This window comes from Triticum aestivum, chromosome 6D (assembly GCF_018294505.1).
Source record: "Triticum aestivum cultivar Chinese Spring chromosome 6D, IWGSC CS RefSeq v2.1, whole genome shotgun sequence".
Lineage (NCBI taxonomy): Eukaryota > Viridiplantae > Streptophyta > Magnoliopsida > Poales > Poaceae > Triticum > Triticum aestivum.
In genome coordinates, this window is record NC_057811.1 from 29785191 (window position 1) to 29857279 (window position 72089).

The following is a 72089-nucleotide window of genomic DNA, read 5'->3' on the forward strand; positions in this document are numbered from 1 at the left end:
TTTTCCTCACAGGAATTGCCGGATCATTGTAAAGCCGTAGGATATACTCATGCCATACAGAAGCCACATGCAGCACGATTCCAATCGACCACCTCTCTCATTAAAAAAAAGCAAAGTTTTAAATCGCAGGCAATTCCATTTCGCGGCAGCTTGTCCGAAACGCTACAAGCCGCTATTGCGGGCAATAGCGGCCGCTAAGCCATTTAGCGGCAGCTAGTACATGGACATTTTCAGCAGGGAAACAGGGCATTTTTAGAAGAAAACAGAGGATTGCAGTGTATATTCAGCAAGAAAACAGAGGATGACAAAGAAGACATGCATGTACATGCCGATGAACTGGGAGTTGGAACCGTTCGAGACGACATCATGGACTCATCGACGTCGTCGTGCAGAGGCGAAGAGGCCCCTCGTCGCCGGTCGCAGGCCTGCCGTACTGGAGGTGGTTGCTGCCTAGATCCCTGGTCGCCGCCTTGCCTCAGTGCCTCCGGCTTGCGGCCAAGCAGCCGCCGGCCCGCCGAGCACGGCTATGATGAACCGCCGAGCCGCCGCAACCTGGGAGGAAGAGAAGGGAGCTGGGACAGAGCGCTAGGTTTTCTGGTTTGGGCCTCTTATTCGGTCCTTGCAGCGATACCAGCGACCGCTAAGGCTTTTAGCGCTGTTTCGCGTCGCGATCGCGGGCCTCGCGGCAGATCGCGCAATATTGGCCATAGCGTCGCGGGAAGCATCCGAGGGAGAGCGATTGCGCCGCGATAGCTGCACTTTCGCGGGCGATCTTAATCTTTGAAAAAAAGGCAGAACATCCTTCTCTGAAAGATAGTTTAATATTTATATAGTAGCCTGTTTTGCCACGAGATAAATGATCGTTCTCCCAAAGAAACAGGAGCATTAGGTCACGATCTGATAGAGAAAAAGGAAGTCACAGTTGGCTTCCTCGGCCTATAGGCCATCGCCGCAGCTATCCCACGCCGCGCCATCGCGGCCACCATCCCATGATGCCGCCGCAATCCCACGCCGCTGCTCGCCGTCAGCCCACGCCGCCGATGTGGTGGACTCCTTCCTGACGCTCAGGATGGTACGGTAGAGCTATGACGAGGAGATGGACTAGCTCGATCGTGGCTACAGACGTGTTCTTCTCTTTCTGAAACCTGCTGGCTCTCCTTTGCGGCATATGTGAACAAAAACATGATGATGTATGGCTGCACGTACATAGTGGGAGAAGTAGTAATCCGTGCAGGCGTCTTTGTTGCCATGGTACCCTGGACAGGAGCAGCAGATGCGAACACAGACAGCATGATGCATGGCTGCACATACATGGTGGGAGACGTAGTACTCTGTGAAGGCGACGTTAGTTGCCATGGTCGCCTGGATAAGTGTGTCAGTGATGTAGTGCATCGCCATCCCTGGCCAGCAGAAGGCAAATAGCATGGTCCATGCCCCATGAGACAACGTCAGGTTGAGGCGTGGAGCTATCAAGCGAAGGTATTCTATGACGCTAAGCAGATTTCCCCATGCATTCCGGGTCAATCATGAATCAGGAAAGGCACGAAATCTACATGAAATCAGGTCAGCACGATGGTACTGTCTACTCAGCCACTAAGTACAAATTACCTTTTTCATTCTCAGTAATTACTTCACAACTATAAATTACCTTGGTTGGCAGGAATCATCAACATCGCACCACAAACCCAGAATAGCGGCAAGTCAACACAAGTTATTGCTCTGACAAGTTTTATCCCCTGAGGAGTTGCTTGGTACGCTTTTATTTTTGTGTATTTATACTGCTATATCTTGAAATTACAAAGGAAGGTCGCATTTATCCTTACTCAGACAAATTTGGTACATTCAAGAATTTTTGTTTCCTCTTCTGAGTAAATGTTACATGCGTCTGAGTGGATGTTGAAACGAAAAAAAAAATTCTCAAATTAATATTACATTTTCAATTCATTATTGATGTTTTCGAAGAAAAACTTTGCAATCCACTTGATCACCGAGTTTATACTAATATTTTAGTTGCCCGGTGGATTGAGAGAATAGGTGATGCATGTGGACAACTGTCTTCAAAGTTTGTGTATATTTTTATTTTGTACTAAATCTTTTGATAAATGAATTCAGTTGCGGAGAATATTGTATCCGTTTTGTGATCCTTATTTTTTTTCATAGTTACAACTTTTGAAGGTGCAATAGTGTACATGAGTAAATTTATTTGGATGAAAACACTGATATGCTATCTTCCAACAATTCCACTTGGTTAATATAGGGTGAGTATGCAGGAAGAAATCATGTGATTTTCAACGTACAATGGGTTCATGTTTTAGTAGTTTGGCATAATGGCATGATTATATAGACCATAATAATCTCTATTACATTCAAATACTTATGCTCAAAATTTAAGAAAGTACAGAGCATTTTTGTTTATTGGTTTGAATTGGAATATTTGGTGTTCCCCCAATTGTATCTATATTTTAAATATATACTTGGGGGGGGGGGGGGTTAAAAATGGAAGAAGTCTTGGATATACATGTATGGTTACCAGAACAAATTGTCATCCTTTAAATATTAAACTTTCAAGAGCTTAACAAAAAGTATCTGGATTTGTAATTAATTCCATTTCTCCACGTATAACCGATGTTTCCACAATTCCCTAATCTATTTCCTAAATAACTAGCCCGTGCAGTTGCACGGGTTGACGACTAGTAGACCTATTGATATACTTATATCTAGTTAGCATGTTTGAAGGGCGGTTTGATGATCCCTTTTAACTTTCAACATGGGAAACAAATTGTGATAATAAAATTAGGTTGTAATAAAAAAATTGATGTATGTGTATGGTAGATGGTCGGTTCAGGGCTATAGAGGATTTGATTTATTATCAACTGTCCATATTCGTGCATATAAGTGGATCTTTTATGGAGCAACTGGTTTGCTAAGATCATATTCTGTCTTGCTCATCAGCAAATCCAAGGTAGTGATGGATTAAGAAATTCATCGACCTACGATTGATTAGTAGAAAGCTCAATTAGCCCGGCCGCTGATCGATTTGCTAGCTATGATCAGATTCTACTTTGTTCATTTTAATTTGCTGGGGATTCGGTTTCGCTCATTAGCAACAAAAGAGAGCAAATTAAGCTAGGTAGTGATAGATTAAGAAACTTGATTTGCTTAATAAAGTGCTGGGTGGCGACATCACCAGTACCGGTCGGGTAGGAGTTTGAATAGATTAGTATGCAGCCATCTGTAAGAGGTAACTACAGTTTAGAATATGTTTGCAAATCTGTTTTTTCTTTTTTTCGAAAAGGGAGATTTCCCCGGCCTCTGCATCAGAGTGATGCATACGGCCATCTTATTAATGAAATAAAAGGTTCCAACAAGGTTCCAAAGTCTCCGACTGAAAAGAAATAAAAAGACAGCTCACACAGAGCTACAGAGGCTGAACACACAGACTAGCCAAGGTAAGACGCCACAACCGGCTGGCTAAAAATAGATAGATAAACTAATTGCCTATCCTATTACATGACCGCCATCCAAACCGGTTGAAGATATCCCGAGCTACCATCTCCCAGCGGATAGATCCAGTAACCAAATGCTCCCTGGCCTCCATCGGAGTGAGTAGCGACCATGAACGGATCACAGCCGTGGCTCGGAAATAACCTGCAAAAAGTGAATACGTGATGTTCTGTTAAAAACCAAATCATTTCTGCAAGTCCAGATAGTCCACAACAAAGCGCAAACTCCAACACGAATATGTCTCACTAATTCAGGCTCAATCCCAGTGAGCCATGTCCCAAATAACGTAGTGACAGAATTCGGTGGAGCAATATTAAAAGCAATGTGAACCGTCCGCCAAAGTACTCGGGCAAACGGGCAATCAAAAAAGAGATGCTTGATCGTCTCGTCCCGATCACAGAAGCTACACCTCGTAGGTCCTGTCCAATTACGCTTAATCAAGTTATCCTTGGTTAAAATAACCTGTTTATGGACAAACCACATAAACACTTTTATCTTCAAGGGAACTTTGACAGCCCAAACATGTTTGGAGGTAGGAATGGAGCTCGAATTTATTACATCAATATACATTGATTTAACCGTGAATACTCCAGACCTAGTCAGTTTCCAGCGTAATTCATCGGGTTGTGGAGAAAGATGGACATCCATTAGTCTCCGAACTAGACGGAGCCAATCTTCCCAACGATTGCCCACTAACGACCGTCTGAACTGAATATTAAGGGGGATGGATTGAAACACCGTAGCAACGAAAACCTCACGTCGTTGAACAATGCGATATAAAGACGGATATTGAATGGCCAAGGGTGTCTCGCCGAGCCAAGTATCCTCCCAGAAGCGTGTACTAGCGCCGTTGCCAATGACAACCTTTGTCCTATTAAACAAAGATTGTTTGACTTTCATCAGGCCTTTCCAGAAAGGCGAGTCAGTTGGCCTGACTGTAACCTGGGAAAAGGACTTTGTCTGTAGGTACTTGCTGCGTAGGATTTGTGCCCACATGGCATCAGTCTCAAAAGAAAGCTTCCACAGCCACTTGCTGAGAAGACATCTGTTCTTAACTTCAAGATTCTCAATACCAAGGCCCCCTTGGTCTTTCAGTCTACAGATGATATCCCATTTTGCAAGTCTGTATTTTCTTTTTAGATCATCACCCTGCCAGAAGAAACGCGATCGATAAAAGTCCAGTCTTTTCCTAACACCTACTGGGACTTGAAAGAACGATAAGAGAAACATAGGCATACTCGTGAGCACCGAATTAATCAGAATTAATCGGCCTCCATATGACATGAGCTTGCCCTTCCAGCAACTCAGTTTCTTCTTAAACCGTTCTTCGATGCACTTCCATTCTCTATTAGTCAGCTTTCTATGGTGGATTGGAATACCTAGGTAAGAGAAAGGTAATTCCCCCAAGTCGCACCCAAACAATTGCCTATAAGCCTCCTGTTTGTCTTTGGCCCTACCAAAGCAGAACAGCTCGCTCTTATGAAAGTTAATTTTTAACCCGGTCAATTGTTCGAAGAGGCATAACACCAGCTTCATATTTCTCACCTTGGCCAGGTCATGCTCCATAAAGATGATTGTATCATCAGCGTACTGAAGGATGGATACACCTCCATCAACCAGATGAGGTACTAATCCGCCCACTTGACCATTCTCCTTAGCCCTTCCTATCAAGATGGCTAACATATCAACCACAATGTTAAACAAGATAGGGGACATCGGATCTCCTTGTCTAAGGCCTTTATGTGTCTGGAAGTAATGACCAATATCGTCATTCACTTTAATTCCCACACTCCCTTTTTGCGTAAATGATTCAACCTGGCGTCGCCAGGCTTCATCAAAACCTTTCATACGCAATGCCTGCTGGAGAAATGGCCATTTAACCTTATCATACGCTTTCTCGAAATCCACCTTAAAAATGACACCATCTAACTTCTTGGAGTGGATTTCATGGAGCGTTTCATGAAGGACAACCACCCCTTCAAGGATGTTCCTGTCCGGCATGAACGCAGTTTGGGAGTGCTGCACCACAGAATGCGCAATCTGTGTGAGCCTATTAGTCCCGACCTTGGTGAATATTTTAAAACTAACATTGAGTAGGCAGATCGGCCTGAACTGCTCAATTCTCACAGCATCCGTCTTCTTAGGAAGCAGTGTGATAGTTCCAAAATTCAAGTGAAATAATTGAAGCTGTCCCGAGAACAGATCCTGAAACATAGGTAGCAAATCCCCCTTAATAATATGCCAGCACTTCTTGTAGAACTCTACCGGAAATCCATCCGGTCCGGGAGCCTTATTATTTATCAACTGTGCTATAGCATCAAACACCTCCTTCTCCGAAAACGGGGCAACCAGAATATCATTTTCAGCAGCCGAAAGTTGAGGCACATCCTCAGTTCTGGACTCATCGAGAGATACACAACTATCCTCCGGAGGTCCAAATAACTGCCTATAATATTCGGTTATATATGTTTTTAGGTTATCCTGTCCTAAAATAGTGCCCTCATCTTGTTCAAGCTGAAATATTCTCTTCTTTCTGTGCTTACCATTAGCAATCAGATGAAAGAATTGAGTATTTGCGTCCCCTTGGACCACTTTGCGAACCTTAGCCTGCAAAGCCCACTTCAATTCTTCTTCACGGAGAAGTTCTTTCAACCTCTTCTCTGCTTCAGTTTTAACCTGGAGCTCAGCAGGCATCAAAATCGTGGATTCGGCCTTAACATCCAGATTCTGTATAAGAGAGAGAAGCCTGTCCTTCTCAATCTTATATACCCCACTAAGGTGCTTAGCCCAACCCCGTAAGAAGCTTCTCAAACTCCTAATCTTATTTTGCCAACGCTCGACCGCGGTCCTACCGCCTACACCCTTCGCCCATTCCCGAGCGATCAGGTCTAGGAACCCTTCGCGTTCGAACCAGGCCATCTCAAAAGAGAAGGTGTTTTTATTTCCCACGTGGTTCGGCTCCCCTGAGTCAACGAACAGAGGTGTGTGATCGGAAAAACCCCGGGAAAGAGCTTGAACCGTCACAAGCGGGAACTTCTGTTCCCACTCCACACTCGCAAGAACACGATCAAGCTTTTCGTACGTCGGGTTGGGCAAAGAGTTAGCCCAGGTGAACTTTCTACCAGAAAGCTATATCTCCCTCAGATCCAGGCTTTCAATAATAGTATTGAACATGAACGACCATCTGCCGTCAAAGTTCTCATTATTCTTCTCCTCTCTCCTCCTAATGATGTTGAAATCTCCCCCAACTAAGATTGGAAGCTGCTCGGACCCACAAATCCGAACAAGATCCGCTAAAAAATCCGGTTTAAGCTCGGGCTGTGCGGCACCATAAACCGCCACCAACGCCCAGTTGAAACCATCAACCTTAGACCTGACTCGAAACTTAACCGCGAAGTCGCCCATGACTACGCTCCGGACTTCAAGCGAATCGCATCTCACACCCAGCAAGATACCACCCGATCTTCCTCGCGGAGGGAGGCAATGCCAATCAAAGTCAACACCATCCGCAAGAGAGGAAAGGAACTAGCGCGCAAAGTTATCTCTACCAGTTTCCGATAGAGCAATAAAATCTAAACGATGCTCCAGAGATGCCTCAGCAAGAAACCTTCTTTTAGCCAAGTCTTTCAGACCTCTGCTATTCCAAAAGATTCCTTTCATCACTCATCATAAAAAAATTTAGTAGTCCGAGTCCTAGCACTCCTACGAACTGTAGAATCGGGGTAAATTTTCCGTTTCCACTTACGCTTGGGTTTGCTAGGTCCTGACTCCCGATCCTCATAACCGGGCTCAGCGGAACAAACAACTGCATTCTCAATGGGCATATCATCGTCCTCTGACTCATGATTGGATGGTGCTAAATGCACACACATATTGTTGAGCACGCTAACCCCTAATGCATCAATTTCATTGTCATTCATGGGTTTAACTGCTGCAAGATTACGAATAGTTTCTAAGGCATGCTCCGCCTCCAAATCTAACAAATCATTCACCGAACTGGAAATCTCACTATCTGTAGGCCCGAGAGAAACTCCCAACTGGTTTGCATTATTTATAATCTCCTCATTAGAAAAATGCAATAAAGAGTTAGATATGTTGACGGACATACCAGTAGAGATTGCAGCATCCTGAAGCTTAGCCACCCTCATGGCACATCGCTTCTGAATGTCGTCCACTGCCGGCTGTGTCTGGAGACGGGCACACACCCGTCGTCCCTCAGACATCGGATCCGGTATCCCACCAAACGCAATCACCTCCTCCCGAGAGATCATGGTCGGAGTAAGGCCTCCTGCCCCACCCCAACCGCCAGGCCGGTCCGTCTGGACGGACTGGCTCTCCCCATGGGACTGCACCGGAGGCGAACAGGGGGACGGGAGTGCCAGGGCCGCCTGCCCTAACCCCCCCCCCCAGGACCGCAGAAGCCACCAGCATGGGCGCCTTAGGAGAAGGAGGCCCCGAGGCCACCTGCCCCGAGCCCCCCCCCCAAAGGCACCGACGCCACCAGCATAGAGGAGCAGGCGACGGGAGAGGAGGCATCCGTGGCCACTTGCCTCAGATCCCCTCCCAACGCAGAGAGGGACACGGGAGCCACCTGTCCCGAGTCCCCTACCTCAGCCGGAGAAGAGCCACCGGAGGCCGCCTGCCCCGGGGTCCCTCCCGACAACCCATCCACGACCACTGGCGTCACGTCCTGAGAATGGACACCGTGCTGAGCAGGAGAGAGAGTGGTCACCTGCCGACTCACCTCTACCCCTCCGCTGCCCGAGGTCGACGACACCTCAGTAACCACAGGCATAGAACAGACAGTATCCTCAAACCCCAAAGCAGGCAACGCAAGCTCAAAAGCCTCGTCGGACTCGACCCGATCACTCCAGAGCCTCGGGGGTGCAGAAGCGGGCTCAAAAGACCCAAATCTCAGTGATGTCACAGGCAGCGAGGAGGGTAGCTCCGCTCCCTTCTCGGTCATCGCAATGTCGGGCCCCGGTCCCTTGGACATCTGTCGTCCAGAATCCTCGACCGGCGGCTCCCTCGCTCCTGCGCTGCCGTCACCCTCGTGCATATCCACATCGGACCCGTGAGGCGCCGCAACCAAAAGGCTCTCATCCTCAAACTCAATAACCAAATCATAGATCCTGCCTTGGTAAGCCCACTTAACCACTTCCGGCACATACTCAACGTTCAGAATACTAACCAAAACCCGAGCAATCCCATGAGCTCTGGTGAACGCCATATGCACACGCTCAGGCTTCCCAATCAAAATACCCAAGCTGGCCACAACGCGAGCATCCTGCAAAGGCTTGGATGGGGCCCCGAAAAAACGCAACCACGCCTGAGTAAGCGGCGCACCCTGAGGCTCCACCAGCTTCCATTCGTGGAACTCAAGGATGCCATCAGTTCCCGGTACATTACACATCCCAAAACTCAGCAACCTCTGCAGGTCCTCAACCGAAGGAAACTCAACTCTGAACATCTTATCATCGAGACTGACGAGGTCCCACTGGAAGTCCCCAGGGACAAGCTCCCGAAGCCTCAGCACGATCTGCGTCTCAGAGACCTCCCCTCTGGCGACCTTAACAATCCCCGTAGTCATGTTCGGGGTCTCATCAGTAACCTCACGCTCAGACGGAGACTCAAAAAACGTGAGCTCAGCACAGTAAACACCATACATCATAAGTGACGGTGCCTGCTCTCGCAGAATCGGGCAGTCCCCAGAATCATGTGCCGGTTTGCCGCAGGTGTCGCATAGCCGAGCCACACACTCCGCAATGAAGTGGCCCGTGTCGCCACAACGATAGCACAGCATCTTTTCCTTCTTACGCGCCCATTTGGACGCCCTATCCACCTCAGCCCTATCCGTCGTTTCCGCAGACACATCAGTCATAACCTCATTCTCAGGGACCTGGACAGTAGCAAGAGCCGTTACCACCTCCATAGCGTGCCCGGTCAGAACTGGTTCCTTGGCAGCCCCCCTAACTGTTTCCTGCTCGACAGCAACAGGAGGGGGTGGTTGACGGGGACGGTACCGGCCCCCTCGGCCACCCCGACCCCCCCGATGGCCACGGTATCCACCACGCTGCCGATTATCCGGACCAGACTGCCCCTCAACAAAGCCACCGGACGGGCCCAAGAACGGCCTCTCAGTTGTACCATCGCTTTGCCAAGCGTAACCTCGACCTCCACCCGTTGACGAAGAACCGCGGTGTTGTCCCGTCCCGTAAACATCGTAGCCGTCATCCCCCCATTGACCCCGGGGCACAGCCACAGACCCACCACCGTTGTGCGGCGGCGGAGATGGGCGAGCAACGACGTGGGGAGGGGGGCCGGTCTGGGCAGCGGACCCGACGACACCGGCGCCTTCGAGGGAGGAGCCCCCCGGCCTGCAGCGGTCAACACAGCCCCGTTGGCGGCCATCGGCCGAGGACCGGTAGCCGGCCCGCCTCGCCCGCCCGCCGATAAGATGGGAACCGGCGGCTTCCCGGTGGGCGCCACACCAAGGCCACCTGCCCCGCGTCCCGCCACAGCCTTGGGGGGGACCACTCCGCCCCGCCCAGCCCCAGGCGCCGGCGCCGGCGACACGCCCCGGCCACTTCCATGGCCCGGCGGCGGCGGCCCAACTGCCCTCGCAGACCCGCTAGGTGTCGGCGCCCGCTTGCCTGGAGGAGGCGCACCGCCAGGAGCAGGCGGCCTCTCGCCCGGAAGAGGCGCACCGCCAGGAGCGGCCATCACGCAGAGAGGAGGGATGCGGCAAGCCCGGCCCGGCCCCGCCAAACGGCGATGCGGCGCCCGACGCAGCGAAACCCTAGCACACGACGTGCGCGGCGAAGGGTTGGGAGACGACGAACGTAACTTGCATGCGCCCCCCTCGATCGTAATAACTGGACTCGACTCTGGCTGGGCCTCATACCCACCAGAACTCGGCCCACTCAAACCACACGGCCCAACAACTTGCGGCTCGCCAAGGCCCAGCAAAAAATTCAAACGCGCCGTTCGAGCGTCTCGGATCAGGAACGCCGTGACCGGCTGCGACGCAGCCGCGGTCACCTCCGGCGCCGATCGAGAGCTCGTCCGGTGAGCAGCCCTCCGACCCAGCTGCTGTTTAGAAGCTACCACACCATGCTTCTTTTTCTTCCGCGTAACTTTCGTCCAACCATCCGAAGAGAAATAATCCGACAAAGTATGAGGCGGCAAAAATACCTTGGGAATTGGTCCTTTCCACGGCTTGATCTTCGTCGACGAGGATTTACCGTGTCCCTCCGTTTTCTGATCGACAACCTTCTTGACCTGTTGACCTTTAGGCAGATCTCGTATCATGCCCGAGTCAAACCGATGCATGATCGCGTTGGGCTCGGTCTCGTCAGACAAGATGCATCCGCCCTCACCTTCTTCGTCTGCATTGGTATCATCCGCAAGCACCCAAAATCGTCCTCCGATACTTGGCTTAGGTGCTTCACTCTCGGAGTCCGACGCGAGATCGACTAATTCAATCGACTCCTCCACCAGCAAACTCTCCTGCACACACTCGAGGACGACAATTTGAAAATCATCAAAAGCAAAACACGCACCCGCTTGGATCTGTTCGTCCACATCCAGATAGCGTCCCGCGAGAATGTCATGATCTCGATCTCGAACTGTCGTCCATCTAGATGCCGCATGATAGTAGAGGAAGCCATCTCTTCCCGATCCAAACTTGTGGTCATCACCATAATGCACTAGTAGAAAAATAGGCTTCCATACGCCCCCATTAGTCCCCAAAATAATCGAACCGCGACAAAAGGGGTCTTTAGTCGCGGTTCGGGAGGAGACCCGCGACCAACTATCTGGGCCCAGCGCGCTCGGTCGACAGCTGGCGGACGGGAGGGGCTTTAGTCCCGGTTGGCCTGGCCAACCGGGACTAAAGGTCCCCGAAGGCCTTTAGTCGCGGTTGGCCAGGCCAACCGGGACTAAAGGCCCATCCCTATATATTGGACTCAGCTCACTTCACTTCACTCAGCTCACTTCACAATTTTCAGAAGGGGGTGGTGGGTTTGCTTTTGGTTCCTCCTATGCACACAAGGTGTTCGATGAAATGCCCGAGAGCCTGAAACAAACATGATATGAAGTGTCCGAGCCACACTTGAGCTTTCTCATTTATTTTTCCTCCGCGATCGCGGTTAGCAACTTGAACCTTTCATGTGTCATTGATAAAATATGCATGTGTGTAGTTCATTGTTTAATTTGTATTATTTCTAGCTAGTTAGTTTAACAAATGCATGATGGTTAATTATATACTTTATATAATAATAATGCAGATGAATCGGCAATGGATGTACGGTCCCCGACTCTCCGGCGAGTTCACTACGGGTTTGAAAGATTTCCTCGTAGTGGCAAATGCGAACAAGCAGCAAGGTTTTATTATCTGTCCATGTGCTGTCTGTAAGAATCAGAAGGGTTACTCCTCCTCAAGAGACGTTCACATGCACCTGCTTCGGCACGGTTTCATGCCAAGCTATAATTGTTGGACCAAGCATGGAGAAAGAGGGGTTAGCATGGAAGAAGATGAAGAAGGGGATGATATCGATGACAACTATCATGATCATTTCGGTGATACTTTCATGGAGGATGATGCTGAAGGTGGGGAAGGGTTAGGTGAAGGTGAAGAAGAGGCACATGATGAGCCCGCTGATGATCTTGGTCGGACCATTGCTGATGCACGGAGACGCTGCGAAACTGACAAGGATAGGGAGAATTTGGATCGCATGTTAGAGGATCACAAAAAGTCGTTGTATCCAGGATGCGATAATAGTCTGAAAAAGCTAGGCTGCACACTGGATTTGCTAAAATGGAAGGCACAGGAAGGTGTAGGTGACTCATCATTTGAAAATTTGCTGAAAATGTTGAAGAATATGTTTCCGAAGAATAACGAGTTGCCCGCCAGTACGTACGAAGCAAAGAAGGTTGTCTGCCCTCTAGGTTTAGAGGTTCTGAAGATACATGCATGCATTAACGACTGCATCCTCTACCGCGGTGAATACGAGAATTTGAATGAATGCCCTGTATGCACTGCATTGCGTTATAAGATCAGAGGCGATGACCCTGGTGACGATGTTGAGGGCGAGAAACCCAGGAAGAGGGTTCCCGCCAAGGTGATGTGGTATGCTCCTATAATACCACGGTTGAAACGTCTATTCATGAACAAAAAGCATGCCAAGTCGTTGCGATGGCACAAAGAGGACCGTAAGTCCGACGGGGAGTTGAGACACCCCGCTGATGGAACGCAATGGAGAAAGATCGACAGAGTGTTCAAAGATTTTGCACCTGACGCAAGGAACATAAGATTTGGTCTAAGTACTGATGGCATGAATCCTTTTGGCGAGCAGAGCTCCAGCCATAGCACCTGGCCCGTGACTCTATGCATCTACAACCTTCCTCCTTGGTTGTGCATGAAGCGGAAGTTCATTATGATGCCAGTGCTCATCCAAGGTCCAAAGCAACCCGGGAACGACATCGATGTGTACCTAAGGCCATTAGTTGATGAACTTTTACAGTTGTGAGCCAGACCTGGTGTACGTGTCTGGGATGAGCACAAAGGAGAGGAATTAGACCTACGAGCATTGCTTTTTGTAACCATCAACGATTGGCCTGCTCTCAGTAACCTTTCGGGACAGACAAATAAGGGATACAATGCATGCACGCACTGCTTACATGAGACTGAAAGTGTACGTTTGGTTAATTGTAAGAAGAACGTGTACCTGGGTCATCGTCGATTTCTTCCCCGAAATCATAACGTAAGAAAGAAGGCAAGCATTTCAACGGCAAGGCAGATCACCGGCCGAAGCCTGCGGAACGTACTGGTGCTGAGATATTTGATATGGTCAAGGATTTGAAAGTCATCTTTGGAAAGGGTCCTGGCGGACAATCAGTTCCGCGGGGAGTTGACGGGCACGCACCCATGTGGAAGAAGAAATCTATATTTTGGGAGCTAAAATATTGGAAAGTCCTAGATGTCCGCTCTGCAATCGACGTGATGCATGTTACGAAGAATATTTGCGTGAACCTGCTAAGCTTCTTGGGCGTGTATGGGAAGACAAATGATACAAAGGAAGCACGGCAGGACCAGCAACTTTTGAAAGACCCAGATGACCGGCATCCGGAATGGTTTCAAGGTCGTGCCAGCTACGCTCTTACCAAAGAAGAGAAGGTCATTTTTTTTGAATGCCTGAGCAGTATGAAGGTCCCGTCTGGCTTCTCGTCGAATATAAAGGGAATAATAAACATGGCGGAGAAAAAGTTCCAAAACCTGAAGTCTCACGACTGCCACGTGATTATGACGCAATTGCTTCCGATTGCTTTGAGGGGGCTCCTACCGGAAAATGTTCGAGTAGCCATTGTGAAGCTATGTGCATTCCTTAATGCAATCTCTCAGAAGGTAATCAATCCAGAAGATCTACCACGGTTACAGAACGATGTGGTCCAATGCCTTGTCAGTTTCGAGTTGGTGTTCCCACCATCCTTCTTCGATATTATGACGCACCTCCTGCTCCACCTAGTCGAAGAGATTTCCATTCTCGGTCCTGTATTTCTACACAATATGTTCCCCTTTGAGAGGTTCATGGGAGTATTAAAGAAATATGTTCGTAACCATGCTAGGCCAGAAGGAAGCATCGTCAAGGGCTATGGAAATGAGGAGGTAATTGAGTTCTGTATTGACTATGTTCCTGACCTTAAGCCGATTGGTATTCCTCAATCGCGGCACGAGGGGAGACTAAGTGGAAAAGGCAAGATCGGAAGGAAATCCACGATATGTATGGACGGTCATTCTATGACTGAAGCACACCACACAGTTCTGCAAAATTCCAGCTTTGTGGCTCCGTACTTCGAGCAACACAAGAATATTTTACGCTCGGACAACCCGGGGAAGCCTGAATCCTGGATTAGAAAGGCACACATGGAGACTTTCGGCAGTTGGTTGCGAAAACATTTAATGAATGACAATGATGTTGGAGATCAGCTGTACATGTTGGCCAAGAAACCATCTTCGACTATAACGATTTTCCAAGGGTACGAGATAAATGGGAATACATTTTACACCATCGCCCAAGATAAAAAGAGCACCAACCAAAACAGTGGTGTCCGCTTTGATGCAGCAACCGAGAATGGGCGAAAGGTCACATATTATGGTTACATAGAGGAGATATGGGAACTTGACTATGGACCCTCCTTTAAGGTCCCTTTGTTCCGGTGCAAATGGTTCAAGCTAACAGGAGGTGGGGTAAAGGTGGACGAGCAATACGGAATGACAATGGTGGATTTCAACAATCTTGGTTACCTTGACGAACCATTCGTCCTTGCCAAAGATGTCGCTCAGGTTTTTTATTTGAAGGACATGAGTAGCAAACCGAGGAAACGGAAAGATAAGAAAACGATCAGTACATCATGCGATGATCCAAAGCGCCACATTGTTCTTTCAGGGAAAAGAAACATCGTGGGAGTGGAGGACAAGACAGACATGTCAGAAGATTATAATATGTTTGGTGAAATTCCGCCCTTCAAAGTGAACACTGACCCAAGCATTAAGTTAAATGATGAGGATGCTCCATGGATACGGCACAATCCTAAGCAACCAGGGACACAAGGGAAGAATTGATGTGTAATAATTTATTGTACCAAACTTTGTATTTGGTCGATGAACTGAATGATGTATCAAACCTTTTGTCAAACCTTCAAGGGATTTTAAAATGAATTAGTTTTATTTTTCTGATTTTTTGATATATAATTGTATTTTTAAGATTTTAAAATGAATTAGTTTTATTTTTCTGATTTTTTTGATATATTATTTGTATTTTTAAGAATTTAAAATGAATTAGTTTTATTTTCTGATTTTTTTGATTTATAATTGTATTTTTAAGATTTTAAAATGAATTAGAAACAAAATAATATAAACTTTAATAAAATATATAAGTACAAACAAAATAAAATAAATTTTAATAACATAAATAAAATTGATTCAACTAAAATTATCGAAGTATTTTCTGTTCAAAATCATTGAAAGCTAAAAGAATTTTCATAAAGAACTTTTTTTGTTAGAAACTTTAATAGCAAAAATAATTATCATAAAGTAAAATAAATAAGTAATTAGAAACAAAATAAAATAAAATAAATAAGTTTTTTGTTGTAAGTAGAAACAAAACAAAATAAATAAAGCAAAAAAGAAAACAAAAAACAGGCAAAAAATAAAAAATATGCCTCCTACTGGGCCACCACGGCCTGAATACGACTAGAAACCCATTAATGGGCCAGGATTCAGGCCCGCAGAAGGCCCAGTAGGCCCACAAGCACATAGTGACAGAATAGGCCCGTAAGCCTGCATTTGAGAGGAGCTCGAAGTGGTGAGCGCAGCCGCGCTTATAAACCACTGTCGAAGCCTCTCGGCTAGCGAGGTGGGACTAAACATCCCACCGCACCGCGCCAGTTCCAGCACAATGCCTTTAGTCCCGGTTGGGGAGGCGGACCGCGACTAAAGGGTACCCTTTAGTCGCGGTTGTTGTCCCCAACCGCGACTAAAGGGTCTTTCTGCGCGGGAACGAAAGCGGCGCCAAAACCCTTTAGTCCCGGTTGGGGAGGCGGACCGCGACTAAAGGGTCCTTAGTCGCGGTTGGTGTGGCCAACCGCGACTAAAGGGTACCTTTAGTCGCGGTCCGCCTCCCCAACCGGGACTAAAGGTGCGTCTACAAAAACTGCACTTAGCAGTTTCCGCCACTTCCCATTCTTCCTCTCTCGACGCCGAAGCCCTAACCCGACGCCGATCGACGCCGAAGCCCTGCCCCGACGCCGACGCCTACGCTGAAGCCCTGCCCCGACGCCGACGCCGACGCCGAAGCCCTGCGCGCCGCCGCCCCCGTCCCCAGTGAGCGCCGCCGCCGCCCGTGCCCTGCCCTTGCCTGCCGCCCGCCGCCGACGCCCTGCCGCCCGCCGCCCGCTGCCCCTGCCTGCCGTCCTCCGCGCGCCGGCAGAAGAAGAAGAAGGAAGAAGAAAAAGGAAGAAGAAGAAGAAAGAAAAAGGAAAAAGGAAGAAGAAGAAAGAAGGAAGAAGGAAGAAGAAAACAAAAGAAAAACAGAAGAAAAACAAGAAAAAGGAAGAAAAAAGAAAACAAAAGAAAAAGGAAGAAGAAAGAAAAAAGAAAACAAAGAAACAAAGAAAAACAAACAGAAGAAAAAACAGAAGAAAAAAGGAAAAAGGAAAAAAGGAAGAAAAAAAAGAAGAAAAACAAAGGAAGAAGAAAAAAAGAAAGAAGAAAAACAAAGGAAGAAGAAAAACAAAGGAAGAAGAAAAACAAAGGAAGAAGAAAAAAAGAAAGAAGAAAAAAAAGGAAGAAGAAAAAAAGAAAGAAGAAAAAAAAAGGAGGAAGAAAAAAAAGGAAGAAGAAAAAAAAGGAAGAAGAAAACAAAGGAAGAAGAAAAAAAGAAAGAAGAAAAACAAAGGAGGAAGAAAAAAAAGGAAGAAGAAAAAAAGAAAGAAGAAAGAAAAAGGAAGAAGAAAAAAAGAAGAAAGAAAAAGGAAGAAGAAAAAAATGAAAACCAAATGAAAACCAAAAGAAAGAAGAAAGAAAAAGGAAGAAGAAAAAAAGAAGAAGAAAGGAAGAAGAAAGGAAGAAGAAGAAAGAAAGAAAAAAGAAAAAGGAAGAAGAAGAAAGAAAGAAGAAAGAGGAAGAAGAAAGGAAGAAGAAAAAAAAAGAATTTTTACTTAAAGAATCTTATTTTTTAATTCCTCCTCCTCTATGTCCCCTTAATCTTATTTTTTAATTCCTTTATACTTAAAGAATTTTTACTACATGCAGGAGTGACATATGGCGGACGATAGAGCCGAGCCGCTTAGGGATCCGGAGGCTGAACATTATTTAATGGGCATCATCAACAACGAGATTCCTTATGTGACGGGCTCAGAATATGAGCAACAAGAGGATGTAGTCTCTTCTTTTCTGAACCTTGACGGTGGAACAGAGATTGTCGATGATCAAGAAGGTGAAGGAACGGACATTGTCGACGGAGGTCAACCGTCAACAACCGACGATCTCGAATTGCAAGTAGCAACCACCTCCGGCGAGGTATATATATACATTGAGCCTCTCGTGATACAAACTTACTGAAATGTGAATACATATGTATTAACGCGCGCGACTCTCTTTCTTTTTTTAGCCCTCCGGATCGAGTACGACAAAGCGTGGCAAATCCAAGGCGATGAAAACAGGAGAAACATATGCCATTGAGTTTGTCAGTGAAACCGGCAAGCCCCTACAGCACACCTCAAAGTTTATCAACCAATGCGGAGTCGTTGTTAGAGACAACGTCCCGATCACCGTCCAGGAATGGAAGGAGCCAAAGAAGGCACGTCTTGGTTTCAGTTTTGTCGACAAGAGAACGAAAAAGGATTGCTGGAGAAAGCTTATGGAACATTTCATTCTACCTCCGGAATACAACAAAGTCGATGAATTCGGTAACGAGGTTCCGGGTGGACGTCAGAGGAGGAGGCTAGTTAAAGAGTTCGCTCTTCAGAAGATGGGCGAAGCATTCCGGAACTTCAAGAAAAATTTAACCCGTGACTATGTCAACAAGGGCAAGACTCCGGATTTCAATGGACAACATGAGAAACTGAAAGATGATTGGCCAGAATTTGTGAGGCAAAAGCAATCGGAGCATTTCAAGGAAATATCGAAAAAAATAAGGATAATGCGAGTAAGAAAAAGTTCCATCATATTATGGGGCCAGGAGGATACCGCCTTTCGGAGCCTAGGTGGCAGAAGATGGAGGAGGACCTGAGGGTGCGAGGAATCCCTCTAGGTACAGAGGGATGGGACCCAAGGGCCAAAAGCTGGTGGTACGGGCATGGGGGATCGCTAGACCCGGAGACAGGGGTGTGTGTTCACCGGCAGAGACAGTTTGCTCCCACCCAAGCCCTTATTGACGCAATGACCCAAGCTCAAGAGGGCTTGATCAAGTTCAACAGAGAGAAAGACGCACTGACAACAGCCCTCGGGAATGATGAACACGGAGGACGTGTACGAGGCAAAGGCAAAGTTCCGTGGAAAGTAGGGTTTTCCCAGGACAATGACCCGTACTGTTACAGAAGCCGTAAGAGAAAGACGGACCGGGATGCAGATCTTATGACGAAGTTTGCATCGGAACTCCATGAGTTGAAGCAGACCGTGCATGAACTAGTGAAAGAAAAATCGGCTGCAGGGCCGCATGAAGATCATGAAGCGGATCGCGGAAGCCAGCAGCGGAGAAGCAGCGTGGCTTCCACGGATGCCCCGCCTGGTGCTAGTGCACCGATGATCGAGATTCGTGCACCGGAGCCTCACTACCCCGTGGATGATGTAAAGGAGATGAAAGAATGTGATCTGCATTATCCCGTGGGGAACGTTTCCACGAAGGTAGCTAGCGGCAGTGCTTTACCCTGTACACCTGGAGCACTCCACCACAACAACCCCATTGCATATGGCTATGCTCGTGTCACGGTGGAAGACATAGTCCAAGGGTTTGAGGACCTGGAGATTGACAAACCTACACCCGAAGGGGAGAGAAGACTTGGAGATGTCAAGCGCCAGTTCATTCTATGGAAAAAGAAGTACATAGTGTTTCCAGGCGAGGCGCCAAGGCTAGCAAGTCCACCCCCCTCCGATGGTGGTGGTGGTGGTGGTGGCGGTGGTGGTGGTCGTGGTGGTTCACCTACACCTCCTTCACGCCATTCGACGCCGTCCCCCGATCCACAACCTCCGGCGGGTACGACGCCCCCCAATCCTCCTCCGGCGGGTACGACGCCCCCCAATCCACCTCCGGCGAAGAAGCAGAAGCAGGCGGACAGCAAGGAAACCCGCTCCTGGACTATTAACCCGGACCCTTATGTACCTAAGACCACAAGGGTACCGGAGCCATCACTGAAGCCTCTCCTCCCAAGGCCTGGGGAACTTAGTGAAGCTGAAACCAAATTGGCCGCGTCTGCTGATTATGAGAAATGGAAGGCGGATATGAAGGCGAAAAAAGAGCCTGAGCCCAAGCAAGTATTCACTGAGAAGCAAAAGAAGTGGGCTAAGGATTTTTTGACGACACCGTCCCAAGCCGAGCTGAATATGCCTGACGACTATGGACATGAACTTCGTAGGCAAGCAAAAATATTGAAGGAGGAGAAAGAAGAAAGTAAAAAAAGCGGGAAACAAGTTGACCAGCTCGGGATGCAGAAGAAACAATCGATCCCCCCGCTCATAGTGAAAGCCGGTCCGGAAGAGGACCCCGAGATCATAGCAGCTGCGGCAGCACTTGGATTGACTGTAGCGAGTGCCATGAAACAAGCGTCCGAGATGGGTTTGACTCTTCGTGCCTTCTTAGGCCTTGAGGATGCGCCAGTATGTGAGATAGCATTACAATATGTGCGGAATGGGCCTCTCGTCGAGCCTGCGCGGGAAAAGAGTCTACCACCACAAATGCGAAATCTGCTACGTTGGTACAAGCAATTCATAACATGGGCCGACAAAGAATATGTTTATGCGGATGTTACAGATGAGCATCACACCAAACGGTACTCTGTAGAAGTTCATATGAGTGAATTGTTCCAGCTGTTCAATCTGCGCGACCTCGACAAATCTATGCTGAGTTGCTACGTTCTGTAAGTGATTTATTTCTACCTCATCTCGTTCTTCATTGCCTGCACTATATATATATTGTCCTAACTATATTGTTGCGTACGCTATTATGCAGATTGAAGATTTGGGAATGCAAAATAAGAAACATCCATGATGTTGGGTTCATTGACCCACATATCGTTAATGGACATGTGTTACAACATCACCCCGAAGACGTGGAGAAAGACTTGTACAAGTTTCTTAGAAAGCATCAACTCAAAAGTCATATTCTATTTCCTTACCATTTTGGGTGAGTGTTTCTCTCTTGTGCCCATTCTCTTTTGTTTACTCCATGCATGGTATGTCTAATCGATGAGTTATGCATGACTGTGCATGTAACGTGTCCGCAGGTTCCACTGGATTCTGCTAAATATTGAACTTCACACCTCCAGAGTTCTAATCATGGACTCTATGGATTCGGATCCAAAGCGTTGGGCCGACATGAGAAAAATGCTGCAAAAGTAATTATTTTCAATCATTTGAGCTCTATATCGATCGGTCTCTTTCGTTCATTTCCTAATATCAAGTAACTAATAACTCCCTTGTTCATTTAATTTTCTTTGCCCTGTAGGGTTTGGAGACGGTTCTCAGAAGAAATTGTCGGTGAATTCAAACATGAGCTAGATTTCAGAAGGTTAGTTAATGTGGATAAGCAGCCACCGGGGACCAATCTATGTGGATACTATGTTTGTGAGAACATCCGGAGACACACCTCTGAGCGGAAGGCATCGGATAGCGTGCGGAACGCGACGGATAACTTGCGGAGGAGGCTTAGTCCAGAAGCTCGCTTCCGACCAATTCAAGAAGAATTAGCAGGATTTTTCATGAGGGAAGTCATCAATCCTAAAGGAGAACACTATACCGAGGACGAAGAAATTTATATGCATACCCGAGATTGAAACTTGTTCGAAGTTGTATATGGTCATCCATCCTAATTGTGTATGGAAACTTGTTCGAAGTTGTATATGGTCACCCGAGATTGAATATATATTATATATTCCTCTTGAATTCTTCTTGTTTGAAATTTCATATGCATGTATATAGTAGCGTAGAATATGTGTACTGAAACTTTATCAAAATTAAAATAAAACACAAAATAAAATATAAAGAAATAAAACACTCCAAACTAAAAAGAAACTAGGTTTAGGGGGGCTAAAACCCTAAACCTGCGGAGGACGCCTTTAGTCCCGGTTGGCCACGAGAACCGGGACTAAAGGTCCTCCGCCCCGACGGACCACCGGCGCCCACGTGGACGGGCCTTTAGTCCCGGTCAGCCACAAGAACCGGGACTAAAGCCTTTAGTCGCGGTCCGTAAGAGGCGCGACTAAAGGGGGGGGGGGTCTTTAGTCGCGCATATTTAGTCCCGGTTGCACAGCCGGGACTAAAGGCTGTTGCGAACCGGGACTAAAGGGCTTTTTTCTACCAGTGATGGATCCTCCATCTGATAGGAACCAAGAGAGGATCAGCCTTAATCAGAGCTGCATCGTCCTCCGATCCGTTCGGCCCCCTCCGAATCGCCAGCGCCGGCGGCGACGGAGCCACGGTCTCCAGCACCGGCGACGATGGAGCCAACCCCTCCTGAAATGCCAGCGCCGGCGGCGGCAGAGCCACGGTCGCCAGCACCGGCGGCGGTGGACCTGGAGGCCGCACCATTTCCGGCGGTGTGTCACAGACCGGCCCCCTCCGAATTGCCAGCGCCGGCGGCGGCGGAGCCACGGTCTCCAGCACCGGCGACGATGGAGCCGGCCCCCCCTGAATTGCCAGCGCCGGCGGCGGCAGGGCCACGGTCGCCAGCACCGGCGGCGGTGGATCTGGAGGCCGCACCATTTCCGCACGACCCCATGTTTGCAAATCTGTTGCTAAAGTTCTAGTTTATACGTTACAGTGGAAGTGGAAATGAGAATGAGATTTCTTGGGTCAAATGTCCCTACAGTCGAAAGTACTAATAAATGTAGAAAACAAGTTGTATGCATTCATGGAAGAATATAATCTCTGTTTGAAGAAGAGGGCAAAACCCCCCGGCCAGAAGCATATAAGTACATATATATCTATGTACATGCAGCATATGAATACATATACACATAGTTAAGCAAGTTGTGCGATCGGGTGAGTGAGTGAGTGGCCACGGCGGAAGGCGGAGAAGGCTCGGGCAGCCAGACCAAGTACCGCGGGGTGCGGCGCCGACCCTGGGGCAAGTTTGCGGCGGAGATCCGCGACTCAAACCAGCACGGCGTCCGTGTGTGGCTGGGCACCTTTGACACCGCCGAGGAGGCGGCGGCGGCATATGACCGCTCCGCCTACTCCATGCGCGGCAGGAACGCCATCCTCAACTTCCCCGACCAGGCGCACGTCTACGAGACCAACGCATCGCGTGATGGTGGCGGTGCTGGTCCTTCTGCGTCGGCGGCCAGGACGAAGGTGATTGAGTTGGAGTGCCTAGAAGACGGTGTGCTGCAGGAGACAAATGTCAGCAGCGCTGCTTTCATGCATAGAGGTAAATTGGCATTGCTCACTCATCTTAATTTCTTTGTTTGCTCTGTTTATTTGATTTATTATCTTTTTTTTAGAAATGGAGGAGGACCCCCGGCCTCTGCATCTGGACGATGCATGCAGCCACTTTATTAATTATTCACACAAGACCTTACAAGTCATACAACAGTAAGACTAAAGCCACTGTCTAGGCAACATCTGTCGCTACTTCTATCCAGTCGATGAAGGGATGCTGATACTCTGGGCCTAATACCAAACAGACCTCGCAGCCAAACCTAAACATCTAAGACCTGAGGTCCCAACCAGGACGCCTGCCGGATATGGGCACCTACCAGTCCTGCGCACTCCTCAACCAGGACGCCTGCCGGGTATGAGGCCGCCGCAGCCACCTGCCACCAATCCATCTTCAGAGTTGTACTGTTGCATCTACCATGCCAGGTCTCTCTGCCATCGATGCCACCACGACGCCAGACAGCGTCCTCCTCCTGCGTGAGTCCATCCTCGCACATCGGACGCCGAATCTGCACTGCACCACGCCGTCGAGATCCGTCGCTATCAATGTGTAGGATGAAGCACCGCTCCACCAAAGATGTCGTCCGCTGGTCCCTCGAGGCCGAGTGCACCTCCAAGAATGCCGCCCCCAAGGGGGTAACGACACATGATTGCCGCCAAGATCAACAGATCCAGGGTTTCCCCCGGAGGTATTGAGTGGAGTTGGGAGCTTCACCTCGATGATGCCTTCATGAAGGAAACGATGATAAGGGCATCGTCATCACCGGCTCCGGCCATCGACCGAAGACCAGGTTTTCACCCGGATCCGTCCCAAGTAATCCACCCGACAACCTGTGCACCGTCTCGGTCGCCTTCAAAGCCCTAGATCTAGCCGCCTAGATCCGGCGACCATCCGCAACAGCAATGTCATCGTAGGAGCCCTAGCGCACCGGCCACTGCCTGAGTGTGCCACCACTGGAGCCTAGGAGGAGGGATCCCACCCCGCCTCGCCAAGCCGCAATAGCCGCCGAGATAGATCCCGCGCGCTCGTCACCGTCTCTGATCCGAATCAATCTGTAGATCGCCGTCACAGATCCGCCTTGGACAAGGACTGCACCATGCCATGCCGCCGCGGGAGGCCCTAGCTTCACGAGCCGCCACCATCCAAGGCTGCCTCCCCGGGATCCAGACAGAACATCGCTGCTGCCACCGGACATGTTTCACCACCACCGACCGGCCAAGCCGCCGGCCACTGCGACCTCCGCCGCCATAGCAGACACCTAGCAATGCCTGCAAATGCAAACGGCCGCCACTTTGCATGGGCCGGCGCTGCTCCAGGATCTGCTGCCCACAGATCGGAGGCGCCACAAGGAAGCGCCCCGCCGCCGTCGTCGGCCGCGCGGGCTTCGCCTGGCGGCTTCCTACAGCAGCGGCACGACAGGGAAAAGGGAAAGGAGCGGCCGGAGGTAGGTATCAGGCGTCGCCCCCGAGCCGCCCGGGCGAGAGCGACACGGGGGTTAGCTGCGGGGAACCAACCAAGTCAAATCATGTTTTTTTCATACTAGCGTATGATACTATCTTCATAGTGCATAGTATTATAATTGGTTTTACTTATTATCATGCATGAAACATAGTAGTATAACATTTATTATAATACGGTATCTACCTATATTACTCTAACTCTCTCTCTCTCTTCTTTAATTGTCCGCCACATCAGCATGTTTGCTACTCTTATCGAGTGCGTGATACCGACTAAGATACCACCACTGTGGCCAGCCTGAGGCAGCCCAATTTTGTTGCCACAGCAGCCCTTTTAGTTAGCGATTCTGTTAGCTTTTCTTTTCACTTGTTTCACTTGTTTTTGCTTTGATCGGGACGATGGACGTGGTCTGTACAATCCTCCGTGAATTAGTAGGAAGGCCTGGTTTACTAGAAAATGTAGGAAGACCTTTTGTAAGCTAAGCTCGGCTCGTGGGATGGCATGATCGGTCGTTGGGCGAGCTCCAAGACATGTTTGATTTCGTTCACTGAATAGAAGGAGCAAGATAGAAAAGCTGTGGATATTTGCAAGCAGCGCAAAATCTCTTGCCTCTCTCACTGTGTTTCCTCTAGCTTGACCAACAGCAATTGGCATCAAAGCCATGTGAGATACATGGTGGCTTCATAGTCCTAGCAGCATGAAGGAGGCGGCGACCCCAGAGCTGGCGGGCACAGGTCAAGGACATCGATGTCGTGCTATAGGACGTCGTTGTCACCCGCCCTGCATCGTGGGCGCAACCAAGGATGGATGCAAGCGAGCGAGATAGTGGCTCGTTAAAAATAAATGTTGGAATTGATCTACGGTTGAAGCAAACGAAGAGAAAAGAAGGAGGTGACTCCCCACATACGTGCCCGGACCGGAGGCACCAAATCAACGACTTAATCTCGGTCCCATCGGTTGGATATAACAATCTCACTGGGTAAGCCACATCCCTCCCTAACTATCGATCCTAAGGAGGTGCTAAGGGGATGCAAGGTCGTCTCTATCACCGGCCACCGCAGGGCTGTGTCGGGGGCTTCCTGTTGTCATCTATTGTGGCCTTACTACAGCACTTCCTCCCTGACGATCTCCTCACAAATGGAGACCTCAAGTGCAGTCATGGAGTACACCTTAACAACGTCTGCTAATTCTAGTTAGTCTCTAATTCTCTCCACTAGAAGTGTTCTAATTTTGAGACCAAGATCCCTTTATGTTAACCCTCAATTATTATGTTTAACAATAAAGTGACATTAGTTTCAATTATAAAGAAAATTCTTGCCAAACTTATTCCGTTATTTTTCTTTCGAAAAAGGTGAAGCATGCTCCACCACTTCAATAAGACTAGCCATAATGGGAGTAACTTTGAGTAGTAACATGCATATGTTACTAGTCTATGTTACTACCTCCACAATGGGGAGTAACATATGTGTAGTGTGTCATGCGACACTTCATTTATTAAGTTGTAAACTCATCTTGTCTTGGTATGTGAGATGTTACTCATACTACTAGTAACTAGCTATGTTACCACATCACTCTCTTTCTTCATTAATTACGTGCCACATCATCTATTTTATTTAAATATGTGCGATGTTACCACCTATGTTACTCTCATTGTGGATAGTCTAACAAATCCACATTAAATGTTGTGGTTCGCCAGCTCTAGCAAGAGCAGCCATATACGTGGCCTCCAACCAAAGCGTGTGTGTTTAATTGAAGTTATTAAGACAAACAAAACTAATGGATTTTATGTGTAATCTAAGTAGGTGGGCTCTTATCCCAGTGGTCAGAGCCGTGGCGGAGCTTCGTGGGGGCCAGCCTGGGCTGCCCCGGCCCCCTCCCCCAGCCCACGAGGAAATAGGTGAGTAGTTCTTAGTTATTTGGCCATGAATCCAAAAAAACTAGCTCAGCCCGCATAATTTTACCCCTTCTTGGCCCATTGCCCCACCAAAGATTAGGCTGAAGCTCCGCCACTCGATCAGAGGTTGCATCCTAGCTGGCGCGGGTTCAAACCTTGGTTCTAACACGGGTCTCACATTTCCTCCTTGATTAAAAAGCCGTAGAGGCCCTCCTCTAGCTTCTTTTATGTATGGCTACATGTGTCGAGTTAACACATACTCCCTCCATTCTTGAAAGAGTGTACTTTCAACTTTGTTGGAAGGTCAAACTATTTCAAAGTTTGACCGTGTTTGTGCAAAAATGTATCAGTTTTTGTGAAACCACATAGGTATATGATGAAAATGTAATCATGAATCTAATGCTACTAATTTGATGGCATAAATATTGATGTATTATTGTATAAATACAGTCAAACATAACAATGTTTGACTTTCCAACAAAATTGCAGGTACACTATTTTAAGGAAGGAGGGAGTATATAGGAGAAATATAAGTCATGGTCTCTGGTTAACACGGCTTTAGATTGGTCTAAACTCTAAACTTGAGTAGGGAGCAAATGAAAGCACATAGCTAAGTTTGGCGCTCGAGAAATACTCCCTCCGTCTCAAAATAAGTGTCTCAACTTTGTACGAACTTTAAATTGGTACAAAGTTGAGACACTTATTTTGGGATGGAGGGAGTATTATTTAGTGCACAGTTGGTTGACACATTCTAGCATCATCAATAACTGCTGTGCACTAACCTCCCAAAAGATTTCACGCATGCCTTCCCTTTCTGCTTTCAGAAAAGGAGAGAAAAGGGCATGCAAGGACAGCAAATTAACCATCCCTCTCTTTGATTGGGAATTCGGGTTTAACCCATGTGGACAGCATACCTTCAGCACGCCATCTGTTTGAGAACAGAGGCAATGCCTATCATTGTTTATTCATCTTTGTTATATGTAGGTGCAACTGGAGGGAAGAAGATGCACTAAATAAATAAGTAATAAATAAGATGGCAAGTTCTCCATTCCAAAAGATGGTATTGTAAAGCGGAAAGTAGGACACGCGGTTTGATTTAAAAGAAAAGCTGAAGTGCGGTGCGGGGCAGGCCCCAGCCCACTCGGTGGAGACTTTCTTCAAAGCGACCGGAGACTTTCTTCAGTTTTTAGCTTGGCTTCTCTGCCCCCAATTGACTCCAGTCTCCCCACTCGTCTTCTTCTTCATCCCCTCCTTTACTTGTTTCTCCTTGACACCAGAGAGAGAGAGGGAGGGAGATGGCGAACATCTGCGGTGGCCGGGAAAGGGCTCGTGTGGCAGCGGATTACCGGCCGTCTAGCCCAGATGAGGAATCTGGTCTCCAAGAACCTAATTCAGGTGAGCTTCAGATTTCCTCTGTTCTTCGTATATAGCAGCAGTCAGTAGAGATCAAGGATGGGAATTAACTGGATTAGTATCATACAACTATAGTTCTCTAAGCTTGATGCCTCATTAATTTTCTTCTCTAGACATCTACAGAAGTTTGGTTACGAACTACTCTGTTCCACTTTATATAAAGAACAAATACTTTCTCCGGAAAACAACGAGTAGTTTTCCCATTTCGCAAACCATATAGGCTGCAGCAACCATATATCACTTTGTGACAAACCGCAACCATATATTGCTCATGCCATCCTAACTGTTTCCTACTAAGGGGGGAAAAGATATGCACCAACTTCAGTTGAACTTATCTTCTGCTATATATGATATTCTTCAAAAAGAAAACTTTTCTATTCTTCAAAAGAAAATGTGGTGATTAAATTTAGCATGTTAATGCATGATTAAATTGAGTATGTTAATGCGTACTAATTGTATAACAGGGACAATGAACTCCAAGGCAAGCAGCAGTGCCACCACCGGCTTCATGGCCTCTGTCGACAGCGACGGTACAAACGGTGCAACCAAACAGGGGTGTTTCCTCGAAGGCCAAATACTGGAGGCACCGAACCTCCGAAAATTCACATTCCTTGAGATCCAGACAGCTACCAAGAACTTCAGGCCAGATCGTCTCATTGGGTTCGGGGGATTTGGGTGGGTGTACAAAGCGTGGGTCGATGAGAAGACGATGAACCCGACAACGAGTGGCCCTCACATGGCTGTTGCTATCATGCATGGAAAGGAGGAATGGCAGGTAAAATCTGGCACTTATACTGATTAAGTAAATCTTGAATTTTGAAATTCCAACAGCGTCATCACCTCCAATGTTGCTGCAACTATGCGTAACAGAAATTTCTGACTGTCAACTTGCGATCGGACATAAACCTTTTGGGAAGGTTCTCTCACCCAAACCTTGTCAAGCTACTGGGCTACTGCTGGGAGGGCAAGGAAGTATTTCTTGTGAATGAGTTCATGGCCCAACGGAGCTTGGAATACCATCTATTCACAGGTGAGTTGTTGCTGATGACCATTTGTTTCATGGCCTTGCTCATGCTGGCTGTGTGTTTTTCTTCGTGTCTGCAATTCTTGAAAGACCAATTGACTGAAAAGTACTGACACTGAAGCCGGAGGCAATTGTAATTAGTTTCAGGAAGATGTCCTCCACTATCATGGGAACAGAGGCTGAAGATCGCCATCGGTGCAGCTCGAGGACTTGCTTTCTTGCATGCATCAGAGAAGAAAGCTATGTACCGTGACTTCAAGGCTTCCAAGATTCTTCTAGATGCAGTAAGCTTTCTACCCTGCAATGTGTCTTCTGTATGTTGTCTATTTATGAAGATCTAATTCTGACCGCGTTTTGCTGGCAGGACTATAACGCGAAGCTATCTGATTTTGGGCTTGCTAAGCTTGGGTCACCTGGCAATTCGCGTATGACTATCATGCCCACGCGCACCCACGGGTATGCAGCTCCGGAATATGTAATAAGTGGTATGTGTCCTCACTCATCATATCTTTCCAGATTTAGAGTTTTGCATCAAATAGGTATGTCGATCATTCATAACAATTGCTTTCTCAAGCGGTTAATTGTCATAGTAAGTTGATCCATGTGCAAACAGATCCTTTGGCATTCCTCTACCATCACCTTCCATAAAAAGAGCAAAGAATAAATGTGCAGTCAATTTCAATTATTTATACCACATAATAGGAGGCACGGCTTGCCGCGCGTTGCCCACCTTCATGTGTGGTGACCCGTTGGGCCGTGCTCATTTTGTTGCTTCGGTGTTAACTTTATCGCCGAACTTAAACCAAGGGAAGAGGTTACAGAATATCAAAGAGGAACATGCATGCACATTTTCACTTAGCCTGTAGAAACCATATTTGGCGATATAAGGGTCCTGATCTGTTTGGGTCGTGCCCTCTTTGGCAATATAAGGGCCATGCCGGCTTCAGCATTGTAGTCTGTTCTTAATGAATGACATGCAACTCTTCCGCATGGTTCGGAAAAAAAAAGAACATATGATTTGGAACACTAAATTCTGACTTTGTAGCTCATCTTTTAAAATTTGGAATCTGCTTCCTATGTAAACTAATACAAGACATTTCAGATCTCTAAAATAGTTTACATAAAAATACATGTTGCTACATATACTAGCTGTTTTTAGCGGTTGGTGGTTATTCTCACTTCATGCTCTGGACCATGTCCAGGTCTTCTGTATGAGCAGAGCGACGTTTACAGTTTCGGGGTTATGATCCTGGAGATGTTGTCCGGTCAGCTTGCGAAGGATCCCAACCGCCCCAAGGAGCAAACGAACATCATCGACTGGGCAAAGTCATTGGCTGACCGGAGGAAACTCTCTCATTTTATGGACCCCCGGCTCAAGGGCCAATACAACTCCAAACAAGCCCTGCAGGTGTTGCATGTGGCGCTGAGCTGCCTTGCTGGGGAGCTTAGGAGCAGGCCCTCGATGAAGGTGGTTCTCAAGGCGCTCGAGCAGATCTAGGCAATGAAGATCTGCGGATATCTAAATCTATGATGTTGCTTTTGTATTATTGTATACACTAGTCATCAACCCGTGCTACCTGCACGGGCTAGCATTTAGAGAACACAGATATTATGCATTACAAAAATTTAAAATCTATTAAATAACTCACAAATGAGCCCAAGATCACCAAAGAATTGCTACCTTGGTGCCTGTATATGCTCCATGTGTCTTGCTATCCATCCATGTAAAAGTATGCCCCCTCTCAATCCCAAAGTTCACTATTTCCTTATGGAATACCTACTTGACATGGATCCGGAAAAAATAGATGAAAAAATAGATGAACACAGATAAAACTACATTGTATGGCAGACTTTTAACAGGAACCTTAAATATCCATGGCATAACCTAAAATTAAATTTGGTCCACAAAGGTGCAAACAACACAAAAAAGCACTAAGCTACATGAGTAAAATTGTTTAGTAGGCACATATGTCACAGAACACTATCTTATTAAGCACAACATGCTAACTTATGAATTCATGGTTAAAAGAAGTTACTCCTGAAAATACAACAGCTAAGCAGTACAGAGCTAGAGAGAGCACTAATTCTGAATATTCTTAGAGCAATTAAACGACTTTCTCATAGTCTCTCTGGACTATGGACTGACCATAGTTAATTAGAAATGACAGACTAAGTATTTGGAGTGTGGAATTTGCATAGGATAGTGCCAATAGAGCATTAAAAAATGAATTTTTGGTACGTGAAAATTTATATATTTTTTACAAATTATGTTAACATTAGATGATTTCACACATTAAGTTAATGAACATGGAAGTGTTAATATTTGGAAGCTATTAGGGGGAGATTTTTGTTTGATCTCTTTTTATTTTTTTAATCTTGTGCACGTATTCTTTTCTAATAGTTGGAAAATTTGTCATTTAGGCAGAGACTCTTTCTTTTTTTATTTTTTTAATCTTGTGCACGTTTCCTCAATAAATTGTACGTGTCCTTTTTTTCAAGGGAACATGCACGTGGCTTTTGTTTTTGTGGGATACCATTCCTAACGTGAGACTTGGGGACTTCTCATTTGTGCATATTATTTATTTATTTATTACGAAGGGATAAGGTAAGTGGATTTTTTTTATTGTTTTCAACTTGAACTTATGCATTGGGGACTCTTGTACGTGCGCTGGTATGGGGGTGTTTCTTTTGTTTTTTCTGGTGGAGGGTAGCGTGTTTATTTAGGAAATTACCTGTGGACAGGTTATAGATCTCTTTTGATCCTAGTCATATATTTCACAATCATACGGTTATTATTGTTATTTCTCTAGAATTAACATGGAGCCTCGTATAGTGTCTCCAATTAATAAATATAAGATTTATAAGCATGTTGAATGAGTTTCTGTTGGGATGATCATGAAAACATGATCGGTTCCTGGCTTGAATTAAGATGATTCTTTGCTTGTCGGTTCCTGCATTTCGGGTTCTGTGCATGTCGCACCTGTATTTTATTTTACTTTTTGTTGGAGATGGAACTAGTTTTCCATGTAATACTAGTACTGGAATGGATGAATTGATCGATGGAAGCTCCAAAAATTTGGGAAATTATTGAGTGACACTACTTGCCGATCGATGGAGGTTGGAGGCGATGCTGAATTTACTTGCTGAAAAGGGATCCAATCTGAAGAGTCAGGTCTACGTACTGAAGGAGTACGCTAGGACAGTGTTTAACTGTTTTAGTAGTAGATTTATTGTTTTCCTTTTCCATGAGTTCAATTGCGGTTATTTTTCACCAGCTGTTAGAAGTGCTGGCGCTCTAATTAAGATCCAAACTACACATACTAGCTTCATTAATTAATTATCATACGGCAAAGGATTCCAAGTGCACGAGTCAGCTGTAAGATACAAGACAACAGCTACAGCTAGAGATGATTACAGTTTGTATAGCACAGACTGAATAAAACATCAACTCAATAATGATGATTGATTAAACATCATTATTAATGTACAGGCTGAATAAAACATCAACTCAATTCAGATTGAATAAACATCTAAATTCAGTTAAAGATGAGATACACATCCAGATCTTTTACACATTACTTGATAATGTATATGCACAGTCATAATTCAGTTGAACATGGAATCATTTAACTTGTGCACTAGTAGTAAATCTTTACCAGAAAGAAGTTTCCAAGGAGTAAGCCAGTAGTACTACCGGCTCCCAGTAAACAGCAGTGTCTCTGATTAGCAATGTAGTTAAATTAATCAGCGCTTGGAAGATAGAGTAATCCACTGTCTGTCTGCAGTCTACACAGATAGGAAATGTAAGATGATACATGTACTTCACCAACTAATCTAATGGGCTAGCATAAAGTAAAAGATAACCATTAGTTAAGCATTATGAACCAGAGGTATACTACCTTCATTAATTATCAGGCGGCAAGGAACTGCAAGAGCATGAGCCAAGCTGTAGGATCATAGACAACAACTAAAGATGATTAATTACAGTTTACAGCACAAGAAATCACAAACAAAGCGCATGCTGAATGATAAAACATCTAAATTCAGATTGAATGAACATCTAAATTCAGTTAAAGATGACATACACATCCTGGCCGTTTAGCCATTTCTACTTAATAATGCATACTGACATACATATCCAGATCATGCTAAGTCAAAACTATATCGATCGTCATCCAACTCATCAAGGTGTTGGACCTTGGTACATGGAACAAAAACATGTATCCTCTCCTTAGCCTAACAGAAAAAGACAGTACAAGCTGGTCAGCTTCAGAACTGATATGTGCTGGCAAATGCTGATTGCATCATCCACTCGGTTAGAGCATCTCCAGCCGCGCCCCCCAACACAGCCTCCCCAGGCGATTTTTTCGCGCCGGCGTCGGAGAAACGGCCCAGTCGCGCCCCCAGGAGCCCGATTTTCGCCGGCTTGGGCCGAAATCAGCGCCGGCGGACCCAGGCCGAACCCGGCGCGCTGGGGGGCGCCCGGGGGCGCCAGGGCGAGTGTTTTGGCACGAAACAGCCGCGAGCCTGCCGAGTCAGCGAGACGGCCGCTTCGTCGCCCTCATCGCCTCGGTTCCCGCAGGAATCAATGCCAAGGTTACCGCCGCCGGTCAGCCTTGTCATTGATTCCTCATCACGGGCGGCGCGTCACGGGGCGGCGCGGCGACGCCTCCCCTCCCGCCACGCGTACACACGGGTGCGGCTATATAAGCCGTCGGCCTCCCTCGCCTCTGGCCACACCAGCCCTAGCCACCGAGCTCTCCCTCTCTCGTGCTCCCTCTCCTATGCGCCGCCGCCGCCGCTCCTTCCCTCCCTCTCCCTCACACCGACACCCCCGATGGCCGCGCGTTTCCCCGGCGACGCGGCGCCGGCCAACGGCTTCAGCCGCCGCTCGCTCCATGACTGGGAGTCGTGGCTCCTGTTCGAGGCCAACATCCCGGCGCCGCCGGACATGCGTGCCGGGCCGACGAGGTGGAGGCTCAGCAACGGGGGAGTGCCCATTCCCCCGTTGCCCGACGTCGAGGCGCGCCCCCCTACTTCGCCCCGAGATCGACCGCGTGCGCGCCTCCCTCACCGACGAGCAGCTCACCCTTCCCCAGTACGCCGCCGCCAACCACGCGGCGTGGGCGGCGTACTTCGAGCGCCGCCAGGAGCAGAGGCTGGCGTCTACCAACGGGGCGCCGGTGGTGGGCGGCGTGAAGAACAGCGAGGGGCGTCGCGTGTGGTGGGGCGCCCCCGACCGCACGCTCGAGGGCGTGCTGGCGTACCTTGAGGGCGGCAACGAACCGTCGCTGGCATACCCTCCCACGACGGCCGCCCCGGCCCACCGCCGACGCGTCGGGCAATGGATGCCCAGGAGGTTCGGTTCCTCCTCGTCTTCCTCCTCGCACTCCTCATCACACTCTTCGTCCCAGTCCTTCGGCTCTCCGGCGTTGCTCGGCGTCAAGGCTGAGCCCGCAGCGGAGACGCCGCTCTGCCGGCGCACTCGCAGCGCCGGCATCGTCATAAACAAGGGCGGCCGGCGCGCCTCCTCGTAGGCTCCTCCGTGCTTCGTCAAGCCAAAGACAGAGCCGGGGCTCGCTACCGTGAAAACGGAGCCGGGGCTTCCCGCCGTGAAGACGGAGCACGTCGACGTGGAGCTCGACGACGAGGCGGCCCTGAAATGGGCGCGCAAGGACTACCTCAAGATGGAGATGGAGCGCCAGTGCGCCGCCCTGCAGCGCTTCAAGCAGCGCCGCCGGGGCCGCGACGAAGGAGGCATCGTCGTCCTCGACGACAGCGACGACGGCGACGCGCCGCCACCGCCACCAGTCCGCCATGGCGACGCTGGGCAGGGGTCCAGCAGGGGCGGCCGCGTCAAGGAGGAGAAGGCCACCGACGACGACGGCGGCGACGACGGCGACTACGCCGCGTTCAGCGACTTCTTCCTCGCCCCTTAGTTGTACTTTAGTCCTTTTTTTAGATAAATTTGCTATGTAAACCGCCAACATGTCTAATATATGCCAAGTTTGCCGAATTTTAGCCGAGTTTAACCGAACTTTCGCCGAATGTTTTTTTTAAAAATAAAATTAGACGGCGTCTGGGGGCGGCGACTGGGAACCAAGTCGCCCCCAGGCCGTTTTTTTCCGTCGGCTCGCCCCCAGGTGGCGATTTTACGCGCCCCCTGGAGGGCCAACGGCTGGAGATGCTCTTAGAGTCACCGGTGTGCTTGGAGCAGAACCATACCAATTGGTCGAGGCCACTTCATCGTCCGTGGTGTCGCCTCCTGTCCAAGAACCAGAAGTGCCAGCATTTGGGGCACACTGCAAGAAGCTGCAATTTAGCATTGTACTCTGGCCCTGTGACTCAACAACAGGTTGTGGTTCAAAGACTGGCCTGAACAAGTTGGCTTGATCAGAAATCTCAGAGAAGGGCGTGACTGAACCACCATGGAGGACCATGTTGTCATAGCGATAGGTGCTCGTCGTGGAACCGGTATGGAGGACCATGTTGATGCCTGTAATTGATCTCTGATTCAGGGACAGGCATCAACAGGTCACCGCGAAGGACTTGATCAGAATTGTCAGGAAAAGGCATGCATGCACCACCTTCGTCCAGGACAGAGTCACAGTAGCTGCTCACTGCATAACCGGCGTGGTCGGCCATGTAGAAGCTGCAATTGGCATTTGATTCAGGGACAGGCGTCAACAAGTCGCCCAGGACTTGGTCGGGTGTGAGGCCGGACATGAGATCTTGAAGAAGCTCGTCCTGCTTGTATCCTCCGATGTTTCGTCCCTGGTCGTCGGAAACAACCTTCTTGCCCTTCTCGGAGTGCCACTGGCCCTTGCCGTCGCCGACCACTCGGGACCTGCGCTTGTCACGCACGGACCTGGCCTTGGTGGAGCCGAAGAAGTACCAGTAGCGCCTCTCCTCGCCGGTCTTGGGCGACACCAGGACCGCCGGCAGGTGTCCGGCGACGAGCGCGGCCGGATCGGCGGCGTAGACGTCGGCGGAGTGCAGGAAGCTGGTGGCTGGTTCAGGGAGGCGCTCGCGCGCGATCATGGGGCGGAGGTAGGCGGAGATGAGGTCGGCATCGTCTGGGTTGAACCTGCAGCCCGGGGGAAGGTCGGAGGAGGGCGCCATGGGACATGGAGGTGACGGCCGGCGGGGAAGGAGCTAGGGTTTGGGGAGGCGCGGGCGTCGGATTTGGGATTTGGGGATCGGAAGGGGAGGGTGGAAGAAGACGCGCGCGCTCTGCCGCCTTTTCTACTTCAAATCTGGCGGGAAGGGGAACGCGGCCTTGGGAGGGTTGAAGAGGCGAGTTTGGGTTTCGGTGGGCCCATCGCAAAGACGTGGGTTTGGGCTCCGGTTGGCTCTTCCCCACAGACGCGGTTTTGGGCTTTTTCCTTTTATTTTTTTCTGTTCGCTCGATCGTACGCCGGTTGGCAATGGTCATACAACTCAACCAAACCTGTTGCTCAAAAAAAAAAAAAAATTCAACCAAACCTAAACCATATAAGTAATCAATGTGGAGTTTGAACCAGAACTAAACCACACCTCTCCAATGGTCGCGCAGAACCAAAACCGAACCAAACCGTACGCTCTGTCCATCTCAACCAAAACCAAACCACTCTTCGACCTAAGGGTTTAACCTAGTTCTTTGTTTTGGGTTGAAACCAAATCAATATGTTGTATGTGTCCAGCCGCTTTGTGTTGTGTACACACGTGTGTCCAACCGCGTCGCGTGAGTACGTCCAGTCCAAAAAACGGTCTGAACCATGATTCGCAACTGTCAGCCACCAAACCATCTAGGCCCGCACCCAGCTATACCTAACTTTTATTTTTCCGCACGCGTTTTCTGTTTTTGCTGGGTTTTTCTGACTTTTTGGTTTTCCACCGGTCTTTCTTAACTTTTGGACAAAAAAAATTAGAAGATTTTGTGTGAAAACACGTGTTTTTTTCGTGAGAGGTATGTTTTTTTTTCACGAGAGGCACGGTTTTGCTTCCGCGAATTTTTTCTTCCGTGACAGGCACGGTTTTGCTTCCGCGTGAGGCTCTTTTTTTGTTCCGCGAGTGGCACGGCCGAGCCTCTCGGAAATGAAAAAATACGTGTTTTTTCCTTCCGTGAGAAGCACGGTTTTATTTCCGCGAGAGGCACGGTTTTGCTTTCGCGAGTCGTGCCTCTGGAAAACGAAAAAAGGTGTTTTTTTTCGTGAGAGGCACGGTTTTGCTTCCGCGAGTCGTGCCTCTAGGAAACGAAAAAAAGTGTTTTTTTTCTTCCGTGAGAGGCACAGTTTTGCTTCCGCGAGAGGCACGGTCGTGCCTTTCGAAAATGAAAAAAAAACGTGTTTCTCTTTTTTTTTCGCGAGAGGCACGGTTTTGCTTCTGCAAGAGGCACAAATTTGCTTTCGTGAGAGGCTTCTGAAAAGCAAAAAAAACGTGCTCCCGGTTTGGTTTTTTCATACGGTGTTTCCTGTGAAAAAATAAATTCGTCAAAACCTATCAACATGGGATCTAGTTTTGAAGATCTCGAAGCGAGGAATCCAATAGTGAAAGACGGTTTGAAATTTGGATGCACGGTTTAAGTAAACATTTTAAATAAACAAATCTACGAAAAAAGAAAAACTCACAACTTGCGACATATGACACACATGCAGCGCGCCACTTATCACCATATGGGGAGGGGAGTGATCTTTGAAAGGAGTACTCCTCAATAAGTGATTTTGACTAAACTGATAACAATCTGGACCAATCACAACCCGAACCAATCAAGCCCAGAGCGAATGTACAGTTACTAAAAAAAGTATCCGCATGTACAGAAGTGAGGTAGACGGTCGTACTTTGTTTTTTTACTGTTATAAAGTTTTTTTTTCCTTGGCTGACCGGAGAAAGCTCGCACATCTTATGGACCCCTGGCTCCGGGACCAATACAACTCCAAACAAGCCCTGCAGGAGGTGCATGTTGCACTGAGCTGCCTGGCCGGCGAGCCAAGGAGCAGGCCCTCGATGAAGGTGGTTCTCGAGGCTCTTGAGCAGATCTACGCAATGAAGGGCCACTAATATCTTCATCGGGGATGTTGCTTTTGTATACATTTGTAAGCATGTTGAATGAGTTTCTGTTGGGATGGCCATGCAAACATGACTGATTCTTGGCTTGAATTAAGATGATTATGTGCTTGTCGGTTCCTGCATTTACGTTTCTGTGCTTGTCACATTTGTATTTTACTTCCTCTGTCCCATAATATAAGAACTTTATTTCAAATAGGAGATTTGAAAGCTCCTGGCCCGGATGGACTTCATGCTATATCTACCATTCTTAAGAAGTTACTTCCCACTACTTCCTATTTTCTCACCATGCATAGTATCGACATCAGCGATGTGCCATGTCATCCTCTATTCTTAAATAGCTACCTCTCACTAAGAATTTTTCATGCAATTTGGTGATGCCACGTCATGGGCAGAGGTCACTTAATTTATTTTTTCTCCTCGCTTCGTGTCCCCGCACTAGCCTGGCCAGACCACTCGCTCGCTTGCCTCCCCTTCTTTTTTCCGCTCAAAACGCTGGCCCATCACACGCCGAAATCTAGCCCATAAGACCGCTCGCTAGCCTCCCTTTTCTCCGCCCAAAAGGCTGGCCCACCACACGCTCGATTTCTTCTCCACACGAGAGTAGGAATCCCGGTCGCGGCAACGCTGCTTCAACCCTTCTCCATGGCGGTCGGCAGCGCCCTTTTGTCGCCCAAAGGATTCCCCATGGTAGGCTCGCTGCCTTCTATCTTCTCCACTGCAGCGCCTCTTCCTCTTCACCTTCTCCAGCCTCAGTTAAGTCCCACTACTTTTCTCCAACAGAAACGGATGGATTTAATTCCCCCTGCCCAGGTAACCGATGCAATTCCTCTCCCCATTAATCAGTGGAGCTGCTCGAGAGTCCCCGGGTTCTCCCCTTATATAAATCAGCCACACCCATCGCCTGCTGGTGCTCTGCACGTTGGCTGGACACATCTGCTCCCTCGACGCCGCGTCCCCTGTCTGTACCTTCTTCTTCGCAGCCCCTGTTCGTACCTGCTTCCCCGCAACCTCCTCATACAATAAGTTAGTATTACTCGCTGTTCTTTTTTTTTTTTGCAAAACTATGCTGAATTGGAACTATATGCATGCCCTCTTTTTTGCAGTTTGCTCTCGCAATCGTTAGCGAAAGGTTGGAAACATCCTAGGCCGGGTCGCCTCTGCGGCCTCAATGCCACCTGCAATCTATTTCAATCCCATATTTGTACGAGGTTCTCCCTCATTCATCCACTCCCAGTCCCCTGTACCATGTTGTTTCTTTGTTGTTAGATCACTACCATGCGCTTGGCCTGTTGATCCTTTTCGCCCTGCTTTCGTTTAGTATATTTTCACAGAGAGACAATGTTTGTATCATAAATTCTAACACATAGCTGCAGGCCAATTCATTTTTTGGTTGCTGACCGGACAATCTGAACTTTTTGTATCTGAAAATATATTATACTCTTGCTTTGGGAGTCTCTTTGGAGTTTAGAGCTACTATATAAATAGATGTTCTACTCACTTGATTGTGTAATATAGATGTGTAGGTGAGAGTTCAAACTGAACAATAATATGAGGTTTAGAGATGCAGATGCAGATGGCCAATGGTCTCAAACGTGTTTGTGCTGTACCAGCATATATGCAGTTCTGGTGATTGACTCACAAATTGGTCGAAATACAAAATCAGTACGATCATTGAGAAAAGCCGTGTTGCTAGCTAGATCACTGTATAGGCCACTTTGTTATAACATTTTGAAGGTTGATTAGTATGCAGAACTCAAAGGGTTCCATTATCCCATTAGTTGATCACATGTTTCTAATAAATCTTTTCATTGAAGACTATATGCGTGATTTTTGAAATGAACCTTTTTTGTGATGATAGTCATGTGGCTTGCTTCTTATTCTCATACATGGGGGCTAAGGAAACATTTTTTTTTCATCTTCTATAAAATCATTAAATTTATCTAATTTTCTGAGTGTTTTCTTATACATATTTAATCAGTATAGTTCCATGGGAAGGCTACTATTAGCTATTACCATCAGCAATATATCACAATTTTCCATGACGCTCTCATTTTACGTCTTCATGCAGCACTACAAACAACAAGAACGCAGGAAACATTTTAGGGCAGGTAGAGTAATGCTGCTACAAAAACAAAATCAGAGGTTTAATGCACCACATCACAGATTAAACCAGTTTTTCGGGATGAAATAATGCACCATTCTATCCACTTAATACCTTCCTAACAATGCTACAAATTTGTACACTATGCAGGGCAACGTCAAGCTATGCTACAATGAAGATACATGCTTCAGTGCCATCCATGCCAGTTACTTATAGTATAGTATTGTCAATAATCGTTACCTTGATCGCTACCTATTGTAACTAAGAAACATTCTCATACTAAAAGATGATTTTCAGCGGTACAAAACTACAAATATATTATGATGTGGGACTACATGTATCTGCGGCAACTGTTGACATCATGTGCACCTTTTTTTGCAAAGTTCCACTTATATTCATGTGTTTCCTATTGACCCAACCTTAATGTGGATTGCCAGTTCTACAGAATGCGAAGTTAGATGTGCAGTTTTGTCACTTCAGTTTGGATCCTCACCTTTCTTAGAAAATTCATGACAAAAAATCCCGCAGCAACGCGCGGGGCATCATCTAGTTTTTAAAAAGATTTTGGCAAATTGTGGGCGACGAGTTGACTGATGAAGTGCTCAATGCTACAAATTAAAGGAAGATCCCTTCGGGATGGAATTCAACAAATGTAGTGCTAATTCCCAAGGTCAATAGTCCAGAGGTAATTATGCAATACAAGCCAATCAGTCTTTGCAACGTGATTTATAAAATAACTTCAAAAATGTTTGCAAACAGACTAAAACGAATCCTTCCTGAAATTATATCTCCGACACAAAGTGCTTTCGTCCCGGGCAGACTTATTACTGATAATGTGTTGGTAGCTTATGAGTCTTTCATGCAATCAAGACAAAAACACATGGATCAAATGGATATTGTGTCATGAAGCAGGACATGAACAAAGCCTACGACCGTGTTGAATGGGGCTTCTTGGAAAAATAATGTTGCGAATGGGATTTCATGCACATTGGGTTGTGATGCCCGGATAATTACCTACAGTAATCCTGCGTTAATGATGCCACATCACCATGGTTACTGTTGTTAATCTCGTGTTAGTTCAAAACTGATTCAAATTCAAATTTGAAATTAAGGTAAACAACAAAAGTTTTCCAAAAATAAAACTAAAATGTTCTAAATGTGTCGGATAAATCATAGGTAATTGTGGTGAAGAAACCAAACTGTGATAAAGAGTATAAAGGCTCTAAAGTAATTAAATAGTAGTTAAAACAATTAAATAAAGGGAAATAAATGCCTATTGAATTTTATAAAATATTAAATTATTTTGGGTTAAGGATTAATGTGGCAGTAGTATATTTACAAATACTAAGTTAGGTGCTAGTGATAAATTTTACAAAACTAAAATTAAGGAAACTAGAAATGAAACACAAAAGAATAACTAAAAAGAAAAAAAAGACAGAGACAGGAAGCCTCCCTTCCCCCACTGGGCTTCGGCCTAACTAGCCTCTGGGCCACCAGGCCGGCCCACCCCACTCCCCATATCCTCCCCTGTCGGCCGAAACCCTAGGGCAACCACTCCCACTTCCCCCCCACGACGCCGCTCCCTCCCCCCCCCTGATCACCAGATATAGCCTATTCCTTCTCTTTACTGCTTGCATTAGAGTAGTGTAGCATGTTACTGCTTTCGGTTAATCCTATTCTGCTGCATAGCCTGTCATTGTTACTACAGTTGTTACCCTTACATGCAATTCTAAATGCTTAGTATAGGATGCTAGTATTCCATCAGTGGCCCTACACTCTTGTCCGTCTGCCATGCCATACTACTGGGCCGTGATCACTTCGGGAGGTGATCACGGGCATATGCTATATACTTTATACTGTTACATTACTTATGATACTGTTCGGAGATGGGGGCTGAAGGGGCAGGTGGCTCCATCCCGGTAGAGGTGGGCCTGGGTTCCCGACGGCCCCCAACTGTTACTTTGTGGCGGAGCGACAGGGCAAGTTGAGACCACCTGAGAGAGGTGGGCCTGGCCCTGGTCGGCGTTCGCGGTTACTTTAAAATAACACGCTTAACGAGATCTTGGTATTTGATCTGAGTCTGGCCACTAGCCTATACGCACTAACCAACTACGCGGGAACAGTTATGGGCACTCGGCGTCATGGTATCAGCCGAAGCCTACTTGACGTCAGCGACTTAGCGGCGCGCGCCGGATTGGACTGGAACGCCTGCTCTTGTATTAGGGAGGCTAGGTCTGCTTCCGGCCTTCCTCGCAACGTGCAGGTGTGCAATGGGCGATGGGCCCAGACCCCTGCGCCATAGGATTTAGACCTGCGTGCTGACCTCTCTGTTGTGCCTAGGTAGGGCTGCGACGTGTTGATCTTCCGAGGCCGGGCATGACCCAGGAAAGTGTGTCCGGCCAAATGGGATCGAGTGTGTTGGGTAATGTGGTGCACCCCTGCAGGGAAGTTTATCTATTCGAATAGCCGTGATCTTCGGTAACAGGACGACTTGGAGTTGTACCTTGACCTTATGACAACTAGAACCGAATACTTAATAAAACACACCCTTCCAAGTGCCAGATATAACCCGGTGATCGCTCTCACATAGGGCGATGAGGGGAGGATCGCCGGGTAGGATTATGCGATGCGATGATACTTGGTGAACTTACCGTCTACTCTCTTCTACATGCTACAAGATGGAGACTGCCAGAAGCGTAGTCTTCGACAGGACTAGCTATCCCCCTTTTATTTTGGCATTCTGCAGTTCAGTCCACCGATATTGCCCCTTTACACATATACCCATGCATATGTAGTGTAGATCCTTGCTTGCGAGTACTTTGGATGAGTACTCACGGTTGCTTTTCTCCCTCTTTCCCCCCTTTCCTTTTTACCTGGTTGTCGCAACCAGCGGTTGGAGCCCCGGAGCTAGACGCCACCGTCGACGACGACTCCTACTACACCGGAGGTGCCTACTACTACGTGCAGGCCGCTGACAACGACCAGGAGTAGTTTAGGAGGATCCCAGGCAGGAGGCCTGCGCCTCTTTCAATCTGAATCCCAGTTTGTGCTAGCCTTCTTAAGGCAAACTTGTTTAACTTATGTCTGTACTCAGATATTGTTGCTTCTGCTGACTCGTCTATGATCGAGCACTTGTATTCGAGCCCTCAAGGCCTCTGGCTTGTATTATGATGCTTGTATGACTTATTTATGTTTTTAGAGTTGTGTTGTGATATCTTCCTGTGAGTCCCTGATCTTGATCGTACACGTTTGCCTGCATGATTAGTGTACGATTGAATCGGGGGCGTCACAAGTTGGTATCAGAGCCGACTGCCTGTAGGAATCCCCCTTCCAAACTCCTTGGCCGAAGTTGAGTCTAGTCACTACAAAACTTTTACTAACATGGATGTGTGGCTTACGGGCCCACGTCGCCATTGGGTGGTATTAGGTTCTTTTATTCCTCATCTTTACTCTAGGACTCTGATCTCCCTTCTATTCGGGTTAAATGATTTTACTAACTCTGACTCTAGGTTCTCGCAACTACTTCCTCCCGGAGAGCTCCTTTTTACAGATGATCGCCTGCTGCACCAGAAGATTTCGAAGATACTCTCCGATATTCTCTCGAGACTTCGTGCCCGTTGCTTTTGCAATTCCCTATCACCGATAAATCCTCATCGATAAGTACCTACATTTGTCATTCTTACATTCATCCGGGTCGCTCTTGTTATTACAAGTTGCCCTGAATTACTCTTCGTTGTTCCGAGAATACTTCTGCCTGCTGCCTTACAGTTTCTTGTCGCCTGATTACACTTATGAATATCCTATGGATATTCCTCACACTTACCAAGTATCTGTTCATCCCCAGTTGTTCATGTGTTTCACAAATGTCTTCAAAATGCTATTCGATCTTCCAAAAATCCTCAACAGCTTATTGCTCTTGAAATTCTTGCTTGATTGCATTTTGGTTAATCCCATAAGTATTGTAATCTTATTGGCATCCTTTGCCACTATCATTTTGAGCCCATTGATTCAATAAGTTACGAATGCTCGCATTCCTCAGTCGAATCCTAGAATTCATCCTTCCGACTCAGTGTCAGTTTGAACATGAGCTGGTCCTCGATCATTCAAGTTGTCGCCGAATATACCCCTAAGTCTATTCAACTTGTCCATTCTTAATCAGAGCGTTTTCTTCTGATCCCTTGATTTGGAAATCATAATCATTTGCGTTTGAGCTTTGAATTAGTCAGTGGTTTCTATAATCTGATACCTTGCATTCTTTTCCCTTCTGATTGAGTACCGATACTCACATCAGGTTCCTTGTGGTCCGCGAGACCAATTGCTTGGTTATTATCCGACCGTGTCCTTCATTTCCAATAACCTTGAGAGTTTCTCCCCTGATACATAATGCCTTTGGTAAATTGTGTCTTCTGCCTTTGGCAAGTTATATCCTATGCCTTTGTTAACCATGCTCTGCTTCGAGCACGTGTTAATTGATCCTACAGTTCATGGTATATGTTCTAAGATGCCCCGATGGGTTGAACCTATGCCTTCCTTAATCTGTGTGAACCCGAAAGTTTTCGTGGGTCACACTCCTCTGGTAATTCACCAGGTAGGTTTTGACACTGAAATCATTTTTATTTTGAGGAGTGAATGAAAGGTTATGCATTGGAGAAGTGGGAGTCGACCTTGAACTTTGTGTTCATGCCCATGGATACGATGTAGAACTTATCATGGAAGCTGCTCGTGAAAATAATTACCCCCTTGTTGTGAGTTCATCTTGTATCCGTGGTTTGATCATTTATGATTGTGGTTCCGACCATAATTTCTTCCTTTGATTCCATTTCTCAGACAAGTTAAAGCGCTTGTCTTCTATAGATCAATACACCCCACTTCAACCTTCAATTTGATATGCCTTCAAGTATTATCTCCCGGGTATCTCAAGGATACCATGGCATTTGCACTACATCTATAGATCAATACACCCCACTTCAACCTTTAATTTGATATGCCTTCGAGTATTATCCCCCTGGTATCTTGAGGATATCATGCCATTGCACTACATCTTATGAATTTGTGATGGAGTAATACTTTTCCCTGTCATAGTCACTCCACGAGTTCTGGGTTGTTGTCAACCGAGAACACCGAATAGTGGATCGAGTCCGCACTGCGATTCGACAACTCTTAGTAATCTTCATTGCTTATGAGTTTGCACTCGATCATGTCATTCCCAACGGATTGACTACATCATCATTGTCAGGCTGACTGCTTGACCATTCTACCTATGTCCTTCATCCCCGGGACACAATCCCGACAGTGCACTAAGCTTACATCGAACTTTTTGCATCATATTGTTTGTCTTGAGAGACAACTCCGAAGTCTGAGATGGCATCTTATATATGGTTATAGTAACCTTTTACTTCACCATTCCATTGATGAGATGTCGTCGCCGATCGATTACTGTTGGAAATATGCCCTAGAGGCAATAATAAAATGGTTATTATTGTATTTCCTTGTTCATGATAATTGTCTATTGTTCATGCTATAATAGTATTAACTGGAAACCGTAATACATGTGTGAATACATAGACCAGAACATGTCCCTAGTAAGCCTCTAGTTGACTAGCTCGTTGATCAATAGATGGTTATGGTTTCCTGACCATGGACATTGGATGTCATTGATAACGGGATCACATCATTACGAGAATGATGTGATGGACAAGACCCAATCCTAAGCATAGCACAAGATCGTGTAGTTCTTTTGCTAAGAGCTTTTCTAATGTCAAGTATCGTTTCCTTAGACCATGAGATCTTGCAACACCCGGATACCGTAGGAATGCTTTGGGTGTACCAAACGTCACAACGTGGGTGGCTATAAAGGTGCACTACAGGTATCTCCGAAAGTGTCTGTTGGGTTGGCACGAATCGAGACTGGGATTTGTCACTCCGTATGACGGAGAGGTATCTCTGGGCCCACTCGGTAATGCATCATCATAATGAGCTCAATGTGACTAAGGAGTTAGCCACGGGATCATGCGTTACGGAACGAGTAAAGAGACTTGCCGCTAACGAGATTGAAAGGTATTGGGATACCGACGATCGAATCTCGGGCAAGTAACATACCGATAGACAAAGGGAATTGTATACGGGATTGATTGAATCCCCGACATCATGGTTCATCCGATGAGATCATCGTGGAACATGTGGGAGCCAATATGGGTATCCAGATCCCGCTATTGGTTATTGGGCGGAGAGGTGTCTTGGTCATGTCTGCATGGTTCCCGAACCCGTAAGGTCTACACACTTAAGGTTCGGTGACGCTAGAGTTGTTATGGGAAATAGTATGTGGTTACCGAAGGTTGTTCGGAGTCCCGGATGAGATCCCGGACATGACGAGGAGCTCCGGGATGGTCCGGAGGTGAAGATCGGTATATTGGACGAAGGGTATTGGAGTCCGGAATTGTTTCGGGGGTACCAGGCTATGGCCAGCATGTCCGAAAGGGGTTTCGGAGGCCCCGACAAGCTTTGGGGGGCCTTATGGGCCAAGGGGAAGGGGCAAACCAGCCCACTAAGGGGCTGTGCGCCCCTCCCAACCCCTCTCACGTAACGTGGAGAGGTGGGGGCGCCTCCCCTAGGGCAGCCACCCCTCCCGGCTTGGGGGGCAAGTTTCCCAGGGGTGGGGGCACCCAAACCCATCTAGGGTTTCCCCTATGGCCGCCGCCCCTCCCCTAGGGAACCCTAGGGCGCGTCCTCCACCCCCCTTCCCCCTATATATAGTGAGGTAGAGAGAGGGCAGCCGCACCCCTTGCCTGGCGCAGCCCCCTTCCTCCTCATACATCTTCTCCTCCTCCGTAGTGCTTGGCGAAGCCCTGCCGGAGAACCACGAGCTCCATTGCCACCACGCCGCCGTGCTGCTGGAGTTCTCCCTCTACTTCTCCTCTCCCCTTGCTGGATCAAGAAGGAGGAGACGTCCCCGGGCTGTACGTGTGTTGAACGCGGAGGCGCCGTCCGTTCGGCGCTAGATCGGATCTTCCGCGATTTGAATCGCTGCGAGTACGACTCCATCAACTGCGTTCTTGTAACGCTTCCGCTTAGCGATCTTCAAGGGTATGAAGATGCACTCCCTCTCTCTCGTTGCTAGCATCTCCTAGATTGATCTTGGTGACACGTAGGAAAATTTTGAATTATTGCTACGTTACCGAACAGTGGCATCATGAGCTAGGTCTATGCGTAGATTCTATGCACGAGTAGAACACAAAGTAGTTGTGGGCGATGATTTGTTCAATTTGCTTACCGTCACTAGTCTTATCTTGATTCGGCGACATTGTGGGATGAAGCGGCCCGGACCGACCTTACACGTACACTTACGTGAGACAGGTTCCACCGACTGACATGTACTTGATGCATAAGGTGGCTAGCGGGTGTCTGTCTCTCCCACTTTAGTCGGATCGGATTCGATGAAGAGGGTCCTTATGAAGGGTAAATAGCAATTGGCGTATCACCGTTGTGGCTTTTGCGTAGGTAAGAAACATTCTTGCTAGAAACCCATAGCAGCCACGTAAAACATGCAACAACAATTAGAGGACGTCTAACTTGTTTTTGCAGGGTATGCTATGTGATGTGATATGGCCAAAAGGATGTGATGAATTATATATGTGATGTATGAGATTGATCATGTTCTTGTAATAGGAATCACGACTTGCATGTCGATGAGTATGACAACCGGCAGGAGCCATAGGAGTTGTCTTAATTTATTGTATGACCTGCGTGTCAATGAAAACGCCATGTAATTACTTTACTTTATTGCTAACCGTTAGCCATAGTAATAGAAGTAATAGTTGGCGAGACAACTTCATGAATACACGATGATGGAGATCATGGTGTCATGCCGGTGACGAAGGTGATCATGCCGCGCCTCGAAGATGGAGATCAAAGGCGCAAGATGATATTGGACATATCATGTCACTTTATGATTTGCATGTGATGTTTGTCATGTTTACATCTTATTTGCTTAGGACGACGGTAGCATAAATAAGATGATCCCTCACTAAAATTTCAAGAGACGTGTTCCCCCTAACTGTGCACCGTTGCGAAGGTTCGTTGTTTCGAAGCACCACGTGATGATCGGGTGTGATAGATTCTAACGTTCGCATACAACGGGTGTAAGCCAGATTTACACATGCGAAACACTTAGGTTGACTTGACGAGCCTAGCATGTACAGACATGGCCTCGGAACACAAGAGACCGAAAGGTCGAACATGAGTCATATAGTAGATACGATCAACATGGAGATGTTCATCGATGATGACTAGTCCGTCTCACGTGATGATCGGACACAGCCTAGTTGACTCGGATCATGTATCACCTAGATGACTAGAGGGATGTCTATCTGAGTGGGAGTTCATTAAATAATTAGATGAACTTAATTATCATGAACATAGTCAAAAGGTCTTTGCAAATTATGTCGTAGCTTACGCTTTAGTTCTACTGTTTAAGATATGTTCCTAGAGAAAATTTAGTTGAAAGTTGATAGTAGCAATTATGCGGACTGGGTCCGTAAACTGAGGATTGTCCTCATTGCTGCACAGAAGGCTTATGTCCTTAATGCACCGCTCGGTGTGCTGAACCTCGAGCGTCGTTTGTGGATGTTGCGAACATCTGACATACACGTTTTGATGACTACGTGATAGTTCAGTGCGTAATGTTGAATGGTTTAGAATTGATTCACCGAAGACATTTTGAAACGTCGCGGAACATATGAGATGCTCCAAGAGCTGAAATTGGGATTTTAGGCTCGTGCCCACGTCAAGAGGTATGAGACCTCCGACAAGTTTCTTAAGCCTGCAAACTAAGGGAGAAAAGCTCAACCGTTGAGCATGTGCTCAGATTGTCTGAGTACTACAATCGCTTGAATCGAGTGGGAGTTCATCTTCCAGATGAGATAGTGATGGTTCTCCAAAGTCACTGCCACCAAGCTACTAGAGCTTCGTGATGAACTATAACAAATCAGGGATAGATATGATGATCCTTGAGCAACTCGCGATGTTTGACACCACGAAAGTAGAAATCAAGTAGGAGCATCAATTGTTGATGGTTAGTAAAACCACTAGTTTCAAGAAGGGCAAGGGAAAGAAGGGATACTTCATGAAACGGCAAATCAGTTGCTGCTCTAGTTAAGAAACCCAAGGTTGAACCCAAACCCGAGACTAAGTGCTTCTGTAATGAGGGGAACGGTCACTGAAGAAGAACTACCATAGATACTTGGTAGATGAGAAGGCAGGCAAGGTCGACATAAGTATATTGGATATACATTATATTAATGTGTACTTTACTAGTACTCCTAGTAGCACCAGGGTATTAGATACCGGTTCGGTTGCTAAGTGTTGGTAACTCGAAATAAAAGGCTACGGAATAAACGGAGACTAGCTAAAGGTGAGATGACGATATGTGTTGGAAGTGTTTCCAAGGTTGATGTGATCAAGCATCGCATGCTCCCTCTACCATCGAGATTGGTGTTAAACTTAAATAATTGTTATTTGGTGTTTGCGTTGAGCATAGACATGATTGGATAATGTTTATCGCAATACGGTTATTCATTTAAGGAGAATAATGGTTACTCTCTCTATTTGAATAATACCTTCAATGCTCTTGCACCTAAAATGAATGGTTTATTGAATCTCGATCGTAGTGATACACATGTTCATTCCAAAAGATATAAGATAGTAATGATAGTACCACATACTTGTGGCACTGCCACTTGAGTCATATTGGTATAAAACGCATGAAGAAGCTCCATGTTGATGGATCTTTGGACTCACTCGTTTTTGAAAAGATTGAGACATGCGAACCATGTCTATTAGTATATATGCATGAAGAAAGTCCATACAGATGGATCGTTTGGACTCACTTGATTTTGAATCACTTGAGACATGCAAATCATACCACATGGGCAAGATGACTGAAAGGCCTCGTTTTCAGTAAGATGGAACAAGAAAGCAACTTGTTGGAAGTAATACATTTTGATGTGTGCAGTCCAATGAGTGCTAAGGCATGCAGTGGATATCGTTATGTTCTTACTTCACAGATGATTTGAGTAGATGCTGAGTATATTTACTTGATGAAACACAAGTCTGAATTATTGAAAGGTTCAAGTAATTTCAGAGTGAAGTTGAAGATCGTCGTGACAAGAGGATAAAATGTCTGTGATATGATCATAGAGATGAATATCTGAGTTACGAGTTTGGCACACAATTAAGACATTGTGGAAATTGTTTCACAACTAATACCGCCTGGAACACCATAGTGTGATGGTGTGTCCGAACATCATAACTGCACCCTATTGGATATGGTGCATACCGTGATGTCTCTTATCGAATTAACACTATCGTTTATGGGTTAGGCATTAGAGACAACCACATTCACTTTAAATAGGGCACCATGCAATTCCGTTGAGACGACACCGTATGAACTATGGTTTAGAGAAACCTAAGCTGTCGTTTCTTAAAAGTTTGGGGCTGCGACGCTTATGTGGAAAAGTTTCAGGCTGATAAGCTCGAACCCAAAGCGGATAAATGCATCTTCATAGAATACCCAAAACAGTTGGGTATACCTCCTATTTCAGATCTGGAAGCAAAAGTGATTGTTTCTAGAAACGGGTCCTTTCTCGAGGAAAAGTTTCTCTCGAAAGAATTGAGTGGGAGGATGGTGGAGACTTGATGAGGTTATTGAACCATCACTTCAACTAGTGTGTAGCAGGGCACAGGAAGTTGTTCCTGTGGCACCTACACCAATTGAAGTGGAAGCTTATGATAGTCAACATGAAACTTTGGATCAAGTCACTACCAAACCTCGTAGGACGACAAGGATGCATGCTACTTCAGAGTGGTACCTAATCCTGTCTTGGAAGTCATGTTGCTAGACAACAATGAACCTACGAGCTATGGAGAAGCGATGATGGGCCCGGATTCCGACGAATGGCTCGAGGCCATAAAATCCGAGAGAGGATCCATGTATAAAAACAAATGTAGACTTTGGAAGAACTACTTGATGGTCGTAAGGCTGTTGGGTGCAGATGGATTTTAAAAGGAAGACAGACAATGATGGTAAGTGTCACCATTAAAAGCTCGACTTGTCGTTAAGATGTTTTCCGGCAAGTTCAAGGAGTTGACTGCGATGAGACTTTCTCACTCATAGCGATGCTAAGAGTCTGTTGGAATTATATTAGCAGTTACTGCATTATTTATGAAATCTTGCTGATAGGATGTCAAAACATTGTCTCCTCGATGATTTTCTTGAGGAAAGGTTGTATGTGATACAACCAGAAGGTTTTGTCAATCCTGAAAGATGCTAACAAGTATGCAAAGCTCCAGCAATCCTTCTAAGGATTGGAGTAAGCATCTCGGAGTTGGAATCTACGCTTTGATGAGATGATCAGAGATTTTGGGTTTATACAATGAGAAACTTGTATTTCCAAAGAAGTGAGTGGGAGCACTACAGAATTTTTGATGAGTATATGTTGTTAACATATTGTTGATCAGAAATGATGTAGAATTTCTGGAAAGCATACAGGGTTATTTGAAAAAAAAAATTCAATGCAAAACCTGGATTAAGCTACTTGAACATTGAGCATCAAGATCTATAAGGATAGATCGAAAACGCTTAATAGTACTTTCAAATGAATGCATACCGTGACAGGATTTTGAAGGAGTTCAAAATAGATCAGCAAAGAAGGAGTTATTGGCTGTGTTACAAGGTGTGAGTATTGAGTAAGACTCAAGACCTGACCACGACAGAAGAGAGAGAAAGGACGAAGGTCGTCCCCTATGCTTTAGACGTAGGCTCTACAGTATGCTATGCTGTGTACCGCACCTGAAGTGTACCTTGCCATGAGTCGGTCAAGGGGTACAAGAGTGATCCAGGAATGGATCACATGATAGCGGTCGAACTTGTCCTTAGTAACTAGTGGACTAAGGAATTTTCTCGATTATGGAGATCGTCGTAAAGGGTTACATCGATGCAAATATTCTCCGATATTCTCTCGAGACTTCGTGCCCGTTGCTTTTGCAATTCCCTATCACCGATAAATCCTCATTGATAAGTACCTACATTTGTCATTCTTACATTCATCCGCGTCGCTCTTGTTATTACAAAATGCCCTGAATTACTCTTCGTTGTTCCGAGAATACTTCTGCCTGCTGCCTTACAGTTTCTTGTCGCCTGATATAACCCGGTGATCGCTCTCACATAGGGCGATGAGGGGAGGATCGCCGGGTAGGATTATGCGATGCGATGATACTTGGTGAACTTACCGTCTACTCTCTTCTACATGCTACAAGATGGAGACTGCCAGAAGCGTAGTCTTCGACAGGACTAGCTATCCCCCTTTTATTTTGGCATTCTGCAGTTCAGTCCACCGATATTGCCCCTTTACACATATACCCATGCATATGTAGTGTAGATCCTTGCTTGCGAGTACTTTGGATGAGTACTCACGGTTGCTTTTCTCCCTCTTTCCCCCCTTTCCTTTTTACCTGGTTGTCGCAACCAGCGGTTGGAGCCCCGGAGCTAGACGCCACCGTCGACGACGACTCCTACTACACCGGAGGTGCCTACTACTACGTGCAGGCCGCTGACAACGACCAGGAGTAGTTTAGGAGGATCCCAGGCAGGAGGCCTGCGCCTCTTTCAATCTGAATCCCAGTTTGTGCTAGCCTTCTTAAGGCAAACTTGTTTAACTTATGTCTGTACTCAGATATTGTTGCTTCTGCTGACTCGTCTATGATCGAGCACTTGTATTCGAGCCCTCAAGGCCTCTGGCTTGTATTATGATGCTTGTATGACTTATTTATGTTTTTAGAGTTGTGTTGTGATATCTTCCTGTGAGTCCCTGATCTTGATCGTACACGTTTGCCTGCATGATTAGTGTACGATTGAATCGGGGGCGTCACAAGTTGGTATCAGAGCCGACTGCCTGTAGGAATCCCCCTTCCAAACTCCTTGGCCGAAGTTGAGTCTAGTCACTACAAAACTTTTACTAACATGGATGTGTGGCTTACGGGCCCACGTCGCCATTGGGTGGTATTAGGTTCTTTTATTCCTCATCTTTACTCTAGGACTCTGATCTCCCTTCTATTCGGGTTAAATGATTTTACTAACTCTGACTCTAGGTTCTCGCAACTACTTCCTCCCGGAGAGCTCCTTTTTACAGATGATCGCCTGCTGCACCAGAAGATTTCGAAGATACTCTCCGATATTCTCTCGAGACTTCGTGCCCGTTGCTTTTGCAATTCCCTATCACCGATAAATCCTCATCGATAAGTACCTACATTTGTCATTCTTACATTCATCCGGGTCGCTCTTGTTATTACAAGTTGCCCTGAATTACTCTTCGTTGTTCCGAGAATACTTCTGCCTGCTGCCTTACAGTTTCTTGTCGCCTGATTACACTTATGAATATCCTATGGATATTCCTCACACTTACCAAGTATCTGTTCATCCCCAGTTGTTCATGTGTTTCACAAATGTCTTCAAAATGCTATTCGATCTTCCAAAAATCCTCAACAGCTTATTGCTCTTGAAATTCTTGCTTGATTGCATTTTGGTTAATCCCATAAGTATTGTAATCTTATTGGCATCCTTTGCCACTATCATTTTGAGCCCATTGATTCAATAAGTTACGAATGCTCGCATTCCTCAGTCGAATCCTAGAATTCATCCTTCCGACTCAGTGTCAGTTTGAACATGAGCTGGTCCTCGATCATTCAAGTTGTCGCCGAATATACCCCTAAGTCTATTCAACTTGTCCATTCTTAATCAGAGCGTTTTCTTCTGATCCCTTGATTTGGAAATCATAATCATTTGCGTTTGAGCTTTGAATTAGTCAGTGGTTTCTATAATCTGATACCTTGCATTCTTTTCCCTTCTGATTGAGTACCGATACTCACATCAGGTTCCTTGTGGTCCGCGAGACCAATTGCTTGGTTATTATCCGACCGTGTCCTTCATTTCCAATAACCTTGAGAGTTTCTCCCGTGATACATAATGCCTTTGGTAAATTGTGTCTTCTGCCTTTGGCAAGTTATATCCTATGCCTTTGTTAACCATGCTCTGCTTCGAGCACGTGTTAATTGATCCTACAGTTCATGGTATATGTTCTAAGATGCCCCGATGGGTTGAACCTATGCCTTCCTTAATCTGTGTGAACCCGAAAGTTTTCGTGGGTCACACTCCTCTGGTAATTCACCAGGTAGGTTTTGACACTGAAATCATTTTTATTTTGAGGAGTGAATGAAAGGTTATGCATTGGAGAAGTGGGAGTCGACCTTGAACTTTGTGTTCATGCCCATGGATACGATGTAGAACTTATCATGGAAGCTGCTCGTGAAAATAATTACCCCCTTGTTGTGAGTTCATCTTGTATCCGTGGTTTGATCATTTATGATTGTGGTTCCGACCATAATTTCTTCCTTTGATTCCATTTCTCAGACAAGTTAAAGCGCTTGTCTTCTATAGATCAATACACCCCACTTCAACCTTCAATTTGATATGCCTTCAAGTATTATCTCCCGAGTATCTCAAGGATACCATGGCATTTGCACTACATCTATAGATCAATACACCCCACTTCAACCTTTAATTTGATATGCCTTCGAGTATTATCCCCCTGGTATCTCGAGGATATCATGCCATTGCACTACATCTTATGAATTTGTGATGGAGTAATACTTTTCCCTGTCATAGTCACTCCACGAGTTCTGGGTTGTTGTCAACCGAGAACACCGAATAGTGGATCGAGTCCGCACTGCGATTCGACAACTCTTAGTAATCTTCATTGCTTATGAGTTTGCACTCGATCATGTCATTCCCAACGGATTGACTACATCATCATCGTCAGGCTGACTGCTTGACCGTTCTACCTATGTCCTTCATCCCCGGGACACAATTTCGACAGTGCTCTAAGCTTACATCGAACTTTTTGGATCATATTGTTTGTCTTGAGAGACAACTCCGAATTCTGAGATGGCATCTTATATATGGTTATAGTAACCTTTTACTTCACCATTCCATTCATGAGATGTCGTCGCCGATCGATTACTGTTGGAAATATGCCCTAGAGGCAATAATAAAATGGTTATTATTGTATTTCCTCGTTCATGATAATTGTCTATTGTTCATGCAATAATTGTATTAACTGGAAACCGTAATACATGTGCGAATACATAGACCACAACATGTCCCTAGTAAGCCTCTAGTTGACTAGCTCGTTGATCAATAGATGGTTATGGTTTCCTGACCATGGACATTGGATGTCATTGATAACGGGATCACATCATTAGGAGAATGATGTGATGGACAAGACCCAATCCTAAGCATAGCACAAGATCGTGTAGTTCGTTTGCTAAGAGATTTTCTAATGTCAAGTATCGTTTCCTTAGACCATGAGATTGTGCAACTCCCGGATACCGTAGGAATGCTTTGGGTGTACCAAACATGACAATGTAACTGGGTGGCTATAAAGGTGCACTACAGGTATCTCCGAAAGTGTCTGTTGGGTTGGCACGAATCGAGACTGGGATTTGTCACTCCCTATGACGGAGAGGTATCTCTGGGCCCACTCGGTAATGCATCATCATAATGAGCTCAATGTGACTAAGGAGTTAGCCACGGGATCATGCGTTACGGAACGAGTAAAGAGACTTGCCGCTAACGAGATTGAACGAGGTATTGGGATACCGACGATCGAATCTCGGGCAAGTAACATACCGATAGACAAAGGGAATGATATACGGGATTGATTGAATCCCCGACATCGTGGTTCATCCGATGAGATCATCGTGGAACATGTGGGAGCCAATATGGGTATCCAGATCCCGCTATTGGTTATTGGCCGGAGAGGTGTCTCGGGCATGTCTGCATGGTTCCCGAACCCGTAGGGTCTACACACTTAAGGTTCGGTGACGCTAGAGTTGTTATGGGAAATAGTATGTGGTTACCGAAGGTTGTTCGGAGTCCTGGATGAGATCCCGGACATGACGAGGAGCTCCGGAATGGTCCGGAGGTGAAGATCGGTATATTGGATGAAGGGTATTGGAGTCCGGAATTGTTTCGGGGGTACCATGTTGGAAATATGCCCTAGAGGCAATAATAAATTGGTTATTATTATATTTCCTTGTTCATGATAAACGTTTATTATCCATGCTAGAATTGTATTGATAGGAAACTCAGATACATGTGTGGATACATAGACAACACCATGTCCCTAGTAAGCCTCTAGTTGACTAGCTCGTTGATCAATAGATGGTTACGGTTTCCTGGCCATGGACATTGGATGTCGTTGATAACGGGATCACATCATTAGGAGAATGATGTGATGGACAAGACCCAATCCTAAGCCTAGCACAAGATCGTGTAGTTCGTTTGCTCAGAGCTTTTCTAATGTCAAGTATCATTTCCTTAGACCATGAGATTGTGCAACTCCCGGATACCGTAGCAATGCTTTGGGTGTACCAAACGTCACAACATAACTGGGTGACTATAAAGGTGCACTACAGGTATCTCCGAAAGTGTCTGTTGGGTTGGCACGAATCGAGACTGGGATTTGTCACTCCGTGTAAACGGAGAGGTATCTCTGGGGCCACTCGGTAGGAGATCATCATAATGAGCACAATGTGACCAAGGAGTTGATCACGGGATGATGTGAGTTACGGAACGAGTAAAGAGACTTGCCGGTAACGAGATTGAACAAGGTATCGGGATACCGACGATCGAATCTCGGGCAAGTAACATACCGATAGACAAAGGGAATTGAATACGGGATTGATTGAATCACCGACATCGTGGTTCATCCGATGAGATCATCCTGGAACATGTGGGAGCCAACATGGGTATCCAGATCCCGCTGTTGGTTATTGACCGGAGAACGTCTCGGTCATGTCTGCATGGTTCCCGAACCCGTAGGGTCTACACGCTTAAGGTTCGATGACGCTAGGGTTATAGGGAAGGTATGTACGTGGTTACCGAATGTTGTTCGGAGTCCCGGAGGAGATCCCGGACGTCACGAGGAGTTCCGGAATGGTCCGGAGGTAAAGATTTATATATGGGAAGTCCTGTTTTGGTCACCGGAAAAGTTTCGGGTGCTATTGGTAATGTACCGGGACCACCGGGAGGGTCCCGGGGGTCCACCAAGTGGGGCCACCGGCCCCAGAGGGCTGCATGGGCCAAGTGTGGGAGGGGACCAGCCCCAGGTGGGCTGGTGCGCCCCCCCACAAGAGGGCCAGGGCGCAGGAAAGGGGGGAAGGGGGAAACCCTAGGCTCAGATGGGCCTAAGGCCCATCTAGTGGGGCGCCCCCTCTCTCCCGCCCTTTGGCCGCCCCCCAAGCCCCATCTAGGGCTGGCCGCACCCCTTGGGGGGGAAACCCTAGATGGGGGCACAGCCCTCCCCCTCCCCTATATATATTGGGGTTTTGGGGCTGCCCAACACATGAGAACGTCTCTCTTTCGGCGCAGCCCTACCCCTCTCCCTCCTCCTCCTCTCCCGCGGTGCTTGGCGAAGCCCTGCGGGATTTCCACGCTCCTCCATCACCACCATGCCGTTGTGCTGCTGCTGGATGGAGTCTTCCCCAACCTCTCCCTCTCTCCTTGCTGGATCAAGGCGTGGGAGACGTCACCGGGCTGCACGTGTGTTGAACGCGGAGGCACCATTCTTCCGTGCTTAGATCGGAATCAACCGCGATCTGAATCGCTTCGAGTACGACTCCCTCATCCGCGTTCTTGCAACGCTTCCGCATCGCGATCTACAAGGGTATGTAGATCCACTCCCCTTCCCCTCGTTGCTAGAGTACTCCATAGATTGATCTTGGTGATGCGTAGAAAATTTTGAATTTCTGCTACGTTGCCCAACAGTGGCATCATGAGCTAGGTCTATGCGTAGTTTCTGTGCACGAGTAGAACACAAAGTAGTTGTGGGCGTAGATGTTGCCAATTCTTCTTGCCGTTACTAGTCTTATCTTGTTTCGGCGGCATTGTGGGATGAAGCGGCCCGGACCGACCTTACATGTACACTTACGTGAGACAGGTTCCACCGACTGACATGCACTAGTTGCATAAGGTGGCTAGCGGGTGTCTGTCTCTCCCACTTTAGTCGGAACGGATTCGATGAAAAGGGTCCTTATGAAGGGTAAAAAGAAATTGGCATATCACGTTGTGGTTTTACGTAGGTAAGAAACGTTCTTGCTAGAAACCTATACAAGCCACGTAAAAACTTGCAACAACAATTAGAGGACGTCTAACTTGTTTTTGCAGCATGTGCTATGTGATGTGATATGGCCAGAAGATGTGATGAATGATATATGTGATGTATGAGATTGATCATATTCTTGTAATAGGAATCACGACTTGCATGTCGATGAGTTTGACAACCGGCAGGAGCCATAGGAGTTGTCTTTATTTTTTGTATGACCTGCGTGTCATTGAATAATGTCATGTAAATTACTTTACTTTATTGCTAAGCGCGTTAGCCATAGAAGTAGAAGTAATCGTTGGCGTGACAACTTCATGAAGACACAATGATGGAGATCATGATGATGGAGATCATGGTGTCATGCCGGTGACGAAGATGATCATGGTGCCCCGAAGATGGAGATCAAAGGAGCAAAATGATATTGGCCATATCATGTCACTATTTGATTGCATGTGATGTTTATCATGTTATGCATCTTATTTGCTTAGAACGACGGTAGTAAGTAAGATGATCCCTTATAATAATTTCAAGAAAGTGTTCCCCCTAACTGTGCACCGTTGCGAAGGTTCGTTGTTTCGAAGCACCACGTGATGATCGGGTGTGATAGATTCTAACGTTCGAATACAACGGGTGTTGACGAGCCTAGCATGTACAGACATGGCCTCAGAACACATGTGAAACACTTAGGTTGACTTGACGAGCCTAGCATGTATAGACATGGCCTCGGAACACAAGAGACCGAAAGGTCGAACATGAGTCGTATAGTAGATACGATCAACATGGAGATGTTCACCGATGATGACTAGTCCGTCTCACGTGATGATCGGACACGGCCTAGTTTGACTCGGATCATGTATCACTTAGATGACTAGAGGGATGTCTATCTGAGTGGGAGTTCATTAAATAATCAGATGAACTTCATTATCATGAACATAGTCAAAAGGTCTTTGCAAATTATGTCATACGCTTTAGTTCTACTAGTTAAGATATGTTCCTAGAGAAAATTTAGTTGAAAGATGGTAGTAGCAATTATGCGGACTGGGTCCGTAAACTGAGGATTGCCCTCATTGCTGCACAGAAGGCTTATGTCCTTAATGCACCGCTCGGTGTGCTGAACCTCAGCGTCGTCTGTAGATGTTGCGGAACATCTGACATACACGTTTTGATAACTACGTGATAGTTCAGTGTGTAATACTAACGGTTTAGAATTGTGGCACCAAAGACGGTTTTGAAACGTCGCAGAACATATGAGATGTTCTGAAGACTGAAATTGGGATTTCAGACTAGTGCCCACGTCAAGAGGGATGAGACCTCTGACAAGTTTCTTAAGCCTGCAGACTAAGGGAGAAAAGCTCAATCGTTGAGCATGTGCTCAGATTGTCTGAGTGCCACAATCGCTTGAATCGAGTGGGAGTTAATCTTCCAGATGAGATAGTGATGGTTCTCCATAGTCACTACCACCAAACTATTAGAGCTTCGTGATGAACTATAACATATCAGGGGATAGATATGATGATCCTTGAGCTATTCGCGATGTTTGACACCGCGAAAGTAGAAATCAAGAAGGAGCATCAATTGTTGATGGTTAGTAAAACCACTAGTTTCTAGAAGGGCAAAGGGAAAAAGGGATACTTCATGAAACAGCAAGTCATTTGCTGCTCTAGTGAAGAATCCCAAGGTTGAACCCAAACCCGAGACTAAGTGCTTCTGTAATGAGGGGAACGGTCACTGAAGCGGAACTACCCTAGATACTTGGTAGATGAGAAGGCAGGCAAGGTCGACAGAAGTATATTGGATATACATTATACGAATGTGTACTTTACTAGTACTCCTAGCAGCACCAGGGTATTAGATACCGGTTCGGTTGCTAAGTGTTAGTAACTCGAAATAAAAGCTGCGGAATAAATGGAGACTGGCTAAAGGTGAGATGACGATGTGTGTTGGAAGTCTTTCCAAGGTTGATGTGATCAAGCATCCCATGGTCACTCTACCATCGAGATTTGGTGTTTGCGTTGAGCATGATTGGATTATGTTTATCGCAATACGGTTATTCATTTAAGAAGAATAATGGTTACTCTTTTATTTGAATAATACCTTCAATGGTCTTGCACCTAAAAATAAATGGTTTTTTGAATCTCGATCGTAGTGATACACATGTTCATGCCAAAAGTAATGATAGTACCACATGCTTGTGGCACTGCTATTTGAGTCATATTGGGATAAAACGCATGAAGAAGCTCCATGTAGATGGATCTTTGGACTCACTCATTTTTGAAAGGATTGAGACATGCGAACCATGTCTATTGGTATATGTGCATGAAGAAACTCCATGCAGATGGATCGTTTGGACTCACTTGATTTTGAATCACTTGAGACATGCAAATTATACCACATGGGCAAGATGACTGAAAAGCCTCGTTTCAGTAAGATGGAATAAGAGAGCAACTTGTTGGAAGTAATACATTTGATGTGTGCAGTCCAATGAGTGCTGAGGCACGCAGTGGATATCGATATGTTCTTACTTCACAGATGATTTGAGTAGATGCTGAGTGTATTTACTTGATGAAACACAAGTCTGAATTATTGAAAGGTTCAAGTAATTTCAGAGTGAAGTTGAAGGTCGTCGTGACAAGAGGATAAAATGTCTGTGATATGACCATAGAGATGAGTATCTGAGTTACGAGTTTGGCACACAATTAAGACATTGTGGAAAGTATTTCACAACTAATGCCGCCTGGAACACCATAGTGTGATGGTGTGTCCGAACATCATAACTACACCCTATTGGATATGGTGCATACCATGATGTCTCTTATCGAATTACCACTATCGTTTATGGGTTAGGCATTAGAGACAACCGCATTCACTTTAAAAGGGGCACCACGCAATTCCGTTGAGACGACACCGTTTAGAGAAACGTAAGTTGTCGTTTCTTAAAAGTTTGGGGCTGCGAAGCTTATGTGAAAAAGTTTTAGGCTGATAAGCTCGAACCCAAAGCGGACAAATGCATCTTCATAGAATACCCAAAACGGTTGGGTATACCTCCTATTTCAGATCTAGAAGCAAAAGTAATTGCTTCTAGGAATGGGTCCTTTCTCGAGGAAAAGTTTCTCTCGAAAGAATTGAGTGGGAGGATGGTGGAGACTTGATAAGGTTATTGAACCGTCACTTCAACTAGTGTGTAGCAGGGCACAGGAAGTTGTTCCTGTGGCACCTACACCAATTGAAGTGGAAGCTTATGATAGTGATCATGAAACTTCGGATCAAGTCACTACCAAACCTCGTAGGACGACGAGGATGCGTACTACTTCAGAGTAATGCGTGATCCTGTCTTGGAAGTCATGTTGCTAGACAACAATGAACCTACGAGCTATGGAGAAGCGATGGTGGGCCCATATTCTGACAAATGGTTAGAAGCCATGAAATCCGAGATAAATGGATCTTTAAGAAGAAGACGGACGTGGACGGTAATGTTACCGTCTATGAAGCTCGACTTGTGGCTAAGAGTATTTCCACAAGTTCAAGGAGTTGACTACGATGAGATTTTCTCATCCGTAGCGATGCTTAAGTCCGTCGGAATCATGTTAGCATTAGCTGCATTTATGAAATCTGGCAGATGGATGTCAAAACAAGTTTCCTTACCAGTTTTCGTAAGGAAAGGTTGTATGTGATACAATCAGAAAGGTTTTGTCAATCCTAAGGATGCTAAAAGGTATGCTAGCTCCAGCGATCCTTCCATGGATTAGAGCAAGCATCTCGGAGTCAGAATATACACTTTGATGGAGTGATCAAAGTTTTTGGGTTTATACAAAGTTTGTTAGAAACTTGTATTTCCAATAAAGTGAGTGGGAGCACTACAACATTTCTGGTAAGTATATGTGAATGACATATTGTTGATCCGAAATGATGTAACATTTCTGGAAAGCATAAAGGGTTGTTTGAAAGGAGTTTTTCAAAGGAAGACCTGGATAAAGCTGCTTACATATTGGGCATCAAGATCTATAGAGATAGATCAAGACGCCCGATGATACTTTCAAAGAACGCACACCTTGACATGATTTTGAAAGAGTTCAAAATAGATCAGCAAAGAAGGAGTTCTTGGCTGTGTTACAAGGTGTGAGTATTGAGTAAGACTGAAGACCTGACCACAGCAGAAGAGAGAGAAAGGACGAAGGTCGTCCCCTATGCTTTAGACGTAGGCTCTACAGTATGCTATGCTGTGTACCGCACATGAAGTGTGCCTTGCCATGAGTTGGTCAAGGGGTACAATAGTGATCCGGGAATGGATCACATGACATCGGTCGAACTTATCCTTAGTACCTAGTGGACTAAGGAATTTTCTCGATTATGGAGGTGAAAAGGAGTTCATCGTAAAGGGTTACGTCGATGCGAACTTTGACACTAATCCGGATGACTCTGAGTAGTAAACCGGATTCGTATAGTAGAGCAATTATTTGAAATGGCTCCAAATAGCGCGTGGTAGCATCGACAAGATGACATAGATATTCGTAAAGCACACACGGATCTGAAAGGTTCAGACCCGTTGACTAATAACCTCTCTCACAAGCATAACATGATCAAACCAGAACTCATTGAGTGTTAATCACATAGAGATGTGAACTAGATTGTTGACTCTAGTAAACTCTTGGGCGTTGGTCTCATGGTGATGTGACCTGTGAGTGTTAATCACATAGTGATGTGAACTAGATTATTGACTCTAGTGCAAGTGGGACACTGTTGGAAATATGCCCTAGAGGCAATAATAAATTGGTTATTATTATATTTCCTTGTTCATGATAAACGTTTATTATCCATGCTAGAATTGTATTGATAGGAAACTCAGATAATGTGTGGATACATAGACAACACCATGTCCCTAGTAAGCCTCTAGTTGACTAGCTCGTTGATCAATAGATGGTTACGGTTTCCTGACCATGGACATTGGATGTCATTGATAACGGGATCACATCATTAGGAGAATGATGTGATGGACAAGACCCAATCCTAAGCCTAGCACAAGATCGTGTAGTTCGTTTGCTCAGAGCTTTTCTAATGTCAAGTATCATTTCCTTAGACCATGAGATTGTGCAACTCCCGGATACCGTAGGAATGCTTTGGGTGTACCAAACGTCACAACGTAACTGGGTGACTATAAAGGTGCACTACAGGTATCTCCGAAAGTGTCTGTTGGGTTGGCACGAATCGAGACTGGGATTTGTCACTCCGTGTAAACGGAGAGGTATCTCTGGGCCCACTCGGTAGGACATCATCATAATGTGCACAATGTGACCAAGGAGTTGATCACGTGATGATGTGAGTTACGGAACGAGTAAAGAGACTTGCCGGTAACGAGATTGAACAAGGTATCGGGATACCGACGATCGAATCTCGGGCAAGTAACATACCGATAGAAAAGGGAATTGAATACGGGATTGATTGAATCACCGACATCGTGGTTCATCCGATGAGATCATCCTGGAACATGTGGGAGCCAACATGGGTATCCAGATCCCGCTGTTGGTTATTGACCGGAGAACGTCTCGGTCATGTCTGCATGGTTCCCGAACCCGTAGGGTCTACACGCTTAAGGTTCGATGACGCTAGGGTTATAGGGAAGGTATGTACGTGGTTACCGAATGTTGTTCGGAGTCCCGGATGAGATCCCGGACGTCACGAGGAGTTCCGGAATGGTCCGGAGGTAAAGATTTATATATGGGAAGTCCTGTTTTGGTCACCGGAAAAGTTTCGGGTGCTATCGGTAATGTACCGGGACCACCGGGAGGGTCCCGGGGGTCCACCAAGTGGGGCCACCCGCCCCAGAGGGCTGCATGGGCCAAGTGTGGGAGGGGACCAGCCCTAGGTGGGCTGGTGCGCCCCCCACAAGAGGGCCAGGGCGCAGGAAAGGGGGGAAGGGGGAAACCCTAGGCTCAGATGGGCCTAAGGCCCATCTAGTGGGGCGCCCCCTCTCTCCCCCCTTTGGCCGCCCCCCCAAGCCCCATCTAGGGCTGGCCGCACCCCTTGGGGGGGGGGGGGAAACCCTAGATGGGGGCGCTGCCCTCCCCCTCCCCTATATATATTGGGGTTTTGGGGCTGCCCAACACATGAGAACGTCTCTCTTTCGGCGCAGCCCTACCCCTCTCCCTCCTCCTCCTCTCCCGCGGTGCTTGGCGAAGCCCTGCGGGATTGCCACGCTCCTCCATCACCACCATGCCGTTGTGCTGCTGCTGGATGGAGTCTTCCCCAACCTCTCCCTCTCTCCTTGCTGGATCAAGGCGTGGGAGACGTCACCGGGCTGCACATGAGTTGAACGCGGAGGCACCGTTCTTCGGTGCTTAGATCGGAATCAACCGCGATCTGAATCGCTTCGAGTACGACTCCCTCATCCGCGTTCTTGCAACGCTTCCGCATCGCGATCTACAAGGGTATGTAGATCCACTCCCCTTCCCCTCGTTGCTAGAGTACTCCATAGATTGATCTTGGTGATGCGTAGAAAATTTTGAATTTCTGCTACGTTCCCCAACATACTAGGCTATGGCCAGCATGTCCGAAAGGGGTTTCGGAGGCCCCGACAAGCGTTGGAGGACCTTATGGACTAAGGAGAAGGGGCAAACCAGCCCACTAAGGGGCTGTGCGCCCCTCCCAACCCCTCTCATGTAATGTGGAGAGGTGGGGGCGCCTCCCCTAGGGCAGCCACCCCTCCCGTCTTGGGGGGCAAGTTTCCCAGGGGTGGGGGCGCCCAAACCCATCTAGGGTTTCCCCTGTGGCCGCCGCCCCTCCCCTAGGGAACCCTAGGGCGCGTCCTCCACCCCCCTTCCCCCTATATATAGTGAGGGAGAGAGAGGGCAGCCGCACCCCTTGCCTGGCGCAGCCCCCTTCCTCCTCATACATCTCCTCCTCCTCCGTAGTGCTTGGCGAAGCCCTGCCGGAGAACCACGAGCTCCATTGCCACCACGCCGTCGTGCTGCTGGAGTTCTGCCTCAACTTCTCCTCTCCCCTTGCTGGATCAAGAAGGAGGAGACGTCCCCGAGCTGTACGTGTGTAGAACGCGGAGGCGCTGTCCGTTCGGCACTAGATCGGATCTTCCGCGATTTGAATCGCTGCGAGTCCGACTCCATCAACCGCGTTCTTGTAACGCTTCCGCTTAGCGATCTTCAAGGGTATGAAGATGCACTCACTCTCTCTCGTTGCTAGCATCTCCTAGATTGATCTTGGTGACACGTAGGAAAATTTTGAATTATTGCTACGTTACCCAACAATTACATCTTCTTGAAACCTCTCAATAAATGTGTCATGGTCATCGTCAACATTTTAACTTCTTCCGAGACGTACATTGAGTTCCTGATGAGAAATTCCATGCTTGCCCCCTCGATGATTTGGGTTAACATTGACAACATTCTTGATTTCCCTCCCAACACAAAACTTGTTCTTGTTTTGTGTTGTACCTAGAGTTCCTTGCTATCCAACTTATGTTATGTTCTACCGTGGAGTATTACCATCTTTCATGTCAAGAATGTGGTGATATTTACTCTACCCCTTAAGAATTCTTGATATAGTAACGCTTCTCGCCGTACCCATTCTTTCTTTGTCCCCGTGTTGATGCTAACCGGGATACCAACAAGTGAACGGCGCTGCTTGGATTCTATACTTCTAGCAACCCTATTGCTTTGAAGTTAATGATCAATAGTTCATTCTTAGCCTATCGGTTATTGAATCACCATTCTAACAATTGATCAGGCGACCTATGCCCATATTTCGGGCGCACCTTTCAACCAATGTTTAATTGTGTATGTTTTCCTCGAGCATACATCATTATATCATTTGATCCGACAAATGATATCTCCTTGTTCACATAATTGTGGAAATCCATCTTGTCGGAAATCTTGATGAATTGTCGCTGAGTCCCTCAGTCACCTCCTCGTCCTCTCCTTGGTTTGTTGATGAGCTCTTGTTTTGGAACTCGTTTCCATAGTTCAATTCCCGAGAGTCTTAAAATGTCATCTCGACAATTTGTGTTGCACTTTCTTCTCAGGCATCCTGAATCTGAGTTATCCTAACACTAGTCAGATCTAAATCTCGGTAAGATATGATGGTTGGAACATATTTCCAAGAGTTATAAAATTGGTCTTTATCTGACCGGGTAAGGCGATGTCATGCCTAGCACACCTGGCCGGAGGACCTATTGTTATATTTCCATTTTGGCAAGGTTAACCATTCTTCCATGAGGAAATTGTAAGACTTATTCTATGAGTTGTTCCTGATGGATCCTTTGTGTATCCAAAGTCCGACCTTTGCTTAAAGACCATGTCAACGCTATCTCGAAGCATGTATGTGGTATTCCGATTTTCAATAAGAACATTTGAAGCACACTGCTAAGATTTCTTTATTAATTACCCCAAACACCGTTGTATGGGTAATGTCATGATATTCACTCCCCTTTCCTGAAGGGTTTTCTATGTTATATCCTGTCATGAATATCATGCTCTGCTTGTCCTTGGGAAGGATATACCCCTGAATGTGTTTAAACACATTTTTCCTTTCCATTGTTCTGTTTAACCTGATGCTCATATTTTCCTTTCCATTGGTTTGTTTGACCTTTCTTGTGATCTATATAATCTAAGCAGTAATAGTTCACTGCTTATGTAAACACCTCAGTGTACAACTCTGTCAGTGAGACCCTGTTTCTACTGTTGATGACATTCCAGTAACCGCCGATGGATGAGAACTTTGCCTATTGGCCCGCCTCGTTCAACGAGCAGGAAAATGGTTCTCGTCGTCCCTCGCCCTTGGTACCGACGTTGTTGCCGACATAACCGACAGGTTATTCCCTGCCATGCCTTGCTATCATAACCGTACAAGATGTCAGTGCCTTTCCTACTTTAAACCCACATGGTGGGCCCATAACCCACAGTTCCACATGATCGAAACCTTACTCTCCTGTACAACCTATTGTCAAAGTTATTCCTCGCACTTGACTTCGTATGTAATTCACGGGCCACCTGCCTAGTGATCTATTATGGTATCAGACGCAATACTTATTCCCATTGCTCTGAACCCCTTTCACACTTCGTTTCAGGCAACGAACGATTGCCTATGCGCTTGAAACCTCTATTTTGCACCTTCTTACTTTGCTCTCGGTATTTTCTTAAGTTTCAATTCGAGAGTTACTATCTGCCACCCTCCCTGATGTTCTCTACCAGATACACGACCTTGTAGAGGTCAGTTCTTCCGAAGATACCCCTTATCATTTTTCATAAGTACGATGAGACTCCCGAAGAAAGGATGAAGACTTCATCATGATGACCTAAAGCAGAGAAATGAAGACATCAACAAGAGGGTTCAACTTTTTCGAGAAGGGCAACCAAGACCGAGATGACTCATTAGAATTTCGTAACCAAATTTTTCCCCTTACTCTACATATTAAATCTCGGGACGAGATTTCTTATAGTGGAGGAGAATTGTGACGCCCGGATAATTACCTACAGTAATCATGCGTTAATGATGCCTCGTCACCATGGTTACTGTTGTTAATCTCGTGTTAGTTCAAAACCGATTCAAATTCAAATTTGAAATTAAGGCAAACAACAAAAGTTTATCTCCTTGTTCACATAATTGTGGAAATCCATCTTGTCGGAAATCTTGATGAATTATCTCCTTGTTCACATAGACAAACAAAGTGTCACTAGTATGCCTCTACTTGACTAGCTCGTTGATCAAAGATGGTTATGTTTCCTAGCCATTGACATGAGTTGTCATTTGATTAACGGGATCACATCATTAGGAGAATGATGTGATTGAGTTGACCCATTTCGTTAGCTTAGCAGTCGATCGTTTAAAATATTACTATTGCTTTCTTCATGACTTATACATGTTCCTATGACTATGAGATTATGCAACTCCCGTTTACCGGAGGAACACTTTGTGTGCTACCAAACGTCACAACGTAACTGGGTGATTATAAAGGTGCTCTACAGGTGTCTCCGAAGGTACTTGTTGGGTTGGCGTATTTCGAGATTAGGATTTCTCACTCCGATTGTCGGAGAGGTATCTCTGGGCCCTCTCGGTAATGCACATCACTTAAGCCTTGCAAGCATTGCAACTAATGAGTTTGTTGCGAGATAATGTATTACGGAATGAGTAAAGAGACTTGCCGGAAACGAGATTGAACTAGGTATTGAGATACCAACGATCGAATCTCGGGCAAGTAACATACTGATGACAAAGGGAACAACGTATGTTGTTATGCGGTCTGAACGATAAAGATCTTCGTAGAATATGTGGGAGCCAATATGAGCATGCAGGTTCCGCTATTGGTTATTGACCGGAGATGTGTCTCGGTCATGTCTACATAGTTCTCGAACCCGTAGGGTCCGCACGCTTAACGTTTCGATGACAGTTATATTATGAGTTTATATGTTTTGATGTACCAAAGGTTGTTCGGAGTCCCGGATGTGATCACGGACATGACGAGGAGTCTCTAAATGGTCGAGACATAAAGATTGATATATTGGAAGCCTATGTTTGGATATCGGAAGTGTTCAGGGTGAAATCGGGATTTTACCGGAGTACCGGGAGGTTACCGGAACCCCCCGGCAACATAATGGGCCTTAGTGGGCCTAGGTGGAAGAGAAGAGAGGCGGCTAGGGCTGGGCCGCGCGCCCCTCCCCCCTAGTCCGAATAGGACAAGGGGAAGGGGGCGGCGCCCCCACCCCCTTCCTTCTTCTCCCTCTCCTCTTTCCCCCCTCCCAAGTCCTAATCCAACTAGAAAAAGGGGGGAGTCCTACTCCCGGTGGGAGTAGGACTCCTCCTGGCGCGCCCCAAGGCTAGCCGCACCTGCCCCCCTTTGATCCTTTATATACGGGGGCAGGGGGGCACCCCATAGACACAACAATTGATCATTGATCTCTTAGCCGTGTGCGGTGCCCCCCTCCACCATATTACACCTCGATCATATCGTAGCGGTGCTTAGGCGAAGCCCTGCGTCGGTAGAACATCATCATCGTCACCACGCCGTCGTGCTGACGAAACTCTCCCTCAACACTCGGCTGGATCGGAGTTCGAGGGACGTCATCAAGCTGAACGTGTGCTGAACTCGGAGGTGCCGTGCGTTCGGTACTTGATCAGTCGGATCGTGAAGACGTATGACTACATCAACCGCATTGTGTTAACGTTTCCGCTTTCGGTCTACGAGGGTACGTGGACAACACTCTCCCCTCTCGTTGCTATGCATCACCATAATCTTGCGTGTGCGTAGGAATTTTTTTGAAATTACTACGTTCCCCAACACCTCTGGGCCACCAGGCCGGCCCACCCCACTCCCCATATCCTCCCCTGTCGGCCAAAACCCTAGGGCAACCACTCCCACACCCCCCCCACGACGCCGCTCCCTCTCCCCCCCTTGATCACCAGATATCGCCTATTCCTTCTCTCTACTGCTTGCATTAGAGTAGTGTAGCATGTTACTGCTTTCGGTTAATCCTAAATGCTTAGTATAGGATGCTAGTATTCCATCAGTGGCCCTACACTCTTGTCCGTCTGCCATGCCATACTACTGGGCCGTGATCACTTCGGGAGGTGATCACAGGCATATGCTATATACTTTATATTGTTACATTACTTATGATACTGTTCGGAGATGGGGGCTGAAGGGGCAGGTGGTTCCATCCCGGTAGAGGTGGGCCTGGGTTCCCGACGGCCCCCTACTGTTACTTTGTGGCGGATCGACAAGGCAGATTGAGACCACCTAGGAGAGAGGTGGACCAAGCCCTGGTCGGCGTTCGTGGTTACTTTAAAATAACACGCTTAACGAGATCTTGGTATTTGATCTGAGTCTGGTCACGGGCCTATACGCACTAACCAACTACGCGGGAACAGTTATGGGCACTCGGCGTCGTGGTATCAGCCGAAGCCTTCTTGACGTCAGCGACTGAGCGGCGCGCGCCGGATTGGACTGGAACGCCTGCTCTTGTATTAGGGAGGCTAGGTCTGCTTCCGGCCGCTCTCGCAACGTGCAGGTGCGCAATGGGCGATGGGCCCAGACCCCTGCGCCATAGGATTTAGGCCGGCGTGCTGACCTCTCTGTTGTGCCTAGGTAGGGTTGCGACGTGTTGATCTTCCGAGGCCGGGCATGACCCAGGAAAGTGTGTCCGGCCAAATGGGATCGAGCGTGTTGGGTAATGTGGTGCACCCCTGCAGGGAAGTTTATCTATTCGAGTAGCCGTGATCTTCGGTAACAGGACGACTTGGTGTTGTACCTTGACCTTATGACAACTAGAACCGGATACTTAATAAAACACACCCTTCCAAGTGCCAGATATAACCCGGTGATCGCTCTGACACAGGGCGACGAGGGGAGGATCGCCGGGTAGGATTATGCTATGCGATGATACTTGGTGAACTTACCGTCTACTCTCTTCTAGATGCTGCAAGATGGAGACTGCCAGGAGAGTAGTCTTCGATAGGACTAGCCATCCCCCTTTTATTCTGGCATTCTGCAGTTCAGTCCACCGATATTGCCCCTTTACACATATACCCATGCATATGTAGTGTAGATCCTTGCTTGCGAGTACTTTGGATGAGTACTCACGGTTGCTTTTCTCCCTCTTTCCCCCCTTTCCTTTTTACCTCGTTGTCGCAACTAGCGGTTGGAGCCCCGGAGCTAGACGCCACCGTCGATGATGACTCCTACTACACTGGAGGTTCCTACTACTACGTGCAGGCCGCTGACGACGACCAGGAGTAGTTTAGGAGGATCCCAGGCAGGAGGCATGCGCCTCTTTCGATCTGAATCCCAGTTTGTGCTAGCCTTCTTAAGGCAAACTTGTTTAACTTATGTCTGTACTCAGATATTGTTGTTTCCGCTGACTTGTCTTTGATCGAGCACTTATATTCGAGCCCTCGAGGCCCCTGGATTGTATTATGATGCTTGTATGACTTATTTATGTTTTTAGAGTTGTGTTGTGATATCTTCCCGTGAGTCCCTGATCTTGATCGTACACGTTTGCGTGCATGATTAGTGTACGATTGAATCGGGGGCGTCACATGGGTGGAGCTTATCATGGAGTGTGTATCTTCAGTAAGCTATAGGGTCCGGTTCAATCGTACATAAACTGAAGAATTCAGTCCCACGAGAGGGCTCAGACAGGGCGACCCATTATCACCTTATTTATTTCTGTTGTGCTCTTAGGGTCTTTCAAGCTTATTAGCTCATGAACAGGAAATTGGAGGACTGGAAGGGGTCCGTGTTTGTAGAAATGGTCCCCCTATCTCACATTTATTGTTTGCGATGACTCCTTGATCCCAAGTACACTCAAAAGGGTTCTTAACACATATTGTGCTAGTTCTGTGCAACTAGTTAGTAATGCTAAATCGAGTATCTATTTTAGTCCTAATACCATTGTTCAAAAAAATCTTCCGATTCAACGATTTATTGTCCGATTTATCGCTACTCTTGGGGTGACCGATAAGATTATGCCTTATCTTCACCGTTTATCATTTGGGCCGATTTATCTCTATGAGAAGTGAATTATCGGGAATCTACCGACAAATCGGGCCTATTCATAGCACTATGTTTGCAAAAATTATGTTTATTAGCGTTTTGTGGACCTTGTTATCGCTACTCCAACATAGGATCCGATCCCCATTGCATGTGCATGCCCCTCTTTCTCTCTTTTCCCTCTCATGGTCTGACACTTCGCATGCCTACAGTATCTTTCCTCTGTCCTCAACCTTCATTACTTTTAGTTTTCTTTTGACAGTTTAGATGGTTCATATCTTTCTGATCAAAAATTCCTTACTGAAACTTTTATATATATTTGAACTCCTTGTTGGAAATATGCCCTAAAGGCAATAATATCGTATTATTATAACTCCACGTTCATAATTAAGAGCTTATTTCATGCTACAACTGCTATGATCCTGGAATATGCGATTCAGTGGAAAACTGATATGCACGTGTGGAATGATAAACGGTAAGGAATTGGTTCCTAGTCTTGCCTCTGTTAGCTCAAGTGTTATCGGTGATCATGTTTTCCGGATCTTACAATATCGTTAAGTGTAACGATAGTCCTAACAACATTGAGAGTATGACGTTAGAAAATGATCATATTGAATCGAATCAAACTTAATTGTTATACTTTGAGATAATATCGTCTGAAAATCAATAGTAATAAAACGGAGTGTTCGCATGTGTTTTAGTTCCTCAGACCATGAGAAAATCGTGGTCACTTGCTACCGTACGGTGGATTTTGAAATTGCCCAAACGTCATCTATAACTAGGTGA

General features: G+C 46.6%; 2 protein-coding genes and 1 pseudogene across 2 annotated transcripts; 2 read left to right on the forward strand and 1 right to left on the reverse strand.

Moving 5' to 3' along the window:
- The first annotated feature begins 22130 nt into the window (after positions 1 to 22130).
- LOC123142372 (ethylene-responsive transcription factor ERF096-like) lies at positions 22131 to 27023 on the forward strand. The gene is made up of 3 exons (XM_044561314.1): positions 22131 to 22191; positions 22290 to 22649; positions 26995 to 27023. Exons 1-3 carry the CDS (start codon positions 22131 to 22133, stop codon positions 27021 to 27023), a joined length of 450 nt encoding a protein of 149 aa, XP_044417249.1.
- A 151-nt stretch (positions 27024 to 27174) lies between these two features.
- On the forward strand, positions 27175 to 30216 carry LOC123140902 (probable serine/threonine-protein kinase PIX13). Its single transcript, XM_044560165.1, has 6 exons — positions 27175 to 27405; positions 27888 to 28198; positions 28294 to 28453; positions 28589 to 28731; positions 28812 to 28932; positions 29650 to 30216. Exons 1-6 carry the CDS (start codon positions 27306 to 27308, stop codon positions 29943 to 29945), a joined length of 1131 nt encoding a protein of 376 aa, XP_044416100.1. The 5' UTR covers positions 27175 to 27305; the 3' UTR covers positions 29946 to 30216.
- A 4383-nt stretch (positions 30217 to 34599) lies between these two features.
- On the reverse strand, positions 34600 to 35569 carry LOC123142373 (uncharacterized; annotated as a pseudogene).
- Between the last annotated feature and the right edge of the window lie 36520 nt (positions 35570 to 72089).

Bases quoted from the DNA above. Each gene is read 5' to 3' on its own strand.
- LOC123142372 (XM_044561314.1), top strand. From the start codon at position 22,131: ATGGAAGAATATAATCTCTGTTTGAAGAAGAGGGCAAAACCCCCCGGC. The intron at 22,192-22,289 runs GTACATATATAT...CCACGGCGGAAG, and splicing joins CCCCGGCCAGAAGCATATAA to GCGGAGAAGGCTCGGGCAGC. The intron at 22,650-26,994 runs GTAAATTGGCAT...TGTTATATGTAG, and splicing joins CGCTGCTTTCATGCATAGAG to GTGCAACTGGAGGGAAGAAG.
- LOC123140902 (XM_044560165.1), top strand. From the start codon at position 27,306: ATGGCGAACATCTGCGGTGGCCGGGAAAGGGCTCGTGTGGCAGCGGAT. The intron at 28,199-28,293 runs GTAAAATCTGGC...TATGCGTAACAG, and splicing joins ATGGAAAGGAGGAATGGCAG to AAATTTCTGACTGTCAACTT. The intron at 28,732-28,811 runs GTAAGCTTTCTA...TTTTGCTGGCAG, and splicing joins CCAAGATTCTTCTAGATGCA to GACTATAACGCGAAGCTATC.